At 36.2% G+C, this 72,089-nt stretch overlaps 1 protein-coding gene across 1 annotated transcript; it reads left to right on the plus strand.

Moving 5' to 3' along the window:
* The first annotated feature begins 23,849 nt into the window (after window positions 1-23,849).
* LOC132565309 (uncharacterized) lies at window positions 23,850-41,164 on the plus strand. Its single transcript, XM_060229948.1, has 3 exons — window positions 23,850-23,907; window positions 34,624-34,819; window positions 36,567-41,164. The coding sequence occupies exons 2-3, from the start codon at window positions 34,666-34,668 to the stop codon at window positions 37,511-37,513; spliced, it is 1,101 nt and encodes a 366-aa protein (XP_060085931.1). The 5' UTR covers window positions 23,850-23,907; window positions 34,624-34,665; the 3' UTR covers window positions 37,514-41,164.
* Window positions 41,165-72,089: the final 30,925 nt, after the last annotated feature.

Consider the following 72,089-nt stretch of genomic DNA (forward strand, 5'->3'; position numbering starts at 1 on the left):
TACCAACCACATCACAGCAACAATTAGTCACCAACCACATCACAGCAACAATTAGTCACCAACCACATCACAGCAACAATTAGTTACCAACCACATCACAGCAACAATTAGTTACCAACCACATCACAGCAACAATTAGTTACCAACCACATCACAGCAACAATTAGTCACCAACCACATCACAGCAACAATTAGTTACCAACCGTATCATAGCAACAATTAGTCACCAACCGTATCATAGCAACAATTAGTCACCAACCGTATCATAGCAACAATTAGTCACCAACCGTATCACAGCAACAATTAGTCACCAACCGTATCACAGCAACAATTAGTTACCAACCGTATCACAGCAACAATTAGTTACCAACCGTATCATAGCAACAATTAGTTACCAACCACATCATAGCAACAATTATCCACCAACCGTATCACAGCAACAATTAGTCACCAACCACATCACAGCAACAATTAGTTACCAACCGTATCACAGCAACAATTAGTCACCAACCGTATCACAGCAACAATTAGTCACCAACCGTATCACAGCAACAATTAGTCACCAACCCTATCACAGCAACAATTAGTCACCAACCGTATCATAGCAACAATTAGTCACCAACCGTATCACAGCAACAATTAGTCACCAACCGTATTACAACAACAATTAGTCACCAACCCTATCATAGCAACAATTAGTTACTAACCACATCACAGCAACAATTAGTCACCAACCGTATCACAGCAACAATTAGTCACCAACCGTATCACAGCAACAACAACCGTATCATCGCAACAATTAGTCACCAACCCTATCATAGCAACAATTAGTTACCAACCACATCACAGCAACAATTAGTCACCAACCCTATCATAGCAACAATTAGTCACCAACCCTATCATAGCAACAATTAGTCACCAACCGTATCATAGCAACAATTAGTCACCAACCACATCACAGCAACAATTAGTCACCAACCCTATCACAGCAACAATTAGTCACCAACCGTATCATAGCAACAATTAGTCACTAACCACATCACAGAAACAATTAGTCACCAACCCTATCATAGCAACAATTAGTTACCAACCGTATCACAGAAACAATTAGTCACCAACCACATCACAGCAACAATTAGTTACCAACCACATCACAGCAACAATTAGTCACCAACCACATCACAGCAACAATTAGTCACCAACCGTATCATAGCAACAATTAGTCACCAACCGTATCACAGCAACAATTAGTTACCAACCACATCACAGCAACAATTAGTCACCAACCGTATCACAGCAACAATTAGTCACCAACCGTATTACAGCAACAATTAGTCACCAACCACATCACAGCAACAATTAGTCACCAACCGTATCATAGCAACAATTAGTCACCAACCACATCACAGCAACAATTAGTTACCAACCACATCACAGCAACAATTAGTTACCTACCGTATCACAGCAACAATTAGTTACCAACCGTATCATAGCAACAATTAGTTACCAACCACATCATAGCAACAATTATCCACCAACCGTATCACAGCAACAATTTGTCACCAACTAATAATAGTTTCAGCAACGCCAACATTTCTTGAGACAATAGTAGTTTTTCATGAACGCCAACATTTTTTTAGACAATAATAGTTTCAGGAAAGCCAACATTTCATTTAAACAACAATAGTTTCAAGAAGCAATGTCAAGTCAATTATATACCATAATAATGGTGCATTTCTTCACTTGAATGGTTTCCCGAAATTCTCATGTGCTTCAAACGACACATTTCCTAAGGCATACATACAAAAATAGACGAATAATCTTATTTGGTTTTTCAACATCAAAATACAATACATGATTTAATGTTATAATAATAATGATAAGTATGTTATACTGAATTATTAACTCCCACATAATAAGTAAAAACTTCGAAAAAAAGTTCGATTTTCTGAAATAGACATTATGACCATCTATTTAAAAAACCATATTTTGTAATTGAAATAGATAGCAAAACGCTTAATGGATTTGTAGGTTATCAAAACACTGCTTTACCATTGATTAAAAGACATGAAAAATATAAAGTAAGTTAAATCTAATAATCATACCATCAACAAAAACATGAAATATTTCTCTTTTGAAATACTTGTTCTTGATGATGTTTAATTTTGTTTTATACCAGGAAACGCCCAGCCGGAAACTCCGTAGTGCTTATTTCTGAAAAGCAGGGTTCATGCTCAAACCATAAATACTATGGGCTATTGTAAAATCTGTTAGTAAACTTTCATTTTGAATGAAAGACTATTTATTTCTATCATTAGATAAGCTGTAACCTGTATGCAACAGTTGATTTAATTCTAATAGTGGTACGATTTACATATGTACATATGTACCACACCCGAATTTTCAACCCTTAAACACTAAACTTAAAGGTGCTACTCCCTTGTATCAAGATATTAAGTCCGATATAAAATATAGCATTTCAATAATCAGAACTCAGTATTCTTTACATGTGATAATGGTTGGAGACGAGGCGGACATTTATATCAATTTTTTTTATATTTAGGAAGACATGTTTTGTTTATTTCATTTTCTGCCCGAGTCCATATTTTAGGTGATTCAATACTTAATGACGTCATATGAAATAGAACATTTTTTAAGTCTCAGATGCCATGTTATTGGGTTTTTGATATTCTACCCAAAAATACAAGATCAACTATATTAATTACTTCGCTGTGTGTTTTACCGGTTGATGGTCCTAATGACCTTTTATGTGTTGACGGGCCGTTAAGACTGTAATGATAATAATAAAGTATTAATCAGTAGGTGGGATCTTTATAAATCTGGCTGATCCTAAATGTTTTAGAAATTTCTGAGAAATGGATCTGTTTGTATTGATGTGGTCATGTCCTTTGGGAAGACATTTTACCCTTATTGTCATGGAAGGCGACGGGACTCCCGTATGCTGTTCATCGAGGTATCCACCAGCTACTACAAGGAAACACTGCCTCAAAATGGGCCAGACCGTACACGAAGCGAAAAGCACAGCAAACAAAATATATCAATTAATAATTATAAAGAAGAGAAATGTAATCACTATATTTTTCATAACTTCCCGTCTAAACGGGACTCAAACGTGACTTGTATTAATTGTTTATATCATTCTACAACACCCCGAAACGGGAAGTTATGTGGTTAAGTGTAACACTGCAGCGCAAAAGGCACGGCTGCAAGCGGATTCCGCGTCAACTGATATACGGTAACGTTTGAGGTCAACTAAGTAGAATATGACGTAAACTGATGAAATACAGGATATTAAGAATCCATGTGTAATTCACTTGAATTGTATTTCTTTCTCCATTGTTCCATCAATAAATATGTAAGGTCCAAGTTTTGTCTTTAAGTTGCGGAAGAAATCTTCAACCTCACTTCAAGTGATCGCACAAACTTTACAAATATTATGCCGTCGTCCAATATGAAAATGATAAATCAGACCTGTTTGTCTATTAAATAATCTTTAGAACTGGGGAGAACTGACCTTCAACCAGTTTGGTTTTGTATTATTTGTCTAAAAATCCTACACTTTCGTTATTTCTACGTTGTTTGTGTCAGTCATCAAATTACACATGTAATTATAATTGTGCTGATAAAGTTGAATTTAATGGAATACAACAATAAAAATGTTCTACGTGTTTGTCAACTCTCATCAATGGTACGGCGTGCCATAGTAGACTTATAAACATACAGCATTTTGTCCATGCGTAACAGTCCGTGATCATACTTAAGCTATTTCTGATTATAATGTAAACCTTACATGGACCTTTAAAGCTCCTGAAAGCATTCCTTTCCTCTGATAGTTAGGTGTATACGTGATCATATCTATATATATATACTATTAAAGTATTTAAATGATTCCAATAGAACTTTCCTTGACCATTATATCACAAAATGTATGTACATTCATACGCCCAGTATTTCACAATCATTTTTGTGGCACATTATTAGTAATAAAAAAGAAAATAGGCAAATGTATAATGTATGATATATCGACACAGACATCATCATAGATACGTCAAACTTATTAAACTTATGAATAACCTTAATCAAAACACACACATTCCCATATTAATTAGGCAATAACTACAAAACATTAACAGTAAATTTAATTAAGAAACAAGGACGAACAACGTATATCAGAATTGTAATCAGTAAAAGACAAGTGGTTTATATATACGATAATGCAGAAAAGAACATTCGATTTATAAATTACAATGTATACATACTGCAAGTAAAACAAAATTATAGTTGGAAATGTCAATGACAAAATAAGAATTGATATGAACTCAAAAATGTTTTCAATTAATAATACCTATTGGTTTGAATTTGGGGGAATCACAAGAAAGTGGGACTTACTGTATTTTCGACGACACGTTTATGGTTTCATTTGTAAATGTTAAAAACGTCTGGGCAAACACTTGAAACATCGACAAAGGTGAAACCTAACAAACAAAACACTATGCATTCAAATCCGGAACATATCAGAGATATTTTATACCTGTACAGTGTATGATTTGTAAAAAAGAAGTACTGTCGTATTCTATTTTTCTTCAGACTACGAAATAAAATAGTTCTTACTAGCCTGTATTTTGATTTTAGGAACTAACTAATCCAAAAGTACTAAATCTCTCACGTAAATCCTTTTATTACATCATTACGTTTGGCCTCACAGCAAGACAGTGTGGACCTATTACCAAAATCATAATTCAAACGCTGAATTGATGATTAAAGGTGACCAAAGACAAGTTTTACTAGGAGAAATAAAAATAAAATGTTTAGAGCGAAACTTCAATAATTGTTATCGTCTTGACTCAAAGAGCACACAAATAAATTATGTGGTTTATAATCACTACACATCACTCACAATAAGTACTGTATTAAGGAGCGTCTGGACACATATAGTTTTTAAAAAAATCTCTTGATACAGGAACTCAAATGTACAAGATTTACCCAGAAAAATACTGAATATCTCTTAACATGATTTTTTATTGTTGCTTTACGTCCTAATGATAGTGGAGGTCATTGAAGGATATGCCAGATTTTAGAGGTGGAGTCAAGCCGGAGTTTCCGGAAATAAAACCACCGACCTGAGGCCAGTACTTGGCGACCGCCAAACGTACGCCTCAAACAGAGGTTAGTTATAAAGACGCTGAGACACCTTGATAATTCGAGCTGAAACCCCATGAAACGAGGACAAGACATGGATATTAGTAAACATTAGTAATAGAAATATTTACACGTTGGTAAGTAAAGCAGGTGGAATGAGAATAAACCAGGCGTTGTGGTAAAAGTCATCTGCTTTTTACTGACGACTCCCACTTTGTAAATCGCATTCTTAAATAAAAAAACAAGATTAATAGTTTTAAAAATCTGTATTTAGTTACATAGTCCCAATTGACAGAATTGTGTGAACTTGAACAACTTCAACTCATTCTCTTCTATACTCACAGAAGGTAAGTCCAAGATCATGAAAGCCTTAAACAGAATAGGATATAAACACATTGATTCAAATAGCGTCATCGGTCTTTGTCAATTACGGTACGGCGCTCTTATACTTTATAGTTTCATTACTAGTTTTTGTCTGTTTTTGTTTGGAAGGAAAATTCTACTGATTCATCGATTTTTTTCTTTCCATTTCTCGAGGAGTCAACGGCAACACGCCACTTTGGGGTGGGTCTGTTGAATCTTTTTTTATGAATGGAATATCTGTTTACCCATTCACCCCATATGTGGATTGCTGTTATTCAATGTTATAATCACAAATGAACTTGCTGCAACATGAAATATTCTAATATCTTGCATTGTACACAAAACAGTAAACAATGAATAAATAAAGGATTTATCAGAGGGAAAACATATTATTTCAAACCTTTACAAATTTCCAATTTGAATGTTACATGTCCACATATGAAAGAATTTGAAATGACTGAAAATAGCGTGATTAAGCTGTCAGTGACGTCATGTCACGCCAACTGTTAGGCGTAGTGATTTCTCACAAAATAATCCGTCATTAAATCATTACTCATCAACTTTATTTATTTTACAACAATTACGAAACAAGTAATAACAACTTATGCTAATCACCCGGATGTAATCGCGCGAAGGGACTTACTGTTTGTGGAAACCGGAGTATGCTGGAAAACCCATGTGGTCGAACAGGTAATTCCCTACCTTTTCACGTCCGTTCTGGGAATCGAACCCCACCCGGTTAGGTGAAAGGCGAGTGCGTTATCATCCGACCATCGAAATGATTAAATTTAAACATTTATAAATATTTTTGTGTTTAAAACCTGTCGAAGAATTACTTTAAAAAATTAAACAGACATTTTTCTTACTTTCGTACCAGCTTGAAACTAAAAATTACTCCCATCAAAGCGTTTGTTTCGTCAGCATTATTTCCCCTTTTCCGAATCAATACATTCGGAACACCACGCATAGATTGCAGTACTATCGACCGAGGCGAGGTGTTCCTTTTGGAATCATTAATTATCTACCATTTCAATGTAGGGTCCTAATCGTTAGCGCAGTATCTGAATATATTTATTGATATTTTTGTCAGTCATTATGGTAACAAGGTGTTCATTTTGGAGAGCACTATGTAACTACCTTGAATTGACCAAGATTTACATGACGGACGTCGTCGATGAAGCAGAATACGCTTACTCTTCTTTGACACATGGTCTTCTTTTCCTTGAACTTATAGAAGTTGCCGTGAAAACTTAAAAACTCATTTTGCGTTAGTGTTTGTAATAAAACATTTCCAAGAAAAGTTATCACTGTATTTCTGTATATAGTGTCGTTACACTCATGTACATTTACGACTCGGTAACAAAACTTCACTTGACTACCGAGGCGTACAATGCACATAAACACAAGGAAAAGGAAAGGGTACTCGTGCAGAACACGTGATGTCGCAATCAAATTTCTCAATGTTCAGTGGAGTGTGTTGATGTAGTGAAAGCAGTTAAAATCCTCGTCTCTGTTCACACACGTGATGTAGTGATATCATTTCCAACAGTAAAATTCCTCGTCTCTATCCACACACGATGAAGTGATATCATTGCCAAAAGTAAAATTCCTTGTCTCACTCCACATATGTCAAAATCTATTTTTAGTAACAGTAACCTTTGTAGTTTACCTTTTGACCCCAAACAATCCCACACTTCAAGTTCCAACCTAATCGGTCATCCCTTAAGCTATCGTCTGGAAATGAAAAAATCTATTTTTAGTAACAGTTACCTTTGTAGTTTACCTTTTGGCCCCAAACAATCCAACACAACAAGTTTCAACCTAATCGGTGTTCCCTTACTTAAGTTATCATCTGGAAACCAGACAGACAGACAGACAGACAGACAGACGACTAAAACTTAAGTTACTTCCGGTTTCACCGGCAGGAGAGTAATAAAAATGGGTCCCTTTAGAACAAGCCCACTGCTATACGAAGTTCTGAGGCCGTCATCACAGGCCTACACAGGTAAAATGCTCGCGCTGTAGTCTGAATAGTAAAAACCGATCTCTCACGGAAACGTTTAAAGGAATTCCCGACTTTGGTTCGGCAACAATCGTAAATGAAGGCATGTTCACAAAAAGCAAAATTCAATAGGTTTTCTGTCTTGATTATTTCCCATACAAGTTAATTTTTACTTTATCGATATAAATATATTACATTTTCTTCGCTTTTTAAAGTGAAAAATGTGTATATTCAGGCTGGAAGACTTTATTTTCTTAAGGACTTATAAAATAAATAACAGTTATCAATGCATTAGAGGTTAAAGTTCATCGACACGGCAAAAAACTTGCACGAATGCATTTTTCAATAAACAAACAAAAGTGATATCAAACATGAATGACACAATTAACACAGATGCATGATGTCATCACACAAAATTGTGACGTAATTCCTACAACTTCGACTTATACGTTTATAACAGATTTGACGTTACCCTGAAGAAAGTCGTTCTCAGTTTTTATTATTTGAAAACAAAAGATAATATTGAAAGCTTAAAGTGGATGACTTTGTTGTCAAATTCACTGCAATCTTCCTTCATCTGGTCAATGTTTCCCCTCTTCAATAGATATCTTTTATCTTTAAGTGTGGTTCTGTGCGCACTCACTGAGATTCCCACATAAACTGCATCACGGTCCCCGAAACCTGACAATAATACAAACCGGTTGAGGAGTCCTAGGAGGTTTGTTAGGAATAAGTCCAGAGAATTTTCTCCTCTGGTTAAAAATTGAAGGGCTTGTTCAAGGCCGCGTGCTTAGATCGTGTCTAGCAAACCTGTTGTTAAGTCTGAGGGGATTCTGGTTCCTTTGTGTTGTCAGAGTAACCCAGTCATTATAGAGAAGGTTGGAGTTGCCATTCAGTCATATGACTGCACAATTACGTTTACTTATGGGTAGATTCTATCGTATTGCATACGGAATCATGAAGGCTATGTCACTATTAGGTGACCTGTGCAGTGATCCCAGTATTAGATGAGGGGTGCATACAACCTCGGTGTTTGCAATCATACTCCAGAGTGTCAGAGACGTAGTCTATTGTCACACTGCCATACCATACAATCTAATAGCTGAATGAGAATATTTCACGACAACTCGCACTGTTATCGAGCCAAGTATCTGTTCGAAAAATAATGTTGTATCGAATCAGCTCCGATTATAACACAAGTCGGTTTGTTTGTGTTGACCATATAATGTGCACAGCTGCCCGCTTTGGGAGCAAATATGTATGTGTACAGGAGTTGTGAACAACTACTTCTGATTTGAAATGTGTTTTATAGGAAGGATGACCGCCATCGTTGGACCTCTCACGGACCTGTCCGAGATCTCTCATGACTGACACCGGTGGACCACTCACGGACCTGTCCGAGATTTCTCATAACCGCCATCTCGTTTGATTACGAGGTAATTTAGACTTGTTATGCTATGTCTATTGTTTACTTTGTATGTAATTGAAATGATTCTTGCATGCAATGTGTTTACTATATAACTTTTCTTTATATTATATCGTTCCATATGGAAAACGCTTATTTCGCGCGTTTATCTTCATAACTATAGGAGTTGTTGTATGTATACAATATACGTACGTAAACTCTGTGTCTACTGTTTACTTTATATTAATTTAAATGCTTCTCATGTGTATATTTGTTTACAAACGCACTATTACTTTCTGTAATGTTAATGTATGTTCTTTTTGTACAACTCTTCACACTTGGAGGAAATAAAAGAAATAATAATAATGGTTACCGGTTGGAGAGGCCTCTCAGAGACTTCCAGACCTGTCATGGGGACGTCTCCAAGTGTTCTGATGCCTCCCACAGGCTTCTGACGTCATTTCCGTCAGGAATATATTGTATTAAGATAAGTAGTTTTACCGTTGTCAGTTTCTTATTTAAAGTGTTTGTTTATAAATTGCACTTAATTATCAGGCGGACTGAATGAGAGGTCATGCTTAACTAGACTAGTAGAAATACATACATTTCTATGGGAGGGAAATCTCCCGACTAATCAACGAACCTCTCGTGAGAAGTAATATTTCGGAGGCTATAAATACAGGTTGGATCGTCTATTTTTCTTCAGTTCATCAGTCTTCACTGGCAAGCAGCCATCCTCTCAGATACACTCTAGGATTTCGCAGAAATAAGCATCTAGACATTAGACGGTTTGGTTGATTACGTCACTCTTGTGCTAATTTTAGACACTATCAGTACAAAAAGGTAGCCCCTTTCTGAAGAGAAGCGATGTCAGTAAGATGTTACAGTTCCAAGAGAATCCTGAAACTCCCAAGATCCTGATAATTAGCTGTTGTTTGTAACTATGGAAGACTGGTGAAGCTCTCATAATTGTTTATTAAATGAAATTAGTTTTAAGTGGTTGTTTACAATGTGTGGAGTTGTGCAAGGTGTGTTTTGATGTCTTGTTTATAATCATTGATTGAATTGGTATTGTCTCTGTAATTGTGACCAAATTAGTTAAGTTAATACATATATGCAAATTCTGTTTGTACATATTTGTTTGGTTTCTAGTTAATGTTGAGTATTACTATAGACTTGAAATGAAGAATTACAAACAAGGGGCCCAGTGACAAAAAAGTAAAGGCCAGGTATTGAATCTAACTCATGGAGAACTCAAGAAACACACTATATTGATGAAACAAGAACACTCATGTAGTAGTTTAAAGTATAATTTGTATAGAGTAGATATTGTGAGCGGTCCAATATGCGCATGTGGCAATGGGCGTGACAATGTAATGCCTTACTTGTTTGATTGTATACTGTATACACAACAAAGACAAGTTATGATAAATGGTATCTCACGTTACTGTAATGTTTCTATTGATGTTATTCTTTACGGTTTCTCAAACCTGTCTGATGAAGATAATGAAAATATTTTTCTTTTAGTTCAAACATAACGTAACAAATAGTAGAAGATTTTAAAGTAAGTGGCATATTTATATACTATGTCATTACAGATCTATTTCCTACTCCATTCTTCTTCCTTCCTTTCTTCCGTCCTTCCTCCCTTCATTGCTACCTTCCTTCCTTCGTTCCTTCATTGCTACCTTTCTTCCTTCCTTCCTTCCTTCATTGCTACCTTTCTTCCTTCCTTCCTTCATTGCTACCTTTCTTCCTTCCTTCTACATGTACCTTTGTTCCTTCCTTCCTTCATTGCTACATGTACCATCCTTCCTTCATTGCTACATGTACCTTCCTTCCTTCCTTCATTGCTACCTTCCTTTCCTCCTTCCTTCTTTTTCCGTCCTGCCTTCCTTCCTTCCTTCATTGCTACCTTCCTTCCTTCCTTCATCCCTTCATTGCTACCTTTCTTCCTTCCTTCCTTCATCCCTTCATTGCTACCTTCCTTCCTTCCTTTCTTCATTGCTTCCTTCCTTCCTTCCTTCCTTCCTTCCTTCCTTCCTTTTCCCCTATCTTTCTTTATTCGTATATCTATATTACACTACCAGAGTTGGTTATATCTATCATGTTGATGAATGCTTCCTTGGTATTTTTCACACTTTGGAGTTCAAATACAAATGTACTGAAATAGATTTTGAAAAAAAAAATGAAATTTATTTGAATTTTTGTGTTTGAGATGTAAATTACTTACTGTAATCCTAGACTGGGTTTGGGAATTTGGGATCAGGTGCGGCGTACGCCTGTGGTTGATGACATGAAATAGAATATGGCGGTTGATATTAAGAATGTGAACGCCGTGATGTAAATGTGGAAATTCTACAACGTACGGGGCATAACAACATCAAAGGACACGTCGTGCGGATAAGGACATATGTATTGTATACCACTACAAGGTCATAGGTACTGTATACCACTACAAGGTCATAGGTATTGTATACCACCACAAGGTCATACGTACTGTATACCACCACAAGGTCATACGTACTGTATACCAGCACAAGGTCATAAGTACTGTGTGCCACCACAAGGTCATAGGTACGTATACCACTACAAGGTCATAGGTACTTTATACCACCACAAGGTCATAAGTACTGTGTGCCACCACAAGGTCATAGATATGTATACCACCACAAGGTCATAGGTACTTTATACCACCACAAGGTCATAAGTACAGTGTACCAGGACAAGGTCATATGTACTGTATATCAGCACAAGGTCATAGGTACTGTATACCACCACAAGGTCATAGGTACTGTATACCACCACAAGGTCATAGGTACATTATACCACCACAAGGTCATAGGTACTTTATACCACCACAAGGTCATAAGTACAGTGTACCAGCACAAGGTCATATGTACTGTATATCAGCACAAGGTCATAGGTACTGTATACCACCACAAGGTCATAGGTACTGTATACCACCACAAGGTCATAAGTACATTATACCACCACAAGGTCATAGGTACTGTATACCACCACAAGGTCATAGGTACATTATACCACCACAAGGTCATAGGTACTGTATACCACCACAAGGTCATAGGTGTATACCACCACAAGGTCATAGGTACTGTATACCACCACAAGGTCATAGGTACAGTATACCACCACAAGGTCATAAGTACTGTATACCACCACAAGGTCATATGCACTGTATACCACCACAATCGTAGATTTTGCGATTTCAGCATAGTTGTTGAGATACACATTAGAGACGAACAGGAAATTGTCTGCCTAGCCATTTATACCTATATTAATAGTTATTATCATCAGATTATAACTTGGTTTCTATTTGGTCAATCTCGTTCATCCGGGGTGAAACACTCATTGGAAAGATAGAACAGTTGTCTTCAAGGTAATGTATGTGTTACTTATCTGCGGCCCCTAGCATAAGCAAAATCATAATTAAATAAGAGGTATGTTTAGTTTTTCCTTTTCGGGAGTTACCTCCCTTATCGGTATGATATGTCTGTATATATATATATGGACCATGGGTCGGGAATTCATGCAAAATCAGCCTCGGAATCCATTAATAATCATTATTGAGAGTTACCTCCCTTCGACCGTCCAACATAGTCTTATAACTATTTTAATCTATTTTATTTTTAGGTTTAAACTGTTTCTATAACATACCTGTTATGTAAAATATTTAGCGACAACATGTAACAAAGTAACATATAAAACACATATTAAACGGTAGGATGAATACTGATAACATTACATACAGAAGCACAGTCGGCAAAGATATAAATGAATCCTTGCCAGTTAGGTGCATATCTCAATCAGAATGGGTTTAAATTAGACAAAGCAAAATATCAGCACTTATATTACAGGTATAACCAATCGACTGAAAAATATGAAGCACTGAAATCTTAGTTGATAATTCAAGCTAAGAAATATAACACATGAATAAGGTAAAAGATAAAGCAAGCCAGTAAAGGGAGGTAATCAGCATTCTGCACTACTTCAAGTTTTTCTGATTCCGTTTTGTGATCACAGCTTTAAGTTCATCAAAACAAATAATGTTGTGCATGTGGTTGGGTAAGGAATCCCAAGCACCTGCAGCAAGGTGCCTAAAATATTCGTACCATGCCTCACTGTATTGTTATGTGTTAGGCCTAAAATTCTGAAAATATAATTAGAAGGATTTTTTTTACTCTCGAAACCATTCTTTAGCATGGAGTAGAGTCGTATAGAACTTTTCAGTTTCAATTGTAATGTTTCTGATTACAATCATGCCATTATTATTCTCTTTATTTCCTCCAAGCTGAAGATTTTACAAACAGAATAATAGTCATTTACATATCAACGCATATACAATTGTTAACAATAACATTACTTGAGCATACTAGATATACATCAATTGAAAAACATAATTGGCAATTATAATTAAGAAATACAGTTCATTAATAGTTTCACTATCCTTATGATGTACATAATTCTTGTATAGAAAAAAAATGATATGAATTACACATGCTCTCAGTTAGGCGATCATATGCTACTAGAGGTGATACATTTTAAAAATTTTCTCAATAAATATCACTGCTCGTAATCTAAAGACATACATATCATGCTCATTTAAATCACAAGTCATCTGTCCTCCTAGGAGGATATATAATAACTCTTGACTTGATAGGGAATGTAGATAAACACTTCGTGAAATACCGTCATTGTTAATATGGGAAATAGAACACCATAATAGATCACGTACATCTTCTGTGTAAGTACATACTAACACAACATGAGTTAAAATATCATTATGTACAATACCACATTTATATCTCTATGAATATGCTCTTCATATGATGAATCACAATTTCTTATTAAAGATATTTAATTGCTTTATGATTTATTCGATTTAATTTTCAATTTAAATTTTGGATGTTTACTTTTGGACAAAAATGCCATACAAAGTGGCAGAAACCAACACACCGAGTCTAGATAGATTACAAGCTGTGTTAATTGTTTTATGCCGTCCTAGTGTTAAATATATAGCGATTCGCCAACAGACTTTAGAACAGATATGTAATGTGGATAATATAATTCAAACGTATATTTTATTACCAGTAGAAGATAAATAAATCAGAGTTCTAGCAACTTATGAACTCTTCTCCATAAATGAAATGACAAATGATTAATATACTGCACGTGACACATACTTATACAATAGACATTAAAATATGTAATTCGTAGACGTACAGTTGTAAGTTTAAATAATTTGAACAAAAGGTGGTATAGATGAGAAAATAGAAAGAACAGAAGAGAAAAATAGGTAAAAGGCCCACTCATGACTTTTTACTTGTGAATGAATAATTTGTAAGTTGACGTGTTGTCTAGATTTGTGACGTTTAAACACTAACCTGGCCAATATCACGTTTAGCACAGTGTAAATGAATTTGTTTGCATTCATTTTCTTTTTGGAACTGGTACATGTTTTTACACAAGGATAATCTGTATCTCTATTAGTGGTAGTGAGTGTCGTCGATAAAGCAGAAGACGCTTACTCTTCCGGAACACCTGGTCTTATTCTCCTTGTACTTTTTTAGGAGTCTCCGTGTAAATCTTTCTTTTATTCATCATGTTTTGTGGAATTTGAGTTTGAAATATATTAATATGTTGCCATGTTGGTATTTTCAAAATATCACAATAATATTATTACGTTCTTGTATTGAACTCTATATTAACATTAGAGCTACCATCCGTGTAGTAAAATGTCGAACACAAGGTTTTGCCAAAACTCTGAAATCTGCTTGCTCAAGGCCTGACGTTTGATTTAGTAACATGCTTGATGCTCGTTAGTTTGCCTGTGCATTGTTGTTGCAGCTGCCGGGTATTAGCTAATCAAAAATATCTTTTCTCAGATTAACACCAAAACATTTTATTCAACAAATAAAAAAAATGCAGTAATAATTTTTATTGTAAACAATAATCGCTGTTTCGAGCGTATGGTGTACATCACTTCTACGCTACTGGCCCGACAGAACAGTATCAGACGGTTTCGGACTGTACTAGACAATACTGGGCGATGCAAAGCTGTTATTCGTGTAGCTGGAAATGGTGGCGCAGTTGAATTTTCTAAGTCGAAATTTAGGTCCATAGAACCAGATTCACACTGTCACAAGTGGCTCAAACACATATATACACTCACTTGGCATACACCGGAAGGCTGTCCTTAATTGACCCTAGCTGTTGATAGGATGTGAAATATCTAAAACCTGACCAACTCACCTCACATACACCGGGATACCGACCTTAATTGACCCAAGCTGTTGATAGGACCTCAAACACCATAAAACCAAACTAAACCGCTGGCAGTATAATGGCTTGTCTTTGAACTGAGCTATTTTCCAGTATCTGAATGTCCTTCATATCTACCGGTGTATATACATGTACATTTTATGTGTGATATTTTCATTACCTACTTGCCACATTTTCATACATAAGAAAATTTGCACAGCTCAGAATATAATGTAGATGATGTTTTGAAAATCTCAGATATATGAAAATTACGCAATTTATCAAATTACGGAGTTAATGCTTCGCAGCGTCTATATTTTGAGTTTTCTTTCGATCACTTTGGATTTTCCTCAATCACCTCCCAGGCTTTAAAATTTAGGCCCTTAGCATCACTGACGAACCCAAAATGGACGAAACAATTGTATGTTTTAGCATCACTGACGAGTCCTAAAAGGCCGAAACAGCTGTATGATGTAGCATCACTGACGAGTCCTAAAAGGACGAAACAGTTGTATGTTGTAGCATCACTGACGAGCCCTAAATGGACGGGAAAACTGTATGTTTTAGCATCACTGACGAGTCCTAAAAGGCCGAAACAGCTGTATGATGTAGCTTCACTGACGAGTTCTAAATGGACGAAACAGTTGTATGATGTAGCATCACTGACGAGTCCTAAATGGACGAAACAACTGTATGTTGTAGAATCACTGACGGGTCTAAATGGACGAAACAACAGTATGACGCAGTTTCCTGACCTTCACCATTCGGCTCTACTGTATCTAATTCTAAATTCATATTGAAATGTGCTATTTATCTGTGTGTTCTTTGCACTACAGTAAAACCTAGTTATCTAGAACTCACATAACTCGAAGACCATGTTTAATTCGAATTATTCATCGGTTCCGGTCAAATTTTACTCTAAACATTCGAATTCACTTAAATTGATTACACCGATAACTCGAGGTTTTCCAACAGCCCCACCCACTTCGAGATAATGAGGTTCGATTGTATATTCGAACATTTGGAAAGCTAGGTTTGATTGAGATGACTATATATGATCGTATGGTGCTATCTTGGTGTGAGAATGCTTCTTATAAATTGCTTTGTTTCGTAGTTGTAGAAATTGAGACCGAGTCTGACCGTCTTTATCACTAGCTCTCCACCTATTGACCGCGGTTTCGTGACCTAAAGGGGGCAGTTACCAAGCACTGACCGCAGGTCATTTGTCCGGGAACTGTGGCTTTCCTCCACCTCTCATATCATTTACGTATTTTTATATATTTTACATACTTACAAACCAACATGACCTTGCACGCTGGATTTTTTATAGCCATATTCCGAACAAAATCTCATGAGATACATTTGAAGAAAACTGTTCAAAATCATCTGTTTACATGTGTTTCGTTAAGGCAATCGTTCACCTCAATTTGCTGTTGGAACAAACTTTGATAACGGAATTTCTTTATAGATCTAGCTAAACCGATTTACAAACGCTGCTTTGTGTGAAAACGTGTCTATCTGTGAAAAATAAGCTACATATTATAAAATCTTCAAATCTACGTCAATGTTATCTTTCCCAAGAAACTTTTCTGGTTGCTGTGTGTGAAAACGTGTCTATCTGTGAAAAATAACCCATGTATTCTAAAATCTTCAAATCTACATCGAAATTTTCTTACCCAAGAAAACTTCCTGATTGCTGTGTGGGAAAACTTAAAAACGAATATATCATTTTCTGGTAACTTACCATGTATGATAACAAATATTACACTCATAAGCAAAAGTCCCTCTGGTTGATGTTCTTAAAAACCATTTTGAGTGAAAACGGGGACGAGAATCGTATGGCGTGCACCATCATTCATTTGGGTTATGTATTCGGACTACAAAGATATTTGAGTCCGTGTTTTCATTTAATGACTCACTCAAAATGGTGAAAAAATGTTAGACTCGTTTCATGGCTTTAAATATGAAACGGGAACTCGCGTAAGATGTTTTAAACTGAAAGAAAACAAAAACGTTTAAACAAATACATTCCATGCTGCATGACGTCATAATTTACAAATATCTTTCTTTGACACCAGACACCGCTTGTTCAAAGCTTGGTAAGAGTTAACCAGTAGATAGTGACAAAGTATAATTGTTGCAATTGAATTGTGTTATATATACACACCATCAATGAATATCCGGAATTTGCCGTTTTGTTTGTTGGTATGTCCGTGTATCCGTATCGTCTCATTGTTGGTTCTAGTTTTAGTTTTTCTTTTTTACCTTCTCCCGGAATAAAATTGAAGAGATTGAAAACACGTGTTCAAGTTAAACAACTCACGCCAAGCTCCCCAAAACACAATTCTCTATACAACATGGTGGAGAAGAGGGATTACTTGACTTTAGACTTAGTGAAGCATTATCCTAAACAGTTTTCTTTAAATGTACAGTTCGCGGCAACATATATTTTCTAATCACGCATACATCGTGCGAACACACGCATCACACAGGTCGCAGGTTTTGTCCGGTTTGGAAATATTACGGATTAAAAATTAAACGGAAAGCCGGTGTAGTTATAACTTAATATCGATCATAGGAATATTTCAATTGATCGGTAAATATAACAGTCATTCTCAATTCGCCAGTTTTCGAAATAACACTGAAACCAACAGAGAGTGGCTAGCGATGTGCCCCGAGCAGGGATAATTACCTGTATAGGGGTATCAACGTGACAGTACACACCATCTCATGTAAATATCCCCGGTAACGAAAAAGTAGATAAATTATATCATGACGTTACAGACATCGACGTCAAACTTACGAAAACCGAAGTCTGCTCTCTGATAAATAAGATTGGGAAAGATCAAAGCAACTCGAACAATCTGAAGCAAATTATAGAAAAAAAAAACAATTAGAAAATCAAAAGTATACGGTTCTTATAAAATAGATGATAACATTATTACAAGATTAAGATTGGGCAAAGCAAAATTGAAATTAATCATCAATATTATGTGAAATTTCGCCAGACAGTGAGTTATGTGATAACGTGAAAACAAACGATCGGGTCTTCTTTCTCTGTTCTAAACATCTCAAAGCTAGGGCAGAACACTCTGAGGAATTAAATGAAAATAAAATCCCAATAACTTCTACCAATAGTGTTCTAGCTTCACTGGATAAACATTGCATTTTCACAATCATCAGATATCTGAGAATGATAGGTTATTACAAAACAATATAACACCATTAAGCAACACAACATTGCAAAAGCGATGTTGTCAGGATCTGGAGATTTGGGCGCACACCTAACGCGCTGTAAGGAACACAGTGGGGTTCCTTTCCTGAACATCAGAACCCTGCGCAATACTATCCAAAATAGGTAGGATGTTCCAGGATATCCAGGGAGACTGCACGAAGAAGGATTACTACTGAACTTCTCATTCAATGGTGCATACTGACACCTCAAGAGGTCTGCGATGTCCTCGTCTGTGCCGCATCCCTTGCATACACACTCGTAAAGCAGTTTACACGTACAGTGAAGGCGGGTAAGGGTAACAGAATGGAGACTCGGGTTCATACCTAGGGCGCTGTAAAGAACATAGTGGGGCTCAATTTCTGATTATCAAAACCCGACACATTACACAACTCATCCACGAAGATAGCGCTTATACAACACAACCACTGAAGTTGCAGAAGTGGCCACCTTTTGCCGGGAACCGTACATCCACGTAGGTCCAAACATAAAACACACATACAACAAAGCACACGCTAACAGTCAAAGAAACACAACAGGACCCCCTAAAAAGGATAACATAGGATATACAGGAGCCACCCTTTACAGCAGGAGTTTCAGACCATTCCCTACAGTAGAGACGTAAAACAATAGGAACGTAAGACCAACCCCCTACAGAAGGAACGTAAGACCACCCCCTACAGCAGAAGCGTAAGACCGTCCCCTAGAGAAGGAACTTAAGACCACCCCTACAGTAGGAACGTAAGACAACCCCCCTACAGTAGGAACGTAAGACCACCCCCTACAGTCGGTGCGTTAGACCACCCTCTACAGTAGGAACGTAAGACCAACCCGTACAGTAGGAGCGTTAGACCACCCTCTATAGTAGGAGCGTTAGACCACCCCCTACAGCAGGAGCGTAAGACCAACCCCTATAGTAGGAGCGTTAGACCACCCCCTACAGCAAGAGCTTAACACCACCCCCTACAGTAAGAGCGTTAGACCACCCCCTACAGTAGGAAAGTAAGACCACTCCCTACAGCAAGAGCCTTAGACCACCCCCTACAGTAGGAGCGTAAGACCACCCATTGCAGTAGGAGCGTAAGGCCACCCTCTACAGTCGGAGCGTTAGACCACCCTCTACAGTAGGAGCGTAAGACCAACCCCTACAGTAGGAGAGAAAGACCACCCCCTACAGTAGGAAAGTAAGACCACCCCCTACAGAAGGAACGTAAGACCACCCCCTCAGTAGGAGCGTAAGACCACCCTCTACAGTAGGAGTGTAAGACCACCCTCTACAGTCGGTGCGTTAGACCTCCCTTTACAGTAGGAACGTAAGACTATCCCCACAGCAGGAGCGTAAGACCACCCTCTACAGTCGGAGCGTTAGACCACCCCCTACAGTAGGAGTGTAAGACCACCCTCTACAGTCGGTGCGTTAGACCTCCCTTTACAGTAGGAACGTAAGACCAACCCCTACAGTAGGAGAGAAAGACCACCCCTACAGTAGGAAAGTAAGACTACCCCCCACAGCAGGAGCGTAAGACCACCCTCTACAGTCGGAGCGTTAGACCACCCTCTACAGTAGGAGCGTACATCACCCCTACAGAAGGAACGTAAGACCACCCACTACAGCAGAAGCGTAAGACCGTCCCCTAGAGTAGGAACTTAAGACCACCCCTACAGTAGGAACGTAAGACCACCCCCTACAGTAGGAGGGTAAGACCACCCTCTACAGTAGGAGCGTAAGACCACCCTCTACAGTCGGTGCGTTAGACCTCCCTTTACAGTAGGAACGTAAGACTACCCCCCACAGCAGGAGCGTAAGACCACCCCCTACAGTAGGAGTGTAAGACCACCCTCTACAGTCGGTGCGTTAGACCACCCTCTACAGTAGGAGCGTAAGACCAACCCCTACAGTAGGAGAGAAAGACCACCCCTACAGTAGGAAAGTAAGACTACCCCCTACAGTAGGAAAGTAAGACCACCCCCTACAGTAGGAAAGTAAGACTACCCCCTACAGCAGGAGCGTAAGACCACCCTCTATAGTAGGAGCGTTAGACCACCCCCTATAGTAGGAAAGTAAGACCACTCCCTACAGCAAGAGCGTAAGACCACCCCCTATAGTAGGAGCGTTAGACCACCCCCTACAGTAGGAACGTTAGACCACCTCCTACAGTAGGAAAGTAAGACTACCCCCTAAAGTAGGAAAGTAAGACCACCCCCTACAGTAGGAAAGTAAGACTACCCCCTACAGCAGGAGCGTAAGACCACCTCCTATAGTAGGAGCGTTAGACCACCCCCTATAGTAGGAAAGTAAGACTACCCCCTACAGCAGGAGCGTATGACCACCCTCTACAGTGGGAGCGTAAGACCACTCCCTACAGCAAGAGCTTAAGACCACCTCCTATAGTAGGAAAGTAAGACTACCCCTACAGTAGGAGCGTAAGACCACTCCCTATAGTAGGAGCGTATGACCACCCCCTATAGTAGGAGCGTAAGACCACCCTCTACAGTAGGAAAGTAAGACCACCCCCTACAGTAGGAGCGTAAGACCACTCCCTACAGCAGGAGCGTATGACCACCCCCTACAGTAGGAGCGTTAGACCACCCCCTACAGTAGGAAAGTAAGACCACCCCCTATAGTAGGAGCGTAAGACCACCCCCTATAGTAGGAGCGTAAGACCACCCCCTATAGTAGGAGCGTAAGACCACCCCCTATAGTAGGAGCGTTAGCCCACCCCCTATAGTAGGAAAGTAAGACCACTCCCTACAGCAAGAGCTTAAGACCACCCCTTACAACTGGAAAGTAAGACAACCCCTTACAGTAGGAGCGTACATCACCCCTACAGTAGGAGAGAAAGACCACCCCCTACAGTAGGAAAGTAAGACCACCCGCTACAGTAAGATTGTACATCACCCCTACAGCAGGAGCATATGACCACCCCCTACAGTAGGAGCGTAAGACCACACACTAGAGTAGGAGCGTAAGCCCCCATCCCACCCCCACCCTAATCACACACACCAATATAAGAAAACCTCCTACCCTCTGACTATCCTCTGCCAAATATCTACTGGCCCCTCTTCCCTACCTCTCCCTGTAGTCTTCCTTTCTTACCATTCCTACCCTATAACGCCCGACAATTCTATTTCATTAAAGCCCCAATATACGTAAAAAATCACTATAAAAAACAACCTTTATCTTATTTTCCCCGTAATATATGTAACAAAACAAATACTTTCCTTTAATTAAAGAAAATAAAACTGACTGTTTTCAATTTAAATAAAAATTGAAAAAATCGAAAAAAAAAACAATGTGGGACCCACAATAATTCATACATTACCGCTCGTAGCGATGACATTGCGCATGTGCATATTCCGCGTGTGTAAGACACAGTACAGACGTCCACCAGTCGCTTCCTTTTTTTCCAATCACACATCAGGCCAGTTCTGAATTCTTATAATTGTGCGTCGTATCGTTTCTAAACTAATTATTCCTTCTAATTATTTCCCAAAAACTGAATGTTTATCACAGGAATACCTCAAGTCTACGACAAGACTTCGCAAACAATGTTTGTAAACAAAAACTTACCAAAGACATATCTGCATGTGCTTCCTCTAGAAGTAGAAACCTCAACTCTCGCGAGATCAGGTCATGAACTTTCCGACGTGGTTCGGCAACAATCGTAATTTCGGTGGCGGCGTGTTTAAAATGGAGGTGTGTTTACAAATAGCGAGTTTCAACTGCTCATATATCAATACTTTATGCACAAAGTCATGGTAAATATTGTTTGAATAACTTAATTTTAACTACATCTTAGAGAATATCTCAATAATTATGTGTGATTATACACTAAATTTTTGGTAAATGTTACGTATATTGGGGCTTTAACCACTCGATCATCTCATACAAACACTTCCGACCTCCTCGACAACGATCCTCATAATCACAAAATGTAATAATTTTGACGCCGGAAAATGAACAGCTGCATGAAGAAAGGAACAGTGTGGATTTACAGAAAGTATAGGCATTGATACAGAGTGGCAGACTGTGTAGACACCAAATACAGATCACTACCAGCAATTTACCAACAAAAAACTATTAACCCACAGTCCGTCGGATGGGACTGAAAATGGTGGTCCCTGTGAGAAACTCGCGCGATAAAAATTCCTCTGTTCTTTTGTCTAAAAAGAGCAGGCCTGCGTGATAACGCTGACCTAGAGGCTAGGATTAGGTTAACAATAGGGACTATCTATAAAGTAATTTTGACGGACTTCCGAAATGCTACCAACATATCGAAATTTACATCTTCGAACCTATCAAATAAATAAAAATACGTGACCGTTCCGGATCCATATCGGCTAGGTCGCCCTTGGGACAAACACAACACATGATTTACTCCCCCCCCCCCCCACCCCCCCCCCCCCCCCCCCCCTTTTTTTTTTTTTTACTTTTCCAAAAAAAATGACAGAAAAAAAGAAAATTTCCTGCTGACGGTATGATAGTTAAGACGATTTATTGTCGAGAGAAAATGAGAGGTCAATTCAATATTTACATGTATAACGCGTGTCCGTACATTAATGCTGGCCACTGTGACACTTCGTAAACAAAACACTTTAATATTCCGTGTGTATCTGATATATCTACATGTGTCCAACCTACATATTTATGGCTTGATAAGGAAATATATATGTTCTTAGAGGGACTCTCATGTATATAGAAAATAAATAAATCATGTCCCATACTTATCTATCGGTCATTTTTAACTTTATGTCAACTACGATACTTACAAACGTAATAATCATTAAAACCCTTACTGACCAAACTCGTTTATGGTGCCGTCTTTGTGAAAATGCTGACTATCATTTCTTCGTTCGTCTTTGTACTGACTCTTAACAGTTCACTTATGTACTTCACTCCTAATATATCTGCCCATCAATAACACCAGAGACCTTATACAGACTATGCCTACAAGCAGTACAAATATTTGCATTAATATTTCATATCTTACAGACATTTAAGAGCAGCTAGGACTGATGTAAGAGTGTATGTTTGTATAAACTGGGGAAAAAATCATGTTTTTTTCTCAGACAACAATATTTCTCGATTATCGTAGTATAAACACCCAGACAAGTCATCGTCAGCTGCAAATAACATGGCGTTTGAAATGGAAACTGAAATTGACGAGCTGTAATGAAATCAGCGACCAGATATATCAAGTGCTTTGTTGGTGTAAAATTCAATAGAAGCAGTCTGAAGCATACACGTAACTAAGGAAACTGACAACATTTGAACAGATCGATACAGAATGACGGAAGACATAAGGCTTAAAACCGCTGGCACAGCAGAACGAAACAAAAAATCTAGCTACCAGTCAAAACACATCTAAAAATAGAAACGACAAACAAAATAGATAGGACCAACACATATCTGTAGTAGAAGAAGTAAGAAGTAGAGGCTCTTTTCGTTCGCGGGCACACATGGTGAGTATTATAATCATGTTCATGGTTTATCTAGCATCTTAAAAATCAAATATTTTATTTCCAGAAAGTGTTTGTTTCAAATAACAATAAGGGTATGTAGGTGAATTCTGAGCGGATGATGTCAATTTCGTTAACTACACAGACGAGCATGGTGTTCTACGTTCTGGACCATTTAGCGTGTACATTATGTACACACGAGGTAGCACGATTTATCCTTACAACGGTATGGTTGTACCCTGACTCATGTGAAATGTATACATTATTTATAAACGGCTGTTAGGGTATATATAACACTTGTGTGTATGTGTAAGACAGTGACACGTACGCGCGTGTATATTAAATATGGCTACGCTGTTAAACCATTTATGTTTTCAGAACATCGCGTGTATTTTATATAGAATGTAACAATGCCAGTTTAGTTCTGTGTCATATCATATTTGTATCCCCAATCGTTAAAGCATAAACGTATCCGGGGATACTTTGTTGCCCATCATATAAATACATGTAACCCCTCCCCCTTAGTATTTGTATCCCTCTATAGTATTTGTATCCCCCCTATAATATTTGTATCCCCCTATAGTATTTGTATCCCCCCTATAGTATTTGTATCCCCCTGTAGCATTTGTATCTCCCTATAGTATTTGTATCCCCCCTATAATATTTGTATCCCCCTATAGTATTTGTATCCCCCTATAGTATTTGTATCCCCCTATAGTATTTGTATCCTCCCTATAGTATTTGTACCCCCTATAGTATTTGTAACCCCCTATAGTATTTATATCCCCCTTTGTATTTGTATCCCCTATAGTATCTGTACCCCCTATAGTATTTGTTACCCCTATAGTATTTATATCCCCCTTTGTATTTGCACCCCCCTTAGTATTTGTATCCCCCGTTGTATCTGTATCCCCCTATAGTATTTGTATCCCCCCTTAGTATTTGTATCTCCCTAAAGTATCTGTACCCCATATAGCATTTGTATCCCCCCTTAGTATTTGTATCCCCCTGTAGTATTTGTATCCCCCTATAGTATCTATATCCCCCTTTGTATTTGTATCCCCCCTATAGTATTTGTATCCCCCTATAGTATTTATATCACCCTTTGTATTTGTATCGCCCTTAGTATTTTTATCCCCCTATAATATTTGTATCCCCCGCTATAATATTTGTATGCCCCTATAGTTTTTGTATCCCCCTATAGTATTTGTATCCCCCTGTAGCATTTGAATCTCCCTATAGTATTTGTATCCTCCCTTAGTATTTGTATCCCCCTTAGTATTTGTATCCCCCCTATAGTATTTGTATCCCCTATGGCATTTGTATCCCCCTATAGTATTTGTATCCCCCCTATGGTATTGGTATCCCCCTATAGTATTTGTATCTCCCTTAGTATTTTTATCCACCCTATTGTATTTGTATCCCCTTATAGTATTTGTATCCCCCCTTAGTATTTGTATCCTCCCTATAGTATTTGTATCCCCCTTAGTATTTGTACCCCCGTATAGTATTTGTATCCCCCCTTAGTATTTGTATCCTCCCTATAGTATTTGTATCCCCCTTAGTATTTGTACCTCCCCTATAGTATTTGTAACCCCCTTAGTATTTTTAACCCCCCTATAGCATTTGTATCCCCCGTAGTATTTGTATCCCCCTCCCCTTAGTATTTGTATCCCCCTATAGTATTTGTATCCCCCTATAGCATTTGTATCTCCCGTAGTATTTGTATCCCCCTATAGTATTTGTATCCCCCTATAGTATTTGTATCCCCCCTATAGTATTTGTACCGCCCCTCTATTATTTGTATCCCCCCTTAGTATTTGTATTCCCCTTAGTATTTGTATCCCCCTTAGTATTTATATCCCCCAATAGTATTTGTACCTCCTTTATAGTATTTGTGCCCCCTTAGTATTTGTACCTCCTTTATAGTATTTGTACCCCCTTAGTATTTGTATCCTCCCTATAGTATTTGTATCCCCCCTATAGTATTTGTATCCCCCCTATAGTATTTGTATCCCCCTATAGTATTTGTATCCCCCCTATAGTATTTGTATCCCCCTATAGTATTTGTATCCCCCCTATAGTATTTGTATTTGTATCCCCCCTATAGTATTTGTATCCCCCCTATAGTATTTGTATCCCCCTATAGTATTTGTATCCCCCTATTGTATTTGTATCCCCCTATAGTATTTGTATCCCCCTATAGTATTTGTATCCCCCTTAGTATTTGTATCCCCCCTATAGTATCTGTATCCCCTATGGCATTTGTATCCCCTATAGTATTTGTATCCCCCCTATAATATTTGTATCCCCCTATAGTATTTGTAACCCCCTTAGTATTTGTAAACCCCCCCCTATAGCATTTGTATCCCCCGTAGTATTTGTATCCCCCTATATTATTTGTATCCCCCTTAGTATTTGTATCCCCCTATAGTATTTGTATCCCCCTATAGCATTTGAATCTCCCTATAGTATTTGTATCCCCCTGTAGCATTTGTATCCCCTATAGTATTTGAATCCCCCCTATAGTATTTGTATCCCCCTATAGTATTTGTATCCCCTTATAGTATTGGTATCCCCCTGTAGTATTTGTAACCCCCTATAGTATTTGTATCCCCTATAGTATTTTGTAACCGCCCCCTATAGTATTTGTACCCCCTTTAGTATTTGTATCCCCCTATAGTATTTGTATCCCCCTATAGTATTGGTATCCCCCTGTAGTATTTGTATCCCCCCTATAGTATTTGTATCCCCCTATAGTATTTGTATCCCCCTATAGTATTGGTATCCCCCTGTAGTATTTGTAACCCCCTATAGTATTTGTATCTCCTATAGTATTTTGTAACCGCCCCCTATAGTATTTGTATCCCCCTATAGTATTTGTACCCCCCTTTAGTATTTGTATCCCCCTATAGTATTTTGTAACCGCCCTTATAGTATTTATATCCCCCTATAGTATTTGTATCCCCCCTGTAATATTTGTATCCCCCCTGTAATATTTGTATCCCCCCTGTAGTATTTGTGTCCCCCCTGTAATATTTGTGTCCCCCCTGTAGTATTTGTATCCCCCCTGTAATATTTGTATCCCCCCTGTAATATTTGTATCCCCCCTGTAGTATTTGTATCCCCCCTGTAATATTTGTATCCCCCCTGTAGTATTTGTATCCCCCCTGTAGTATTGGTATCCCCCTTGTAATATTTGTATCCCCCCTGTAGTATTTGTATCCCCCTGTAGTATTTGTATCCCGCTTTAGATAGATACTTGAATTCTTCTGTTCTACATATTAACTGTATATACTTGTAGTCGTTGGTCAGTCAGAACGCCACAGATACCAGGGGTACCTGAGTGTACATGTGTCCAAATAGGTGATTACTGGTGTACTAGTGTTACGTAACACGTGAAGGCAATACACATGTGCGGCCTATATTCTGCCAATATTAGCATGCTATAACAGCTTGCTAACGTTTTGGTAATTATCTGTACAGGAAAACTATATCAGTATATGATTTAATGGTTACAATGGTAAACACCTAATAGATATGCTTGCAAGGAAAAGGAATGGGAGTTTGGAATGTTAGAAGACTGATCAGGAATATCAACGGATCTTGTTGTGTGGCAGCTCTTCAGTGGACGAAATATATATTACGATAAAAATATTATCTTGTGATTCTAGGAGAAAATTTATTGCATATAGAATTATACATACACGAAAGAAGGCATAAAGATTAGTGAAGTAGATGTGGAACAATTATCAAATATGTTTCGGAGATACATTTATGATGGCCATCACAATCAGTAACAGTAACAGTGACATAGTGATAGTGATATAGTAACAATGGTATAGTAACAGTGGTATAGTAACAGTGATATAGTAACAGTGATACAGTAACAGTGGTACAGTAACCGTGATATAGTAATATTGGTATAGTAACAGTGGTATAGTAACAGTGATACAGTAACAATGGTACAGTAACAGTGATATAGTAACATTGGTATAGTAACAGTGGTATAGTAACAGTGGTACAGTAACAGTGGTATAGTAACAGTGGTACAGTAACAGTGGTATAGTAACAGTGGTGTAGTAACAGTGGTATAGTAACAGTGGTACGGTAACAGTGGTATAGTAACAGTGGTACAGTAACAGTGGTATAGTAACAGTGGTACAGTAACAGTAGTATAGTAACAGTGGTACAGTAACAGTGGTATAGTAACAGTGGTGTAGTAACAGTGGTATAGTAACAGTGATACAGTAACAATGGTACAGTAACAGTGATATAGTAACATTGGTATAGTAATATTAGCATAGTAACAATGGTACAGTAACAGTGATATAGTAACGGTGGTACAGTAACAGTGGTATAGTAACAGTGGTACAGTAACAGTGGTACAGTAACAGTGGTATAGTAACAGTGGTACAGTAACAGTGGTATAGTAACAGTGGTGTAGTAACAGTGGTATAGTAACAGTGGTACGGTAACAGTGGTATAGTAACAGTGGTACAGTAACAGTGGTATAGTAACAGTGGTACAGTAACAGTAGTATAGTAACAGTGGTACAGTAACAGTGGTATAGTAACAGTGGTGTAGTAACAGTGGTATAGTAACAGCGGTATAGTAACAGTGGTATAGTAACAGCGGTATAGTAATAGTGGTACAGTAACAGTGGTATAGTAACAGTGTTATAGTAACAGTGATACAGTAACTGTGGTACAGTAACAGTGATATAGTGAAAGTGGTACAGTTACAGTGGTATAGTAACACTGGTACAGTAACAGTGATATAGTAACAGTGATATAGTAATAGTGGTACAGTAACAGTGGTATAGTAACACTGGTACAGTAACAGTGATACAGTAACAGTGGTACAGTGACAGTGATACAGTGACAGTGGTACAGCAACAGTGATATAGTAACAGTGATATAGTAACAGTGATACAGTGACAGTGGTACAGTAACAGTGATATAGTAACAGTGATACAGTGACAGTGGTACAGTAACAGTGATACACTTACAGTGGTATAGTAACAGTGGTACAGTAACAGTGGTACAGTGACAGTGGTACAGTGACAGTGGTACAGTAACAGTGGTACAGTAACAGTGATACAGTAACAGTGATACAGTAACAGTGGTACAGTAACAGTGATACAGTAACAGTGGTACAGTAACAGTGGTACAGTAATAGTGATATAGTAACAGTGGTACAGTAGTAGTGGTACAGTAACAGTGATATAGTAACAGTGGTATAGTAACAGTGGTATAGTAACAGTGATATAGTAACAGTGGCACAGTAACAGTGGTATAGTACCAGTGATACAGTAACAGTGATACAGTAACAGTGATACAGTAACAGTGGTACAGTAATAGTGGTACAGTAACAGTGGTACAGTAATAGTGATACAGTAACAGTGATACAGTAACAGTAGTACAGTAACAGTGGTATAGTAACAGTGGTATAGTAACAGTGATATAGTAACAGTGGTACAGTAACAGTGATATAGTAACAGTGATACAGTAACAGTAGTACAGTAACAGTGGTATATTAACAGTGATATAGTAACAGTGGTACAGTAACAGTGATACACTTACAGTGGTATAGTAACTCTCTGATTTCAGGGAAACACCCAGGTAAGGTAGCAGTACACAGTTTCTCAGTGTGGACATAGGTGATATTTTCGTTGATTAGATAACCCCATTTTAAAGGTTTTGATTAAAATACGAAAAATAAATTCTTGCTAAAATTGGTCTTGTTGTAATGGACAATGTAGGGTTTCATTTTTTTCAGAATGATATTTTAGTTTTATGTTGGAGATTATTATTTGGACTATCTCGAATCTGTGCCCACGCCCCAAAAACTAGCTTTACAGGAAGTTAATTTTTCATAGTGTTTACACGTGGTCATGTTGTGAAGGAATTTGCTGAAACGTACGTAGTTTGTTACCATGACAGTGTTGTTGGTTTTAAGACAGGTGTTCAGGATACATGTCTTACATAAAGTTGTAGTGTTATGTGGGAGTAATAATTTTCTTAACCATTTTTAGCATTTTTTGATTGGGTAACCATGGCAATCACATGTCAGAAATCAAATGAATTTTTTCTTAATTGACTCAAATTTTATCTCTACTATTAATGTAATTGTTATGTAGTTTATAAATATATATACATGTAATGATATATATTTTTTCATAACCAAACTGCAATACCTGTATATCTCAAACACGGTCAATAGTTCGAGGAAAAATGCAAATTAACTGTTTCCTGCTACCCAAATCTGTCTCCATATCTAGGTACTTATCAAGTTGTGACCCCTTTCTCCTGTAATGTACAATTTAATATACTGCTTGACCAGATGTAATTAAACACTAAACAGTCACCTTAACACCCACATAGTGTATAGACATTTCCCAACTGGAATCCTTTATCTATCATTAGAGAGTTATGAATAAAAAGAAATCTATTAGTGGGATTCAAATACTATGGGAGGGATAGTTTTATGATGGCCAGAAAAAAGTATCCGGATAGTTTTATAATGGGGGTTAAAATATGATATGACACCGGCTAATCTCGTGATTTAACTGTCACGTGAGTCTGTCTGACCACTTGATCTGGGTCCTTGATATGCCTTGTTTGAGAGCTAACAGTATATCTATGTCAAGCGTTTTTGTAAGCAGAGTCAGCAATTTAAGGGCAGTGCGTCTGAACACTCAATTCAAATGCTAAATGAATTATCATTAATTGGTGTATCAAGATATCAAGGTTCAATAACGGTTAATGTATTCGATGATTAAAACGAAGGAATTATCAAGAAATAAATACATTTGTGGGATCGCACAATATTGCACGAAGTGCGCACGATAGGAAAATTGGATGAAACAAGCTATCGTACATTTGTGCTCACGTTGTGATGTTCTATCGTGGTTGATATAAATATGGAAATGACTTATAAATAAGTGTGGAATATGGTTTATTTATTTTCTAAATATATAAGAATACAACTAGGTATATTTCCTAATTAATTTATTAATATTTAGGTTGAACACTTGTAGATAAATCAGATACACATTTAATAGTTATATGCGTTCGTAATCTTTAAGTGTTTTGCCTAGAAAACACTATGTGGGTGTTAAGGTGACTGTTTAGTGTTTAATTACATCTGGTCAAGCAGTATATTAAATTGTACATTACAGGAGAAAGGGGTCACAACTTGATAAGTACCTAGATATGGAGACAGATTTGGGTAGCAGGAAACAGTTAATTTGCATTTTTCCTCGAACTATTGACCGTGTTTGAGATATACAGGTATTGCAGTTTGGTTATGAAAAAATATATATCATTACATGTATATATATTTATAAACTACATAACAATTACATTAATAGTAGAGAGATAAAATTTGAGTCAATTAAGAAAAAATTCATTTGATTTCTGACATGTGATTGCCATGGTTACCCAATCAAAAAATGCTAAAAATGGTTAAGAAAATTATTACTCCCACATAACATACAACTTTATAATACATGTATCCTGAACACCTGTCTTAAAACCAACAACACTGTCATGGTAACAAACTACGTACGTTTCAGCAAATTCCTTCACAACATGACCACGTGTAAACACTATGAAAAATCTTGAATGTTTACCCTGCGTTTCTGTATCCCTTGAGTGTATATAAAATATATACATATATGTAAACATTACAAAGACGTCTCTTTATGTCACAGCAATGAATCATTTAAATATCTCATACCGTCAGAAAAGAAAATCATTTTTATTACTTCTGTATTACTCTAATTTTTCCTTCATTTTATAAACAAACAACATATGCTAGGGTAAAACTGAAGTGCTGTGCTTGTTACGCGAGCGACCCAGCCAGTACGGATCCGGACCTGTCATGTATATATACATCGGTACCGGTATACAGGTAAACTTTTGTTGCACAACTACTCGTCACTTTCTGAGGTGTGAAACTATGTACATGTAGGATAAGACTAATTAACGCAAGTTCAATTTTATTTCAAAAACTGTTGAATTATAAACGATTTTTGTAATCACCGATCAATTTTAGTGCTCATTTAGTAATAACTGCACGAATTCTCCGTTTCATTCCGTAATATTATCCAACCATTTTGACCAAAACGCTAAAAATGAATATGTGTGATCCCATCGCAATTTTTGGTGCGTTGTGCGTTAACACAACTGTATGAACTATTTGATAACCAACCCTGTAGACTTTCATCCAAAGTCAATTCCATGTACGGTACCCTGCTGTAAGGAACGACAACTCTGTTTGAGATTGCCTGTAGACATTTGCTGACCGAAATCAACACCAAAATTTATCTGACCATTCTAATACAATATAGTGATGGTTTCCTAAAGATAACTGATGTTGAGGCCTGCTGGACTACTTGAGTGTTTCATCCGGATTATTCCCACGGTACGACCCGCACGCGTTTACATCCGAGCTAAAAATAGTGAATGATATAAGTTGAAATAATTTCAATTGTTGTGAATTCAAACATGTGGATATTTCAATTGGTAGGTCTGTAGGTTTAGTTATTAAGTCTGGTAGTGGCTGAAAAGAGCGAAACTTATATATCACAATGAAATATCGGATGAAAATATTCAGACAATAAAACGCCAGTAAATTTTGGTTAACTGGTTAGTGTTTCAGAAATAAAGAAAAAATGGCGAGCTACCGGGAGATGTCGATCGCGCAGTTATTGTGACGTTGACGTTTTGTGTGCTTGTAGTGTTATGACGTCATGATATTGGTTGGCGTTATACGCCGATTAGTTAGATGAAGCAGAAGACGCTTACTCTTCTGGAACACTTGGTCGTTTTCTGTTAATACCTTTTCAGTAGATTCTTTCTTTCTATCTTATTTTGTTATCCGTTTCATCAGGTGATTACTGTTGAAATCACCATCCGTTCATCTGCCCGTAACAATTTTTGTTGTCGCTATTTCTGTAGAGGTATTGGGTGCATATTTTTTTTTTCAAATTTCATATGTATGTTTCCCTCGATCTCTAGTTGTGCATTGCCCCCATTATCGGAGTGAGAAAAATTTCCGAAAGGCGGCCATCTTGGATTTTGAGGTTAATATATTGTATAGTTCCGTTGAGGTACTTACTGGATAGAGGTGTCTAAAATTTCATACGTCGATTTCCTTTTAATGATACACCTCGAAATATATCTCAACTTTATAAAGCGTATCGATATAAAAAAAATGTATGTCGACATAAAAAAGGATTCGTCAGTAAGGGTTTTCAACCTTACTAACCAACGTTTCTCTTTACTAATTAGTACATTGTACTGGTACTATTTAAAACATACGCTACTGTCAATGCTATTTACACAATGTAAATATGTCTAGCGTTGATTGGCTCCACAGCTTTAATAAAGAAACTGAAATAAGCGTTAAGCTCATCAGATCAGTTAAAATAAGCGCTTATCTCCATAATGTAGTATTTATATGTTTTTATTGAATAAGAAAGTTTAAACTAAGTTCCGAATTGGAGCAAATTGACTCGTGGTATTAGATTTGTAATGGCATCAATTCAGTATTTCTTAGTACATAATATTTTTACCACTTTTGGTTTTCATTTACAATCCCCCTGCCATAAAATTACTATATAATTAAACTTACATCGAGAGATTTATATCCTAGTCGTTTACTCTAGGATATGAATTGCCCTTTTTGTTGGGAGAACATTGCTCTCTCTTTTTCATTGAAGTCCCCGTACAGTATACGCTGTTGTTATCACACCATGTATATGACTTTCAGCATCACTGCTTCCTTTGCAAGCCTATGTGTACATTATCATATATTTATGAACAAAACCGCTTTACTACACTAGAAAATATCAGCTTACACTCTCAACGGTGCACAGGTTTATGTAAACATTTCTGACATTTAGCAGACTCATGGCCCTAGTTACTCAAATCTTGATAAGTATTAACCAGTGTTTAGTGAAAATTTTCAAATTCTTATTAAACATAGTGGAAACATCCTGTTTCATTTCAGAGCTGTAGATTTGTTGATACAGGTGAAATTGATATGTTTGTGTTCCGATCTTTAACAGTCCTTGTTTTTGCAATATCAACAATTATACTTTGTCACTTTCTACTGTTTGACTCTAACCAAGCTTTAAACAACTGGTGTCTGGTGTCAAAGACAGATATTTGTAAATTATGACGTCATGCAGCATGAAATGTATTTGTTTAAACGTTTTCTCTCAGTATAAAACATCTTACGCAAGTTCCCATTTCATATTCAAATTCATGAAACGAGTCTAAGGTTTTTTTTCTTCATTTTAGTGAGTCATGAAATGAAAACACGGACTCAAATCTCTTTGTAATCCAAATATTTTACCCAAACGAATGGTGGTGCACGCCGTACCATTCTCGTTCCCGTTTTCTCCTCTCAAAATGGAGACTTTTGCTCATGAGTGTAATATTTGTTATTGTACATGGCTGGGGGAGGAGGGGCGTGATAGTTTTCAAGAATAACATGAAAATACCAACATCTTAATCCAAGCTCAAAATCATGAAGGTCAAAAAACGAACAACAGAAAGATTAACACGATGACCTTTAAAAAGGTACATGGAGAGTAAGACCATGGGTTCCGGAAGGATTAGAGTGAGAATCAGATTTATAACAATGAATTATGATTTCATTTCGATTCCACCGAACATTTTTATTTTATCATTTTTTTCTTTTCAGAAACATCATGCTGACGTTACTGCCATGACTCAATGATCAGAGATGATGTTCAAAACAAGATGGCGGGCGAGCACCCTATGTCTGTTGGCTGTTGTCACGATTGTTGTCATACTGCTGTTGAACACCTTGGACTTTCCGTTCAGCCAACTAGACAAGGGATTCAGGCTCGAACGAGACCCAATCCCATCTTCCTCCGGTAAATATACCATACTTAAATGGCAATAATGATTTAAAAAAAAACAGAATTTTTATTCAAACTCAAATTCGATTTAATTACATTGTAATGTGACACACAGACAAAAAAATCAATAAATCGCTTCATGTTGATATTTTCTCTATCCAGATGTCATTCGTAGTTCACGGGAAGGTCAACTGAAATAGTGCAGTGGTTGTTTTTATAAGTTCCAAATCCATGTTTGCTATAAGAGTGAAGAACAACATTTGTTTACACAACATCTGTTTACACTGCTTGGCATATTTCTATCCCTTTGTCAGTTTATGCGCTGGTAAGAGATAACTGATTTCGATAAGGTTACATAGTTACGATAGATACAAAGCGAAAAAGGAAGACTGTGATTCTCTACGCCATTATTTCAGGAACTTTTTGAAACCCAAATAAATTTCTTGTGATGAATCGTTGTTTATCTGAGTTTAATCATTAAAAGTTGGGATTTTTATAAGATGCTTTTGAAGAAAACTGTTCAAAATTATCTTTTTATGTTCTTATTGAAAGTATACACCCCAATTTACCATTTAAACAAAGATGTGATACTCACTTTGCGGACTTTCTTTAAAGATCTAGCTAGATCGATTTATATACGTTCGCATGGCCCTCATTCATCAAAACAGGTTTGCGTTGTTATAAGCCGAACAAGATGGAATATTTGTGGAGATCAGAAAATTAACAGAAAATAAGGCTAATGAAGTAATAAAATTGTAACCCCGGCAGAAATTTTAGTGAACAGCAAACAAGCCTGTGTAATTTTCCCAGTACTCTTCATAAAATCTATTACTAGTCACATGTACCTTTCTGTTCCGGATTTCTCGGTCCGCTTTATTTGACAGTTGGGCTTGGAGTATTCCAACTAATTTCGCCTGTCCAAACTGACCACAGGGGAGATATTTTGATGTTTGTAGTAGTTTTAAAAGTCCTTAGAATAAGTTCTTATAAGGTACAAAACAGTTAGAAATTTTGAAACTTTGGGTGAATGCGCCTGAGTGTGACATTCTTAACATACAGCAGTAGAACTCGTGTTGTTAATTAAAATGTTTATCGCAACAGACAACATTTTACGCAGCTGAATATGTAAGAACTAATTTTATGTTTTTACATAAATGAATTGAATTTCACACAGTTTGATAACACGGATTTCACAAAGAATGAATTAGGGGATTAAGCACTGTAAACCGTGGTATTTCTGTGGTAAACTCCGTCTGTAGAACGTGCTTAATTTTAACAGCTTTAAATCAACGCGGTTGAAATCGGGGAATGATTTGTATTAATACATTTTCTTGCATGGTTCCATTTGTTGAATTTCAAACGGGTAAAGTTGAGCTAGAAGATGTTTTCTTTGTTTGATTTTCTTGACATTTCAAAACCTTTTGTTAATGTTTTGTATTCGTTTTATTTAGTTAGAGCATGGATTAATCTGTTTGTACAGTCGAACATCGTTATCTCAAAGTCGACGGGTCCATGAGAAAATTTTCATTTATCCGATCATTTGATTTAATTCAGATCGAATGTTTAGTCCAAAGTTTGACCTAGACCAACGAAATACTTCGAATTATACAGGGTTTTCGACTTAAAGAATTCGAGATAACGACGTTTGAGTATTTATTTATTCATTCATTTATTTACTTATTAACGAAGAAGAACTTAATTAATTAGCTTAATTCTATTATTTACACATATTTTCTTATGCATTTCATGTTTTATTTTCTAGTATCGGTCCCAGTGATCATTCCGGAAGTTGAAGTTTACACATTCCAGGAAGTGACGTCATGGACACGTGAAACAAATATTTGTGCTTCCATTGATAATCAAATCTACCATGGAGATTTTTTCCGTGTTCCTTTGGAATCTCAAGTTGGAAGTTTATCTGTATTTATCCATAACCCGACAAAAGATGGACTTTCCGGGAAAATTTACAAAGAACGAAGATGGGAGCCTAATATTCTAAACGTTATACTGTTATTCCTTAGGACCGATGACGACACAAACTTCATTGATATCGGAGCAAATATTGGACTACATGGTCTACAAATCGCAAAATATGGACGCAAAGTCTTGGCTTTAGAAGCCAGTAAGCATAATGTCCAGCATATATGTGCCTCTACTCACTATGGACGTTTCCATGACTACGTAAAAGTTGTATATAATGCCGCAGGAAAGAATCACGAAACATCTAACATTATCCTCGGAGGCTGGGGAGATTTGGCAGGGAATTTCGTGAACATATCAAATACAAGAAAACAAAAGTTCAAAACAGACGGGAAATTTGCTTACAAGGACACTACTGTCTCAGTACCAACTGTCACGCTTGATGATCTGCTATCTTGGCAACATTTTGAAATTTACAAAAAATCATTCATCAAAATGGACGTTGAAGGTTCGGAACATCTTGTGATGGAAGGGGCCAAACGATTTATGCAAAATTCAAATATCAAAGGGATTATAATGGAATGGAAATGGCATAAAGGTCAAAGTTCAGCTGAAACTATACTCGATATCATGAAATCATGTAAATTCCAACCATTTGACTTTTCAAACACAAAAATCACACGGAAGAAATTCTTTTCACAGGACAATCTTACAAAACTGTTTCGAAGTTTGAACCCTAATGAATCCAGCTCGTGGCCTGCTAATGTGCTCTGGGCACCTATGTCATAATTAAAAGTACGTACGTGAGGGTCTTTTGGGGTCAAAACGTCAGGTACAAAATCAATATATATATAATCAAATGAATTGATGCTTTTCATGCGAGAAAAGCCGCGTTTTTTAACTTTCCGGAAAAGAGTTCTGCAGCAGTTGAATTGATTATGATATAAAATGTCCCTTTTTCCATTTACTTCCTGTTGCCAAGTTTATAAGTAAATCATACACCATCATACCACAAACTGTTTAGTAAATGTACCGGTTTCCTAGATGTGTAGCTTTGTGTCAGTGTATACGTGTGTTACACAAGTGTTGACTTGTGATACAAGTGTGTATATTTATAACAAATGTAATGTGTTAAAAATGTGTCGCGTGCTGAAAGTGCGTAATGTGTTACAAATGTGTCCCGTGCTGAAAGTGCGTAATGTGTTACGAATGTGTACCTGTGTTGAAAGTGCGTAATGTGTTACGAATGTGTACCTATGTTGAAAGTGTGTAATGTGTTACAAATGTGTCCCGTGCTGAAAGTGCATAATGTGTTACGAATGTGTACCTGAGCTGAAAGTGTGTAATTTGTTACATATGTGTCCTGTGTTGAAAGTATGCAATGTGTTACAAATGTGTACCTGTGCTGAAAGTGTATAATGTGTTACTTATGTGTCCTGTGTTGAAAGTATGCAATGTGTTACAAATGTGTACCTGTGCTGAAAATGTATAATGTGTTACATATGTGTCCTGTGTTGAAAGTATGTAATGTGTTACAAATGTGTACCTGTGCTGAAAGTGTATAATGTGTTACAAATGTGTCCCGTGCTGAAAGCGCATAATGTGTTACAGATGTGTACCTGTGCTGAAAGTGTGTGCAGTGTTACAACTACGTATTTGTGCTTTAAGTGTGTAATATGTTACAAGTGTATAAAATCTTTTGAAGAAGTGCGTGACTGTTTTACAGATACAGATACATGTTTTTAATGAAAGACACTGGTAGTTGATTAGCATACCTATTACATTTTAAAATTGTCAGGAATTTGAGTACTTTAAGATATAGACGTAATTATTACAATGTACAATCACAAAAAATACTTGTGTAACAAGTACAAATATGTGTGTTTTATTCTTCTTCGTTGTTTTGTATTCAAGTTTCAGTTATAACTGTTAAAAATGTATATAAAATTACAGCTGTGTGTACATAAATTGTGTATTTTTTTATCATTATATACATAAGGATATTGATACCTAACTTTAATATTTCTATCAAGTATGCATGTATAAGAAATGTTATTGTATACGTACTTGATTGAGTTTACTGATTTGGTAATATAGTACTAAGGAAGAAATGTTTTTATATTTCACGCGTACGTCGCGGTTCTACTGTGATTGGCTGTCAGTCATTTTTATTTTAATTGTGACGTCACTACATCATGACGTCAAAGATTCATGAAACCGTACACATGCTCAAATATATTTTGTGCTTATGCAAAAATCATTTATGGTTTTAATTTGATATCTGAATGTTTTTTAATGATTTGAAGAAATTTCTGAAAGACATCCAGAGTGAGGTATTGTTTTATTGAATTAAGCTTTGGTTTTTGACTGATATTTCAAGACGTAAACAAAATTAGAGAAAGTTGGATGGAGCTCAAACTTCACGCTTGAGCCAATGAAGAGATGAGATGGCCGATTTCAAATTCGAGTCGATATGAAGAAATGTTCCTTTCACGAGTATCAAACCAAAGGGCTGCAATCATTAACTCGAAAGGATTGTTCTCGCAAGTTTGTGGTAGATTGAAGACCGAATAATTCTACACATGCATTGTGACCACGATAAAAAAATCCTTGACAAGGATATCAGAAATTAAACAGCTGTACATAACTAACATATTTCTAATAGCTCTGATATAAAATCAGACGAATTTTTGTGCTTTCCCTATACATTACTTTTCTAATTTATCAAAAAAAAAAACGAATACTCGCTTTTAAAATGAGACTATGTGTGTAAGGTTGGTTACCTTTTATATGGTGTTTTGATATTTGTGGAGTTTGTTCTGTGTACTCAGTTCTATCGACAATCAATCATTCACTCTGTATTACCTGTCAAATGTGTGGTCATTTTTGAACAATTTACTTTTTACACGAAGATTTTGGAAAACATTCCACCGACATATCCGGGTTTTTAATCAATAAACAGTTTTAAATCTGCTGATGAACAATATACAGACTGATGTAAGTGATTCAGTATGGCCATTGTTCCGCATCATTACATGCTCTCAATTATTCATTTTGTTACAGCAGTGTTTATCAATTTACTTATATATAAACTGGCTTTTGGGTTGATCCCGTGCGTTTACAAAATATCAATCTATTTTCTATCCGGATAAAGCCGATTTCACCTGATACGTTTATGTCGGACATAACATATTCGCTCATAATTTTACCTATGCTTGCATTTAACTTCTTATTACCAGTGCTTGCTATATTTTTGTTTACATTAAAAAAGAGCCCCTACCGACGTTTATATCTGCAGGCTCCTGGTCAGATATCAACTGTGCATTGTTCGTCATTGAAACAATTTTATTAGCAATGCATGGTCAAAGGGAAACAACTCTTGTTTTTAATGAACTTCCGTTATGTTATATTATATTGTCAGTCCCAATATTCACACCTATTCAAGAAATCCTTTGTTGATATTGACGTGAACAATCTGATAAAGTATATAACAAATGAAATTATTCAATGTATGTGACATTTTCTGTTCTATATATTTGTTATTGGATACAAGAATCTTTCAATTAAAAGAAATTGTTTTTGAGAACATCTCTTACAACATTTTCTTCATTTTGTTTTTTTCGATCCAAATGACGTTTTTTTTTTCATTTTTCAAAATCTTGTTTGATGGCCTCATCAAGTATTTCGGAGTATAGGTACAAGCTACACCATATTGTACCAGAGTCCAAATTCTATCAGAGTGCATTTCTGTACTCTATACACCACGTTGTATAGCACCGTGACGGTAAAGAACATACATTTATTTTGTAGATTGACCCAAATTATGTGCAATATATTTCACGAACTTATTATTGTGCTTGTATTTTGATTGCACAACGATTTTGTCTGAAGAGTTTTCATTGGACAGTTATGTTTTTAAAGACTTTTTCATTGGATTTTTTAATTTTCATTTCGTGATAATTTCTACTGTTAAAGAGTATTAATTAGGCCAAGATTTCATTTTTAACGCTGAATTTATGCACAATACAATGTTTTTCTCTAAACTTACATAAAATGAATAAAAACATTATTTATGAAAAATGCATTGATCTTTTTTTCCTTTCACATTAAAAAAAAATTTCACCATCTTTGTGTCGGTACCAGAATTAGAATTAGCCTTTGCATTTAGGCAAATTGGTTTAGAGAGATATCGTTCATTTCCGTGTTCAATCGCACCTGGGTGTATTGCAGACCAAACACATTTTGCTAGATATCCATCTTTACAATAAATACATTATTTGTTTCATTGGTGTGTGTCGCAACCTACATGCCACGTCTTAATTATTTTGAATAGTGTAACTGTTCTGAATATTTACATGTACTTGACAATCTTTTAAAATTATGGAATATGTGAAAATTACGATGTTTATTGAACTATAGAATTAAAATACCTTCCCGCATCTTGATTTTTTACTTTTCTTTTATAAAAGGAAAATTTTGATTTTCCTCCGTCACCTCATAAAGTTTCAAGATTAAATCCAATATGCGTTACAGATGATTCCTGGAATGACGTAACAGCGGTATGATGCTGTTAAATACATTATTTGAATCTGATGTTTATAATTCTACATGACGTTAGAAGGTACTTCAATTGTGTTTTATATACTTTATACGCTTCAGGTAGAACCTGCAAGGAAACACTGCAGAAATTGACCGATGCGAGAAAATTTATTTTGAATGTTCACCGAGAGGTACGTTTAATGAAGTAGTTGACGGTACACAGTCTTAAAGTGGTCGGAACAATCAAGCATGAAAGTTCTTAAAATTATCCAATTTTACATAAAATGATTTAAAAGTCTTACTGGAACTTCCTCCTCTCTTTTGTCTACATCCGTAAGCATTTAGCTATATCCAAAGTTCTTCCGGTGCGCCATTTTGACCTTTGCTACCCGAGGAGTTCTTCGTAACACCGCATGTTATTATTTCGTATAGATAATGGCAGGGTTTGAAATAAAACACACGAGTGCTGATTGATAAGTTGTGAGCCTGATATTTAAGGGTTTGAATTTTGGCGGACATATTACATTATTTTTTAACGTAATCCCTTTCAGTATCTACACATATCTGCTAGCGATGCTTAAAGGCCTCAATGCCACTTTTAAAGAAGTCTATTTCTTGACCGTTCAGAGAGTCCTCCACTGCATGCATGACGTCATCATCCGACCGATACTGGGAAGGAAATGACCTTTATCAAGTTTGGAAATTTGTAACTTACCAGTCAGCAATAATAATCATAGAGATAACAATATTATGGACTTTATTGTGCATTTCCGGGGTTAAAGTAGTGACATGCCTTCCAGGATGGGCGTCATTCCCAAGGCTCTTTCTGCTACGCTTAAATTCCGCCACCCAGCGTCACACTGTAGTATATGAAGGGACATCATTCCCAAATGTAGCAACCATATAAGTATGGATATCCTTAGGTGCTAGACCTTTCTTATGCAAATATTAAATCACAGCTCTTTCAGCGATTTTGTCTATTTTGTAAAAAGTCGCTTGTCTTGTTTAATTCAGTGCTATCTCTTCGAAATGAACTGACCAATGACACCAGTCTTCGGGTGCACAGCCTTAAATAGTCAGGGGATACCTGCTTGAATTCTTCAATACAAAGCTCAGAACGGATCATACAGCCCTCCTACGTACTTGAGGTTCTTTTGAATTCAACTTGTATTTAAAATTCATGCGAATTGATTGAATTTTGGGACGAATGGACTCATCCATCCTTTCTTAAACTTTTATTTCTGTCAGATTTAACTTTTTTTAAAGTCACCCGGATTTCAATATTTTGTTTCCCTAGCATCGCCAGAGTTATATAAGAATTAATTCTCGGTATGAAGTTGTGTTATACGTTATCAGAAGTATGATATGCATTAAAATTAAGGCCACACACAGGAACAACAATTATCTTTCATTTTATTTATCAAGTATATGATGAAAGCTCAATCTATTCAGCAGCCCCAGTTCAAACCATAATAATTGTTAACTGTAGAAGACTGAAGAAAGAACGTAATAAAAGGATAAATAAATATAAATAGATAAATAAATAGATAAATAAATAAATAAATATATAAAATGGTACGTGTATCATAGAATGTCTAGTGTAGCTCAGACAACAGAAAGCTACCAGTAAATACCACCTTTACATGTCTCCCATTCCTGATTTTGATATATAATGCTTCTTAATCTGGTTGTTTTAAATATAGATCACGAATTTAAGTTTCATAATCAGCGTATCCTGTTAACGACAATCAAACAAATGTATTTTAGTCCGTTTCCTTCCATTGCAAATCTTTCATACAGAGCTTCCGGTACCCACACCCGTCGAAACACGGGGGTCCAAATGAAATTTCAAACATAAGCAAACATTCCTGAATTATAAAGTCAATTGATTCAAACGGCTATTTGAAATTATTTTTTTTGTTAGAATATATTTGCGCGTGACATTCCATAAGAAAAATACACATATCGAAACAAAGTGTGTCAGATATTCCGTAACTAGTGAAACTGTGTGGAATGGTGTGAAATAACCGTGCAGTATTTAGCCACAGGTACGGGCGTAAGTTGGTTCATTAATTGAGTGACTTCTTCCGTGTCCGGGTATCGTCTCACCGACGAACGTCAGTGTTCTGGTGAAGTGAGGGGGCGACATACATCCCCTCAATGAGATGGAACCGTCTGTAGCGGTGATCGTTTGATTATACTAGTTTTTGTAGAAGACTCCAGGGCCTAATGGTGCCTTATCCTATTTCCAGAAGTTTAAACATGCACCGAAACTGAAAGGACTGAGTTGAGGGGCCTATCTAGATTTGGTTTGAGTTCTGGTAAGTTTGAAGTCGGTCTAATGCCTTAAAATAATTGTATAGTCTGACACTACCCCTAGACCCATAGACCGGCGTTATCACGCCTACTTTTTTCGCAAAATCACATAGGGATCTTTAGCGTGCGAGAATGGACAATCCTCACACGGGCCACCGTTTAAAGTCCCATCCGCCGTACTACGGCTAGTATTTAGTTCGGTGCAGGTGCAATTATAATTAACATTTTATTTGTTGTTGTCCCGTCTTGAAACCTTTCCGATCATATTTACTAAGGTTCTCCATCACTTTACAAATGTCTATTACTTTCTGTGATTCCACTCCATTCTTTCTGCATACATCTCTTCACTAAACCGATTTTTTTATAATTATATATGTGATTTTATGTGAATGTTCAGATTTCGAAAGGTGTGTGGGGTTTCGGCATAATAAGTTACGTTGAAGTAGAAAGCGTCATGATAGGTTTATAGATTAGAGGTATTGAAAAGAGAAAGAGTCTGCGCATGTACATGTAGGATGGTTGAATTATGTTTTATGCTATGTGTTTAGCAGGAGTAATGTGTTAACTATAACTGGTTACATGTTGAGTATAGACGAAGAGGCATTAGGCTGTTTAATCTAACCTATATAGTATTATATACATCCCGCGGTTTGTGTAGAAGTACATTTTACATAGGTTGTGAGATGAGGTAGGGGGTTTGGGGCGGGGGTCTTGTATGGTGTTAGTTCAGTGGTGTGTAAGGTTGTGTGTTGTGTTGTATACATGATTGTGTGTTGTGTTGTAAGTATGTTTGTGTGTGTTGGTGTATATGTGGTTGTGTGTTGTGTTGTAAGTATGGTTGTGTTTTGTGTTGTATATATGGTTGTGTGTTGCGTTGTATGTATGGTTGCATTGGGTATAATTGTGTGAGATTCTAGATTTCAAGATTTCTGGTATTGATGTTGTGTGTACTGTTTGAGCTTATAACCAGTGTTGATAAAACAGTTCTGTATAATAATTATCGAGAACACTTTATCCCCATTGTCCTACCTAACAGAGTTCCATATACAACATGCCAGGGTACAAGACCCGAATCCGACTACAAACCAGTCAAAGACCGGTGTACCAGGAGGTGCTCTTTATGTCTATTCTATACTGGACGTAGGGCCTTAAATGTGGAGTTTGTTTGTGCGTTTTTCTTCATATTCAGTCGTTTGTATACCAAATACTTGAAAGGGTGGACTTACTTGTGTGTGTTGTTTTATTTATGTGTACAGTTTCAGCAGTGGGCATTCCGCTCGGAATCCCCGGGGACACAACTGTCTTCGCTGTATATGTAGACTATGTTAGAAATGTGAATGCAGGGGAAGGGGCACAGAGGAGGACACCACATACCTCATGAGTTGTCAGTATGAACCAATGAATGAGAGGATCAGTAGTGATCCTCCCTGGTACAGTCTCCCTAGGTATCCTGAGGTCCCACCTTTTACGCGGAATATTGCACAGGGTTCAGGCAATCGGAAGACTGCGACCCTTGCAGTGACCTTGGCATGAGTCTCCAATTCCTACACCATCGTCTTTCCTATTTAGTGTTTAGTATTGTGTCTTATGTTATATTTCATTGTAGAAATCTATAGTTTTCAAATACCTGATTAATACATAGTATATTGTGGCAATGTCCCGACTATTTAGTGCGGATAACATGTGATTGGTGCAAATAATTTACTTCCTTATACAGTTCGGCCCAAGCTGTTAAATGTTTGGGACAGAAAACATGATCGATTGTTTCCAAATTATTACAGAACTCACAATATTAATGTTCGATTTCAATTTTGTTTTGCCTAATCCTAATCTTGTGATAATTTTGCCATCTGATTTACTGTGACCGTATAATTCTGTCTCTCTAATTGGTTTTTTCTGTAATTTGTCTAAAGTTATTTAAATCTCTCCGGTCTCCCCACATTCCATCCAATTTTTGAGCTATTTTTTCTTTGGTCAGAACATAGGCGTTTGTTTTGGTAAGTTTGACATCGATGTCACAAAAGTTGGTAGGGTCAGTGCGCTATATGAAAAGTCAAACAAAAATATCTTACATTCAAGCGCGTCACTTTGCAGCCTCTGTACTCACAGTGTTAAATAAGCTTGCTTTCTCCTCTTAAACGGGGTAGGCGGTACCGCGGGGGGAATCGCGGTTTACGTAAGGGCGATGGGTGCATGCGTGGGTGGGGGAGGGGGATTTCTTTCCAGAGGATAGTGCAGAGTGTGTAGGTAAGAACACGCTCCTCCTTCCACGCAAAAAAAGGGATTCCCCACAGTATCGCCAACACCCAATGTCGATTGTTGGATTAAGGTAACAGTATAGTAACGAAACTCCAAGCATAGATTTAATAAACTGGTTGATATACTCTAAGTATATAAAAAAACTTATTTTTAATACATGTGTACTTTTCAACATGAATATAAATAACTTCTTTATTTGACTTAATTAACACTTGAAATACCAAAGGATAACGGTGAACTGGTGACCTTTCCACAGGAACCCCATGCCAAACTTCAGTCTACTTGAGTGTGTAGGTAAGAACACGCTCCTCCTTCCACGCAAAAAAAGGGATTCCCCACAGTATCGCCAACACCCAATGTCGATTGTTGGATTAAGGTAACAGTATAGTAACGAAACTCCAAGCATGGATTTAATAAACTGGTTGATATACTCTAAGTATATAAAAAACTTATTTTTCATACATGTGTACTTTTCAACATGAATATAAATAACTTCTTTATTTGACTTAATTAACACTTGAAATACCAAAGGATAACGGTGAACTGGTGACCTTTCCACAGGAACCCCATGCCAAACTTCAGTCTACTTGAGTGTGTCCATGGAAACAATGACAGCGATTGTCTAACGGATTACAAGCCCAGTGAGTTCCGTGATGATGGTTACAGACAGAGCCAAAATATCCATGACATTCGGTATTCTTAGTGCAATCTGTTGTAAGACGAAATTAGTAAGTAAGATTAACATAAAGACAAACCAAAACAATAAGTGCTTATTTCCCAAACAGACGTTCACGTGGTTATAATTTAATGTCAAGAACAGAAATGTTTTGGAGAAGATTATCGAATGATAGGTGCCACTTAAAAACCTCCTGTACCGAAAGTATTTAAATCAAACGTACATTTAAAACAAGAGAAATTTAAATTATCAATCCTTTCAAAAGACTGATTTAAAAGCATGACTTGTTCGAAAATTACGATGTAGGTAATACTGAGGTTAAATGGCTGATGTAAAACAAATCAGAGAGTATAAACGATGTAGGTAAAACTGAGGTTAAATGGCTGATGTAAAAAAAATCATAGAGTATAAACGATGTAGGTAAAACTGAGGTTAAATGGCTGATGTAAACAAATCAGAGAGTATAAACGATGTAGGTAAAACTGAGGTTAAATGGCTGATGTAAAACAAATCAGAGAGTATGAACGATGTAGGTAAAACTGAGGTTAAATGGCGGATGTCAAACAAATCAGAGAGTATAAACGATGTAGGTAAAACTGAGGTTAAATGGCGGATGTAAAACAAATCAGAGAGTATAAACGTTGTTGGTAAAACTGAGGTTAAATGGCGGATGTAAAAAAATCATAGAGTATAAACGATGTAGGTAAAACTGAGGTTAAATGGCGGATGTAAAAAAATCAGAGAGTATAAACGTTGTTGGTAAAACTGAGGTTAAATGGCGGATGTAAAAAAATCATAGAGTACAAACGATGTAGGTAAAACTGAGGTTAAATGGCTGATGTAAAACAAATAAGAGAGTATGAACGATGTAGGTAAATCTGAGGTTAAATGGCGGATGTCAAACAAATCAGAGAGTATAAACGATGTAGGTAAAACTGAGGTTAAATGGCGGATGTAAAACAAATCAGAGAGTATAAACGATGTAGGTAAAACTGAGGTTAAATGGCTGATGTAAAAAAATCATAGAGTATAAACGATGTAGGTAAAACTGAGGTTAAATGGCGGATGTAAAACAAATCAGAGAGTATAAACGATGTAGGTAAAACTGAGGTTAAATGGCAGATGTAAAACAAATCAGAGAGTATAAACGATGTAGGTAAAACTGAGGTTAAATGACAGATGTTAAACAAATCAGAGAGTATAAACGATGTAGGTAAAACTGAGATTAAATGACAGATGTAAAACAAATCAGAGAGTATAAACGATGTAGGTAAAACTGAGGTTAAATGGCGGATGTAAAACAAATCAGAGAGTATAAACGTTGTTGGTAAAACTGATGTTAAATGGCTGATGTATAAAAATCAGAGAGTATAAACGATGTAGGTAAAACTGAGGTTAAATGGCGGATGTAAAACAAATCAGAGAGTATAAACGATGTAGGTAAAACTGAGGTTAAATGGCTGATGTAAAAAAAATCAGAGAGTATAAACGATGTAGGTAAAACTGAGGTTAAATGGCTGATGTAAAAAAAATCAGAGAGTATAAACGATGTAGGTAAAACTGAGGTTAAATGGCTGATGTAAAAAAAAATCAGAGAGTATAAACGATGTAGGTAAAACTGAGGTTAAATGGCGGATGTAAAACAAATCAGAGAGTATAAACGTTGTTGGTAAAACTGAGGTTGAATGGCGGATGTAAAAAAATCATAGAGTATAAACGATGTAGGTAAAACTGAGGTTAAATGGCGGATGTAAAACAAATCAGAGAGTATAAACGTTGTTGGTAAAACTGAGGTTAAATGGCTGATGTAAAACAAATCAGAGAGTATGAACGATGTAGGTAAAACTGAGGTTAAATGACTGATGTAAAACAAATCAGAGAGTATGAACGATGTAGGTAAAACTGAGGTTAAATGGCTGATGTAAAAAAATCAGAGAGTATAAACGATGTAGGTAAAACTGAGGTTAAATGGCAGATGTAAAACAAATCAGAGGGTATAAACGATGTAGGTAAAACTGAGGTTAAATGGCTGATGTAAAAAAATCAGAGAGTATAAACGATGTAGGTAAAACTGAGTTTAATGGCTGATGTAAAACAGATCAGAGAGTATAAACGATGTAGGTAAAACTGAGGTTAAATGGCTGATGTAAAACAAATCAGAGAGTATGAACGATGTAGGTAAAACTGAGGTTAAATGGCTGATGCAAAACAAATCATAGAGTATAAACGATGTAGGTAAAACTGATTTTAATGGCTGATGTAAAACAGATCAGAGAGTATAAACGATGTAGGTAAAACTGAGGTTAAATGGCTGATGTAAAACAAATCAGAGAGTATGAACGATGTAGGTAAAACTGAGGTTAAATGACTGATGTAAAACAAATCAGAGAGTATAAACGATGTAGGTAAAACTGAGGTTAAATGGCTGATGTAAAACAAATCAGAGAGTATGAACGATGTAGGTAAAACTGAGGTTAAATGGCTGATGTAAAACAAATCAGAGGGTATAAACGATGTAGGTAAAACTGAGGTTAAATGGCTGATGTAAAAAAAATCAGAGAGTATAAACGATGTAGGTAAAACTGAGGTTAAATGGCGGATGTAAAAAAAAATCAGAGAGTATAAACGATGTTGGTAAAACTGAGGTTAAATGGCGGATGTAAAACAAATCAGAGAGTATAAACGATGTAGGTAAAACTGAGGTTAAATGGCGGATGTAAAACAAATCAGAGAGTATAAACGATGTAGGTAAAACTGAGGTTAAATGGCTGATGTAAAAAAAATCAGAGAGTATAAACGATGTAGGTAAAACTGAGGTTAAATGGCTGATGTAAAAAAAATCAGAGAGTATAAACGATGTAGGTAAAACTGAGGTTAAATGGCTGATGTAAAAAAAATCAGAGAGTATAAACGATGTAGGTAAAACTGAGGTTAAATGGCGGATGTAAAACAAATCAGAGAGTATAAACGTTGTTGGTAAAACTGAGGTTAAATGGCGGATGTAAAAAAATCATAGAGTATAAACGATGTAGGTAAAACTGAGGTTAAATGGCGGATGTAAAACAAATCAGAGAGTATAAACGTTGTTGGTAAAACTGAGGTTAAATGGCTGATGTAAAACAAATCAGAGAGTATAAACGATGTAGGTAAAACTGAGGTTTGCAAAACAAAATGAGTATAAACGATGTAGGTAAAACTGAGTTTAATGGCTGATGTAAAACAGATCAGAGAGTATAAACGATGTAGGTAAAACTGAGGTTAAATGGCTGATGTAAAAAAAATCAGAGAGTATAAACGATGTAGGTAAAACTGAGGTTAAATGGCTGATGTAAAACAAATCAGAGAGTATAAACGATGTAGGTAAAACTGAGGTTAAATGGCTGATGAAAAAAAAATCAGAGAGTATAAACGATGTAGGTAAAACTGAGGTTAAATGGCGGATGTAAAACAAATCAGAGAGTATAAACGTTGTTGGTAAAACTGAGGTTGAATGGCGGATGTAAAAAAATCATAGAGTATAAACGATGTAGGTAAAACTGAGGTTAAATGGCGGATGTAAAACAAATCAGAGAGTATAAACGTTGTTGGTAAAACTGAGGTTAAATGGCTGATGTAAAACAAATCAGAGAGTATGAACGATGTAGGTAAAACTGAGGTTAAATGACTGATGTAAAACAAATCAGAGAGTATGAACGATGTAGGTAAAACTGAGGTTAAATGGCTGATGTAAAAAAATCAGAGAGTATAAACGATGTAGGTAAAACTGAGGTTAAATGGCAGATGTAAAACAAATCAGAGGGTATAAACGATGTAGGTAAAACTGAGGTTAAATGGCTGATGTAAAAAAATCAGAGAGTATAAACGATGTAGGTAAAACTGAGTTTAATGGCTGATGTAAAAAATCAGAGAGTATAAACGATGTAGGTAAAACTGAGGTTAAATGGCTGATGTAAAACAAATCAGAGAGTATGAACGATGTAGGTAAAACTGAGGTTAAATGGCTGATGCAAAACAAATTATCATAGAGTATAAACGATGTAGGTAAAACTGATTTTAATGGCTGATGTAAAACAGATCAGAGAGTATAAACGATGTAGGTAAAACTGAGGTTAAATGGCTGATGTAAAACAAATCAGAGAGTATGAACGATGTAGGTAAAACTGAGGTTAAATGACTGATGTAAAACAAACAGAAATCGATGTAGGTAAAAGAGAGCTGATGTAAAACAAAACGATGTAGGTAAAACTGAGGTTAAATGGCTGATGTAAAACAAATCAGAGGGTATAAACGATGTAGGTAAAACTGAGGTTAAATGGCGGATGTAAAAAAAAATCAGAGAGTATAAACGATGTTGGTAAAACTGAGGTTAAATGGCGGATGTAAAACAAATCAGAGAGTATAAACGATGTAGGTAAAACTGAGGTTAAATGGCGGATGTAAAACAAATCAGAGAGTATAAACGATGTAGGTAAAACTGAGGTTAAATGGCTGATGTAAAAAAAATCAGAGAGTATAAACGATGTAGGTAAAACTGAGGTTAAATGGCTGATGTAAAAAAAATCAGAGAGTATAAACGATGTAGGTAAAACTGAGGTTAAATGGCTGATGTAAAAAAAAATCAGAGAGTATAAACGATGTAGGTAAAACTGAGGTTAAATGGCGGATGTAAAACAAATCAGAGAGTATAAACGTTAAATGGCGGATGTAAAAAAATCATAGAGTATAAACGATGTAGGTAAAACTGAGGTTAAATGGCGGATGTAAAACAAATCAGAGAGTATAAACGTTGTTGGTAAAACTGAGGTTAAATGGCTGATGTAAAACAAATCAGAGAGTATAAACGATGTAGGTAAAACTGAGGTTAAATGACTGATGTAAAAAAAATCAGAGAGTATAAACGATGTAGGTAAAACTGAGGTTAAATGGCTGATGTAAAAAAATCAGAGAGTATAAACGATGTAGGTAAAACTGAGGTTAAATGGCGGATGTAAAACAAATCAGAGAGTATAAACGTTGTTGGTAAAACTGAGGTTAAATGGCGGATGTAAAACAAATCAGAGAGTATAAACGTTGTTGGTAAAACTGTTAAAGGTTAAATGGCGGATGTTAAAACAAATCAGAGAGTATAAACGATGTAGGTAAAACTGAGGTTAAAGGTTGTAAAACAAATCAGAGAATGGCATAGAGATGTGTAAAACTGAAAAAATGTAAAACAAATCAGAGAGTATAAACGTTGTTGGTAAAACTGAGGTTAAATGGCTGATGTAAAACAAATCAGAGAGTATAAACGATGTAGGTAAAACTGAGGTTAAATGACTGATGTAAAACAAATCAGAGAGTATGAACGATGTAGGTAAAACTGAGGTTAAATGGCTGATGTAAAAAAATCAGAGAGTATAAACGATGTAGGTAAAACTGAGGTTAAATGGCAGATGTAAAACAAATCAGAGGGTATAAACGATGTAGGTAAAACTGAGGTTAAATGGCTGATGTAAAAAAATCAGAGAGTATAAACGATGTAGGTAAAACTGAGGTTAAATGGCGGATGCAAAACAAATCATAGAGTATAAACGATGTAGGTAAAACTGAGTTTAATGGCTGATGTAAAACAGATCAGAGAGTATAAACGATGTAGGTAAAACTGAGGTTAAATGGCTGATGTAAAACAAATCAGAGAGTATGAACGATGTAGGTAAAACTGAGGTTAAATGGCTGATGCAAAACAAATCATAGAGTATAAACGATGTAGGTAAAACTGAGTTTAATGGCTGATGTAAAACAGATCAGAGAGTATAAACGATGTAGGTAAAACTGAGGTTAAATGGCTGATGTAAAACAAATCAGAGAGTATGAACGATGTAGGTAAAACTGAGGTTAAATGACTGATGTAAAACAAATCAGAGAGTATAAACGATGTAGGTAAAACTGAGGTTAAATGGCTGATGTAAAACAAATCAGAGAGTATGAACGATGTAGGTAAAACTGAGGTTAAATGGCTGATGTAAAACAAATCAGAGGGTATAAACGATGTAGGTAAAACTGAGGTTAAATGGCTGATGTAAAAACAATCAGAGAGTATAAACGATGTAGGTAAAACTGAGGTTAAATGGCGGATGTAAAAAAAAATCAGAGAGTATAAACGATGTTGGTAAAACTGAGGTTAAATGGCGGATGTAAAACAAATCAGAGAGTATAAACGATGTAGGTAAAACTGAGGTTAAATGACGGATGTAAAACAAATCAGAGAGTATAAACGTTGTTGGTAAAACTGAGGTTAAATGGCTGATGTATAAAAATCAGAGAGTATAAACGATGTATGTAAAACTGAGGTTAAATGGCGGATGTAAAACAAATCAAAGGGTATAAACGATGTAGGTAAAACTGAGGTTAAATGGCTGATGCAAAACAAATCATAGAGTATAAACGATGTAGGTAAAACTGATGTTAAATGGCTGATGTAAAACAAATCTCCCTTGTCTTTCCCTTCTTATGAAGCGTGTATGAATGATGTACATTTTCATAACGCTTTCGGATATGTTGAACCAAAATTAAATGATTTGATAAACTACCTGTTAAACTTTATTCAGTTAGATAAGATAAGCGTTGATTAATGTAAAGTTGCTTGTCACCAGCACATCCAGCAGAACCGTCAGCTTGTCAATAAAACAAACAACCCCTCCTCCCCACCAAGTAATAGATACGAGAAATAGTTCCGGAAATTATTTCTAGCCCTCACACTAACTGGTCGGCAGAATAATTGTCTGACGTCATTTGTACACCACCAATCATTAGGCCTATCCCACCCCCAAATCAGTAGCCACAATATCCAGATAAAACGAAGCATTTGGTTTATGATAAACATATATTGTTATATTAATTAATTACTTATTAATTGATGAGGATAATTGTTTGAGAAATATATGGTTTGAGATACTTCAATATTATCAGTGCGTGGTATCAGACCCTAGCATCGTTTATTTTGAATAAAACTCTTTAAATATACAACCATTTTAATTGAATTTTTTTTATTCATTTTTAATTATTTTACTTGTGTTCATAAATAACGGAACAGAAAAGTTTACTACTGTCATAATGTAATCCATCATGTCCCAAATGTGGTCACATCACTAATGCTAGTCACATGATCACATGTCAGTCACATGATCACATGGTGGTCACATGATCACACTTTGTTGTGTTGAAGGTTATATTAAATTCAAATAAGGAGATAAAGAGCGAAAGGTGACTCATATCCGTGTACTCACAATGGCCAGGGGTTAAATCCATGCACGTGCATGTGTTGTCCACACAAGATAGCTCAGTATGGGAATCACACGTAACATGCGTGCAGTTCATTCCGTCTAGTGCACATGGTTCCGATTGGGAAACCCCTGAATATAACATAAGTACCAGAAGGTTGATGATGACGTGTAAAAAACAAATAATTACTGGAACGCCATGGGAAATATCAAAATCCATACAGTGAAGACCATATGCATGTAAGCATCGAACACTGACTGGACTGAGAACTTTATTCTATCTGTTAATGATCAGGAATTTTACTTATTAATATATACAAGTTTAGCCTTTTGGTGAGGTTGATACATGACTTTATCCACATAAGAAAATATCTTTTTGATTGTTTGTCCTTAACGAATTTCATAAACAAACAACAACATTATTTATATGACAAACACATAGACTCGTTATGAATGGAGCTTTAAAAATGAAAAAAATATTGTTAAAACTTGTAAACATATAAAAAAATACTTTACCAAATACAGCCAGCACACAGGAAAACCATAATAAGACATTCATGGCGGGAAACCTTATGATGGTCAATCAAAATACGTCTCGGTCACTCAGCTGATCAATTCACCGACAAGTCGTGCAGATAAGGTTGGGAATTAAAGTTGAAACTAGCATTCAACCGGGAATCGCCAGGTGTCACATGATAGATAATAAATCGTGTCTTTGGTGTCGGGTTGTACGCAATCGACCTGATCCCTATTGCTCAAGATTGCACGCGACGGACCTCTGATCCTTTATTTATCTTTATTTTTTTTTGAAAGTCTCGTGGGTTAAAAGGCTGATTACTGCATAACGTCCTAATACCAGGTAGGGTTATAAGAACGTGGTGGCGGAAGAGAGCCGTGTTGCCGGAAACAACGACCTCCCAAAACGTAGCCTAAATCTGTTTACATGGCGGTATACAACAATTATATAACACTATGAACTCTATCTATATTCAATATTAGTATTAAGGTATGCCAATAACTTACGTGTTTTGTACACTACTGAAGGACTTAACTTCCGTGATTTTCTGTTTTTGATGTTATTGGTCAGTTTTGTTAGCATGTTCACGAAAGAACTTACAAGTAGAAAAGCATCGACATTTGTTATGAACAATGTTTATCCACTAAATCAACTGCCAATCAAACAGTTATTTATTTAAAAAATAAAGTCCTTTGAAATTAATTGCATTAATGTTTGATGTCTTCATTATACTGTAGACCTGATGTAAGCGTGACTGTAGTATAGTCCTACGTGATTCAGTTAATTGAATGCTCGTCTTTTACAATCGATTTCCGGGAAATATGTTTTCGGCTGTTGTTGAACTGCAAAAATGAACACGTCGATGGACTATAGTTAAATCCCTATTTACATGAAAAGTCGAAGACTTTGACAAGAACTCATTGGTCATTACCAACGGAACACAAAAAGTGTAATTGTGTGGTCGGCTGAAAACACAGACGAGATGTGAATATCATGAAAGCGTAGACCAAGGTCAGAGGAATCATGTCTTGAAATTAGGTCGTCGATCATTACAGGAAACATCCAGGATGATAAAGATCGGCCTTGACCGACACCCTGCATGACCTTGTACGACTTTCCCTTTTTAGCACGTACACAAGCCGTCATGTCATTTAAGGATTTCTGTAATGCACGCTAAATCCTAATAACGAATCTGATGTGGTAGAGCTAATAACCAAAGGACGACAATCGTCAAAGGCACTGATAAATACATAGGGATACATGATAAAGCGATGAAACCGATTTTAGTGCTGAGCTCTAGGAGCCTCCAGTACTCGCAGCATTACTCAAAGACGTGCAGAACGAAGATGTCAAGACATGGAGAATATATGTCCAACATTAGTTACTGACATGAAGAGAAAAAAGACGAATGAAAGTAATCCATGTTTTATTCAAACATTGACTGCATAAACTTGAATTACAACCAAAGATCACATCCGGTTTATTGTCCGAAACTATGGAAACAATGACAAGAATGGTCCCGCGGGGAACAATACACGTATCTTTCATGGCAATGATGTGACGTAAAATAGTCCGTGCAGTCGTCTTTATGTTGACAGTCTTTAAAAAAAAAGGGAAAGTTTGTTTGTCATAGACAAGGATAGTATTTTACAAAACTATATCGAGGGCTTCTCCGCACAGAATGTCAGAATCACATACATACATTACATATATAAGAAATTTTAGGTAACAGCAGACACTGTTAAGAATAACCTGCCTCTGACCCAATTTTTATATATTTACAAAACACACAAATGAATATCACCTCCTGATATGATTTTGGAGTTACATACGGGGGCTGATTGATAAGTTGTGAGCTTTGTATTGAAGAAGTTAAGTAGAGATTTCCTGACTATTTAAGGTTGCGTACCCAAAGACTGGTGTCATTTGATTATTTTATGTCGAAGAGATAGTTATCAAAAGTAAACAAGACATGCGACTTTTGCAAAGTGGATAAAAGTGCTGAAAGAGCAGTGATTCAATATTTGCTTAAGAAAGGTTTACCACCTAAAGATACCCATACTGATACGGTAGCAACACTAGGGAATGATGCCTCTTCGCATGTTACAGTGAAAAGCTGGGCGGCGGAAGTTAAGCGTGGCAGGCAGACCCTTCGGGTGGTTGCTAAATTTCTGCAGAGATCTGGATGAAATGTTTGTCCATCATTTCACCCCAGAGGCCAAACAATGGTCTAAACCATGGAAACACCCTGGCCATCCCTGTCAAAGAAGACATAAACTATTCCATCACCTGGAAAGGTTATGGCTTTGGTTTTCTTGGATGCTGATGGTATTCTGATGGTAGATAATCTGCACAAGGGACAAACTTAATAAAGATGTGTTGTTCCACCAGGACAATGGCCCTGAACCACAAGACTGTCATTTCCATGACTGTCATTAACGATTGTGGCTTTGAATTGATTGAACATCTGCCTGATCTCGCTCCATCAGACTGTCCTCTATTTCCAAAAGAGTATAAAGCCATTTCCGGTACCCTGTTTCAGTCATAAATGCAGTAGAGGACTTTCTGAACGGTCAAGAAAATTTATTTTTCAAAAGTGGCATTGAGGCCTTTAACATTGCCGGAAAAAGTGTATAGATACTGAAGGGGATTATGTTAAAAATAATACAATATGTCCGCCAAAAGTCAAACCCTTTAATATGAGGCTCAAAACCTATCAACCAGCCGCGTTACAGTCACGGTGCACCTCTGTAAATGGCACAAACACTACCATAATTTGACCTCGTGACCAGGGTCAAAGTTTGACGTCGGGCAAAACTATGGTGGCATCACTGGTAACAACAACGAAGGGCACAGCTTATGTGCCAGTATTTTAGCCAAACCAGTTATAACTGATAAAACAGAGCAACAACATTTATTTCAAGAACATGTCGGTAGCTGAAAATTGAAAGTACAAAATGTAAACATGACGGTTGATGACTGTTTACTCAAAATTACTCTTCCGCAATATAATTCATATATATATTTATATCAGCCATATAAAGTAATGTAGTCATTTTCCAGTTGAACAAGCATTTATTTCAAGCAGTGAGAAACAGCTATATGGGCGACGATTTGTTTCCCGTGCAAAACTACACCTGCATATCAATAAACATGGAAATCAGATGGTTTCTAAATTGTAACCACATTTTGACCAATCAAACTACGGCTGACTGGTCAATTGACCGATCGAAAGGGAAAAAAATCCTTTTACACCCGAACACTGTGAAAAAGTCTTTAATGTCTGTAAGTAAGCTGGACATCTTTAATGTCTGTAAGTAAGCTGTTACACTGGACATCTTTAACGTCTGTAAGTAAGCTGTTACATTGAACATCTTTAATGTCTGTAAGTAAGCTGTTACATTGGACATCTTTAATGTCTGTAAGTAAGCTGTTACACTGGACATCTGTAATGTCTGTAAGTAAGCTGTTACACTGGACATCTTTAATGTCTGTAAGTAAGCTGTTACACTGGACATCTTTAATGTCTGTAAGTAAGCTGTTACATTGGACATCTTTAATGTCTGTAAGTAAGCTGTTACACTGGACATCTGTAATGTCTGTAAGTAAGCTGTTACACTGGACATCTGTAATGTCTGTAAGTAAGCTGTTACACTGGACATCTTTAATGTCTGTAAGTAAGCTGTTACACTGGACATCTTTAATGTCTGTAAGTTAGCTGTTACACTGGACATCTTTATGTCTGTAAGTAAGCTGTTACACTGGACATCTTTAATGTCTGTAAGTAAGCTGTTACACTGGACATCTTTATGTCTGTAAGTAAGCTGTTACACTGGACATCTTTAATGTCTGTAAGTAAGCTGTTACACTGGATATCTTTAATGTCTGTAAGTAAGCTGTTACACTGGAAATCTTTAATGTCTGTAAGTAAGCTGTTACACTGATATCTTACATAATGTCTAAGTAAGCTGTTACACTGGAAATCATGTCTGTAAGTAAGCTGTTACACTGGACATCTTTAACGTCTGTACATAAGCTGGACATCTTTAATGTCTGTAAGTAAGCTGTTACACTGGATATCTTTATGTCTGTAAGTAAGCTGTTACACTGGATATCTTTAATGTCTGTAAGTAAGCTGTTACACTGGAAATCTTTAATGTCTGTAAGTAAGCTGTTACACTGGACATCTTTAACGTCTGTACATAAGCTGGACATCTTTAATGTCTGTAAGTAAGCTGTTACATTGGACATCTGCAATGACTGTAAGTAAGCTGTTACACTGGATATCTTTAATGTCTGTAAGTAAGCTGTTACACTGGACATCTTTAATGTCTGGTTACATTGGACATCTGTTAACTGTCTGTACTGGTAAGCTGTTACTGTAACTGGACATCTTTAATGTCTGTAAGTAAGCTGTTGTCTGTAATTAAGCTGTAACTGGAATCTTTAATGTCTGTAAGTAAGCTGTTACACTGGACATCTTTAATGTCTCTAATTAAGCTGTTACACTGGGAATCTTTAATGTCTGTAAGTAAGCTGTTACACTGGACGTCTTTAATGTCTGTAAGTAAGCTGTTACACTGGACATCTTTAATGTCTGTAAGTAAGCTGTTACACTGGACATCTTTAATGTCTGTAAGTAAGCTGTTACACTGGACATCTTTAATGTCTGTAAGTAAGCTGTTACACTGGACATCTTTAATGTCTGTAAGTAAGCTGTTACACTGGACATCTTTAATGTCTGTAAGTAAGCTGTTACACTGGACATCTTTAACGTCTGTACGTAAGCTGTTACACTGGATGTCTGTAATCTGTTACACTGGACATCTTTAATGTCTGTAAGTAAGCTGTTACACTGGACATCTTTAATGTCTGTAAGTAAGCTGTTACACTGGACATCTTTAATGTCTGTAAGTAAGCTGTTACACTGGACATCTTTAATGTCTGTAAGTAAGCTGTTACACTGGAAATTTGTAATGTCTGTAAGTAAGCTGTTACACTGGACATCTTTAATGTCTGTAATTAAGCTGTTACACTGGAAATCTTTAATGTCTGTAATTAAGCTGTTACAATGGAAATCTTTAATGTCTCTAATTAAGCTGTTACACTGGGAATCTTTAATGTATGTAAGTGAGCTGTTACACTGGACATCTTTAATGTCTGTAATTAAGCTGTTACACTGGAAATCTTTAATGTCTGTAATTAAGCTGTTACAATGGAAATCTTTAATGTCTCTAATTAAGCTGTTACACTGGGAATCTTTAATGTATGTAAGTGAGCTGTTACACTGGACATCTTTAATGTCTGTAATTAAGCTGTTACACTGGAAATCTTTAATGTCTCTATTTAAGCTGTTACACTGGGAATCTTTAATGTATGTAAGTGAGCTGTTACACTGGACATCTTTAATATCTGTAAGTAAGCTGGATATCTTTAATGTCTGTAAGTAAGCTGCTCCACTGGAAATTCACTTGTCAGTAAACCAGTTATTTAACTTTCTCTTGTATCTTAAATCTCTTTATTATAAGTAGTTCCAAAATTCTTTCTAATTTCAGCTTAGAAAACACGCATCTCAAAATTGTAGCAAGTTGCAGAGACGAAAGTGTTGAACAAAGGGTGTTGTTTTTGCTTGTTTTTTTTTTCATAGATATTTTGGTATTGAAATATAAATTTGAAAAAAAAATCTGTTACTGTAACCGGCGAAATTTTGTTTATCTTCCGCTCGGATTGACTTTATATAAACTGTATACCCCATCAGGTAACAGTTCACATGAGTCTTCTTTATCAGTGTTTAATATAGTATATAGCCTTACTCTATACTTTGTAGCATTTTGATTTGATAACCATTGGAGGAGTTATTGCCCTTTGTTAATTTCAGAATTATATATATGGTTTCGGACCACTGTTTTGCTTCCGGGTCGAATGTACACGTATGTAGTGTAACATTGAAATTTGAGGTCAGCTAGATGTAACATGTATTCATGTTAAATTCTGGATTTCTATACAATACACATTGTTTTTTTGACATTCTTTTCGTGTTTGTTGGTGTTGCAAGACATATTCTGGCACTCAGGTCTCAGTATCCGTATCAACGTGCATAACTCTTAGATTCATGATACTTTCCCATTGGTTTGTATTTCATTGCAGTTGCGCAGACCCAAGCTGGCCTGGATTCCTAGTAATATCAGACTTTGACCCCTCTTTCATGATTCGTTCACAGACACAACAGGCGGTAAAATGTGAGAAGGCTACACCCTCCAATGTCATCCATGTCAGACACTCTATAACAATTATTTTTGTTGTGTCAAAAATGATTTCCATTCCCAAATCGGGAGTATGCAAGAAGCAGTTGGGTGACCCAATATTCTTACACCTTATCTGTCAGTAATAACTGAAAGTAAACTTAAGCGATCTAAAATATCATTTCCAAGAGTTATTTCCCTTAGCTGCCTTTACATGGAAGCAATTATTGACCTGACGACTGGAAATTCGCAGTCTAATTTACCGGAGGCATTGCATCAGAGTTAAACTTTACGCTGATCCTCCATACCATGTTCCATATAAGGAATATCCCGGTGCCTGGTGATACGAGAAAGTTTGATGGTAACTCTCCATATGCGGAAAACCACGGAAAAGTTGCATTGATAACCCGAACCAGAAATGACGTATTAGTACAGACCAAAAACTGATAACTTATACCAGACACCCTGAGTAGAAACTTTCGTTTCGTTGTATCGAACTGACCCTTATCGTTGTTTCTTTTTGAGACACTCTTATACATGTTGCACATGCGATTACGCGAGCCGCCATCTTGGTTCCGAATGGACATCTCAGTCAAGGTGTACCAGACGAGCCACTAAAAAACATACCAAAAAGGAAACGAACCGCTCAGATCGCTTATTGGTCCGACCGGTTTGTCCATTACAACTGTATAAATGAAAGGGTACCAAGACATTGTAAAATGTAATCGCTCGTAGACCAGACAACGTCAGGATAATTGACTAATTTTGCCTTATTGATATATTTTTAAATTCTACAACAATTTACTTACGGTTACTTTGATCGGTGACCCTGCAGGTGCATTGGCTATCGACACAGGAGATTTGGGTGTTACCCTGACAAACCTCGTGGATGCAGTTTAACGCGGTGACATTACAAGTTTCCCCGTTCACACTCACTACCAGAACAGACAAAAATGGATTAGATAGCAACAGTTGTATTGGTAATGTATGAGACTTGATTTGGAAACGTATCAAACAATGAAAGTATCGATTAACACATTGAAGTTATCAATTAAAACAATGAAGGTATCGATTAACACATTTAAGGTGTCGATTAACACATTGAAAGTGTCGATTAACACATTGAAGGTGTCGATTAACACATTGAAAGTGTCGATTAACACATTGAAAGTATCAATTAACACATTGAAGGTATCGATTAACACATTGAAAGTGTCTATTAACACATTGAAAGTATCGATTAACACATTGAAGGTATCGATTAACACATTGAAAGTGTCGATTAACACATTGAAGGTATCGATTAACACATTGAAGTTATCAATTAAAACAATGAAGGTATCGATTAACACATTGAAGTTATCAATTAAAACAATGAAGGTATCGATTAACACATTTAAGGTGTCGATTAACACATTGAAAGTGTCGATTAACACATTGAAGGTGTCGATTAACACATTGAAAGTGTCGATTAACACATTGAAAGTATCGATTAACACATTGAAGGTATCGATTAACACATTGAAAGTGTCGATTTACACATTGAAGGTATCGATCAACACATTGAAGTTATCAATTAAAACAATGAAGGTATCGATTAACACATTGAAGTTATCAATTAAAACAATGAAGGTATCGATTAACACATTTAAGGTGTCGATTAACACATTGAAAGTGTCGATTAACACATTGAAGGTGTCGATTAACACATTGAAGGTGTCGATTAACACATTGAAAGTATCGATTAACACATTGAAGGTATCGATTAACACATTGAAAGTGTCGATTAACACATTGAAGATATCGATTAACACATTGAAGGTATCGATTAAAACATTGAAGGTGTCGATTAACACATTTAATGTATCGATTAAAACACTGACGGTATCGATTAAAAAAAATGAAGATATCGATTAAAACATTAAAGGTATCGATTAAAACATTGATTAAAACATTGAAGGTATCGATTAACACATTGAAAGTATCGATTAACACATTGAAGGTATCGATTAAATAATCGAAGCTGTTAGCAACTCACGTGTCGTGTTTAACGACAAACTCTTTGTCTAAACATTTAATTAAGCTATATATTATGCATAGCTAATAGATGAGTGCCAATTGAAATTTTCAAAAGTCACCTAATAAAGTTTCATTTTTTTTTGTACGACCTGATGCATAGGGTGTATTTTTGTGCCTCTAAATCATAGTGTTTGCAAAAGCATATGATTAATCACCAAGCTCGTCGTCAAATCACCAAAACGATACAGATTTGTTTTGGAAATATTGCTACGATCATTGCTTGGTGTTACATGTTACGCTGAAAGTTGTTATTGTCGAGATTCAAATAAGGTTTTCCACGTATAATATTGTCCTAAGCGTACTTTCAAGCCTTGCCACTATTCACACTTTACCAGTTGAACTAAATTGTGTGCTTTACATCATTCTCCAATGTTTTTTTTTTCCATAAATTTCTGTCCATTCAATTGCCTGTAGCACCAATAAGAGGTACTTGAACGACAAAAATAATCAAACATAATTCATTATTACGCTTTCTTTTCGCATTAATTGACATAACTCACTTTTTTCACACAACGACAGTAACAGACGCATACAGGCCCGGTTGAGGGCATGTCACAACACAGGCAGACAACGAAGGTAACAGACGCATACAGGCCACGGTGAGGGCAGGTAACAACACAGGCAGACAATGACAGGAACAGACGCATACAGGCCACGGTGAGGGCAGGTAACAACACAGGCAGACAATGACAGTAACAGACGCATACAGGCCACGTTGAGGGCAGGTCACAACACAGGCAGACAACGACGGTAACAGACGTATACAGGCCACGTTGAGGGCAGGTCACAACACAGGCAGACAATGACAGTAACAGACGCATACAGGCCACGTTGAGGGCAGGTCACAACACAGGCAGACAACGACGGTAACAGACGCATACAGGCCACGGAGAGGGCAGGTTACAACACAGGCAGACAACGAAAACGGTAAGGAATGATCACGACATTGACAAGCCACAACACAGACAGATCATGATAGAGGCAAATCAGGGGAGAGACAGACCACGACACAGACAGACAACGACACAGACAGACCTCGACACAGATATATCAGGACAGAGGCAAACCACGACCCGGACAGGTCATGATAGAGACAGACCACAAAATGTGACAGATCAAGACATAGACAGATAAAGACTCAAACTGACCATGATAGAACACACCACGACACAGACAGACCACGATATAGACAGACCACAAGATAGAAATTACCTATAGTGAGGTAGACCACAGCACACATGGCGGCCGTATATAAGATGGAAACCTTCATGATTACGTTTTGTGACAGAGCTGGTTCGTGATCACGACTTAAATACTTGAATACCAATCCGTATCTATTGTCCTGAATGTGTTTGCATAAAGATAATTCCCCTAGATTTCTTATCCTTTTTTTGGGGGCGTGGGAGAAAGGTCCACATGTTATGGCTTATTCTATTTTAATTCATTACCTTACAATACTTGGACACGATATTTAGAATACAGCTGTTACATTCTCCGATGGAATTTAAACCAACTTCTTCAGTGGTTGAAAGCTTTGAATAAAAACTTTGCACTGAAAGCATGATGTCCTGCATGATCTAATATCGAATATCAAATGTACGTCATTCCGTTTTATCTTGCACAGTATCCCGTGGTTTTTAACTACAGAACGATGTCCCTATCATTTGACGTATGCGATGTTATTGACAATGTGATAATGTGATTATGTGATATCCTACAACGCGATATCTCGATGATGTGATTTACTAAACTTTGTTATCTCGATGATGTGATATACTACTTTATGTTATCTGGACGATGTTTTGTACAATAACATGTTATTTTGATGATGTGATATACCAAACGTTATTGCCATGAATTAAACGTTCCACTACATCATTAACTGTTACTGAAGCTATTTTGTTCCGTGGTACACACAGTTATTATTATGTCCCCAGCAGTGTGTGTTCCTGGCTCTCTATTTATAGTCTTTAAACTTCTCTGGTGGCCACATCCGAGTAGACCTGACGGGTTCAACTCTTTTGGGTTGTCATGCGCAGTGATGTCAAAGATGACAATTCGGATGAAGAGACTTATCACAGTCACCACTTCTGCGATAAACACTTCTGGTTAGGATAATTTGTGTTCATCAGTAAGCAGCTGTCATACCTATTAGTGACGCATCAAATGCTGTTCTTACCAATTCACAAGTTTATAACGTGTTAGCGCCTCTCATAATGAGAGTTGTCGTTTCGGTATTTCTATAAAAGCCGATGAAGGAGGTGAAGTACAAACGACAGGTTCTGCAGCATAATAATCCACATCCTGAAATCAACACACCGGCTGTTATGATTTTAATACCATTCAAATCTTTTATCCGTGGTCTGTTGTCATATTTCTGCAGCTGAAGCAACACCATTAACGAACCTAGTAAGGTGGTGTAGACTTTACTATGCGATAATTGTTAGTCTCTCAAATCATCCATCTAAAGGAGAGTAGCAGTGCCTTCAGTTTAAAAGTATGCACTGATATAGTCATTGTATCCAATCCGATGCGATTTGCTTTGAATAATTTGCGATATAAATATAAACATTCAATTATAAACAGATGCTAGTAAAAAGTAGATATGAATATAAGTTCGGTAACACATCGAATTAATGGTCTGTCGCCCTAATTTTATTCATATCTACATTTTACAACCGTCTGGTCCATACCGTTAAAGACCGTCTTGATCTCAATACCTACAAGATGTATAAAAACAGCTTGTTTGCCTCTTTCCAAACGAAGATTGCGTCAGGTTATCGAACAAAAAAATTATGTTGACAAATACTAACACTACAGGTATACTATGTACAACACTTTGTCTGAATATTACACTTTTGTCTTAATGGAGTTAATTACATCGATAATGACATCGTGTTCGTACAGAATACTTATTTCACGTGATTTGTGTTTTATATTTGTAATTTGTTGTATTTTCGATGAACTTTGCATTGTGGGTAATCTGACGTTATTGTATATAAAACACCATTCTGATATCAATCACAAGTTATACAACATAAAACATCAGATATATAGATATTAAGATGTAGAATATGAAACACAAATATCGCATTGTTGCTTATAAAACAGAAAATATAGCTGAATTTTTATAAAACACAAAATATATGACTTAGTTGTTTATAAAACACAAAATATTGATTAATTGATTATAAAACACAAAATATTGCTTATTTTCTTTTTTATAAAACACATGATATTGCTGAGTTGATTATAAAACACAGACAGTTTAGTACAGATTGGAGGTAAAGTAAGCTGTAGTGCTCCTATGGGGAAGTGGGAAAAGTTTGTCTCGAGTATAGTACAGATTGGAGGTAAAGTAAGCTGAAGTGTTTCTATGGGGAAGTGGAAAAGTTTGTCTCGAGTATAGTACAGGTTGGAGGTAAAGTAAGCTGTAGTGTTCCTATGGAGAAATGGAAAAGTTTGTCTCGAGTATAGTACAGATTGGAGGTAAAGTAAGCTAAATTGTTCCTTTGGAGAAGTGGAAAAGTTTGTCTCGAGTATAGTACAGGTTGGAGGTAAAGTAAGCTGTAGTATTCCTATGGAGAAATGGAAAAGTTTGTCTCGAGTATAGTACAGATTGGAGGTAAAGTAAGCTAAATTGTTCCTATGGAGAAGTGGAAAAGTTTGTCTCGAGTATAGTACAGGTTGGAGGTAAAGTAAGCTGTAGTGTTCCTATGGAGAAATGGAAAAGTTTGTCTCGAGTATAGTACAGATTGGAGGTAAAGTAAGCTGTAGTGTTCCTATGGAGAAATGGAAAAGTTTGTCTCGCGTTTAGTACAGGTTGGAGGTAAAGTAAGCTGTAGTGTTCCTATGGAGAAGTGGAAAAGTTCGTCTCGAGTATAGTACAGGTTGGAGGTAAAGTAAGCTGAAGTGTTCCTATGGAGAAGTGGAAAAATTTGTCTCGAGTATAGTACAGGTTGGAGGTAAAGTAAGCTGAAGTGTTCCTATGGAGAAATGGAAAAGTTTGTCTCGAGTATAGTACAGATTGGAGGACAAGTAAGCTGAAGTGTTTCTATGGAGAAATGGAAAAGTTCGTCTCGAGTATAGTACAGATTGGAGGTAAAGTAAGCTAAAGTGTTCCTATGGAGAAGTGGAAAAGTTCGTCTCGAGTATAGTACAGATTGGAGGTAAAGTAAGCTGTAGTGTTCCTATGTACATTCTATTTACAGTAGTGGAAAACTTACAATTTGTATCCCGATAATCATACAGTTTGTTGGTAAGTTGTTCCTGCTCTGCTAGTAGAAAACAAAATGTTTAATGTAGAACGGTAGTTGGCCGTATCCTTGCATTAAATTTATGAGGTAAAAGTCGATGGAGGGTCAATTACTTTCTATTTAATACAACATCGATATATCGGAGATCGAGAAGAAAGGTTATTGTAACCTGTTATGACATTTAACATTTTTCAACTTATATAGTTTTTTAAAGCACATACATGACAGTGTCATGAAATATTTCACAGCACACTCATCCATAGATCTTATAGAGACATGTGTATACCAGACATCTGGATAAAACCACTGGTACCAAACATTTAACACATATCATACATTCCTAATTCATGTTTTTATTTACCTATATTTCCATTCTACTATCATTTCCCCCTGTAACTCTATGTTAACCAGACGGAAGTATATCAGGCTATGCACGCCCATCTGGTCAAGCGTATGAATACACATTCTTAGTCAAGGTGAGGTGTCACCAAAAGTAAACAAACATGGCTGACTACAAATTCCGGTTTTAAAGGAGTCATGTACATGTACACTAATTATATGTAATGCTATGTCCTCACACATGCAATACAATGAATGTTAATTCAATAATAAATATAAAATATGATATACATATATTTTACACATACAATATACCTTTAAAAATTAAAAACAAAAAGCTGCGGACTTTGTTGCCCCTCATCCGTCGTCTGCTTCAGAGTTAAATGATAACCATGGATTCAGATTCATCATCTTTAGAATCTTGGTCTCTGAACCAACTATGAACTTGTGGAATTTCAAGCTTGAGCTACCAGAGTCAGAAGGAAACAATGAACCTCAGGATATTAAAGAAGACCTATTATTAAGTATGTCTTTTGAAGAAATAAAGTCTCTAGCATTAATGTCCACGGCATCGCCTCGTGGTTTGACGCATCACTACTGTTTACGACAATATTAATTCGCATAGCTACTCGTCTGGTTTTTTTATAGTTGTGTTTTATTACTTTAAATTAATTCAAATATAACAATAGCATTCCAAATAAAAGTCGTCATCACAAAGGTTTTGTTTGTATGTGTTTTTTTTTTCTTACTCCACATGGAACTATATTTTAAGGAACTATATCATTGCTCCTTCCGTTCTGATCTGATGACGTCAACCCTACGATAAGCGCGAAATTCAAACGCTGTATTCCGTGTTTTCATTTTATTGATCGAAATACATGTCTAAAAATGGAAATATAAACAATAAACTGTTATCAGATGGGATATAGCAGGCGCCATTCTATTTATCTTCCACCCGGGTGGGATTCATATCCACTGTATATCCCATCTGGTAACAGTTTATTGTTTATTTGTATGATGCATAAGATTTCAATCAATCCAAGATGTCGGTTTAAAACATTGTTGTAAAACTAGTCATAATAATCATGTGTTGTGTGATTTTTAAAAGAAAGGATATAGAAAGACAGGTAATTACATAGGCAGACAAAAAAACCCAAACAAACAAAACCAAATAGCAGACACGTGCAGATGTACAGACAGACAGACACAGACATATAAGCACAAAGACATTTGACATAGGAACAAATGTCGACAGATTAGAGAGAGACAGGCCTACCAACACTCTTCAATTTAAGTATAATTTAGTAAAAGCTTTTTCCATTTTCCCCACTATCTGTTGAAACTTTCAAGAGAAACATCGCACTTAGTCGTTGCTATGTATTTTTTTCCACATTGTGGTGGTCTTTTAATAAACTGATCATGGAATTTATGTTTAAAGTGGTGTCAAGGTATCTAGCTTTGTAAATGTATTGTTTAATGAGGATATTAATTTCATTATCAAATTTTTGGAACTCATTGACCAGAAACCGAAAATGAGTTATTCTTTACTTATTATTAAAGGAACCAAAGATAGTTCTAAGAGAATTTCCAAGCTCTGTAGTAAATTTTGAACTTTTTCATATTCCCAAAATTTACGAGTTATGGTTTTTGACTATGATATACAAAAAGCACAAAGTTGACTTAAAATTATGGTTTTCTTAAATAGTAGGGAATTTGTAGCCAAAATATTATCCAAACGTCTATACTGAAATAACTGAACTTTAGAATCATTTGTTTCTTTCAACGGTAAAGAAACAAACTGATGCCCATTTGGTGTTAACAAAGTCTAATTGATCTGTCCATTTTTTCCCTACCTGTTGGCATTTCATCATTTCTGATAAGATTTTAAACAAATATTTTGTTCATTGAGTCATATTGAAAAAAGTTTCTACGTTAAAATGAATGAAAGGAAGTAGAAGTTGTACATATCTTGAATCCTTCGTGTATTAATAGATAATTAAACAGAGTTGACCAGACCTTTAAAAAGAAGAAAGTTTGTATACATGCTGTATTTCTGTGTAAATTCAAGGCAAGAATAGAAAGTAACAGGATAAGTATTCTTCAACATATCGTTTACCACACAAACTCCTTTAGCATACCAGTTTTTGTTTAAAAAAACTGAGTTACCATCAATAGTTATATGTGGGTAATACCATAAGGGGGTTTCCAAAACAGAGAGTTATCTGCCCTTTAGTAAATCAGAATTCTATCGTCTTTCCCAAGCTTTAAAAACATCACATCAAAACATATTTCTGCATGTCTTTTTACACCTACGTAGATATTAAAATCAACATTAATAATGTTTATAGGTGTAAATTTCCATTTTCTAATACACGTCATTGTTTCTAAACCTTGTTGATGATATTTCTGTGCCTTGGCGACAGCCGCGCTTCATCTTGAAGAAAGCAGAGAGAATCACACCATAATTTATTGAAGAATTAACATTACTGTGTAGCGTTTTATCAATTTTCTAATACTATCCCTAAAGCCAAAAAGTTATAAAATACCATGATAATGAATCAAAAGCGTTTTCAAAATCAATCATAAGAAGCCTTCCAGGTATAAAATGATCTTCAATATAGTTCATGATATTATATATAAGCCTAGTGTGTTCTCCAATGTAGCGCCCTTATAAAACTCCTGATTGGTCTTAACATATACGTTTCCACATGTTTTTAAACAACCTGCTATAACCCCAGATGCTATTTTATAAACAATATTTAAAAGTGAATTCGGTTGCCAATTTTTTTTATGGAATGTCTTGGTTTGTCCCCTTTTGGAATGCAGGTAATAATACCCTGGTTTTTGGTAATAGAGTGTTCTTTTTTTATTATATCCAAAGTTAGGAGATATAACAACAAAAGAACCCATCTGTTTCCTTTTTTTGAAATTCTGTTGTAAACCCATCTAAATCTGAACTGCCTGTGTTGTCCTGATCATTTTATGTGCTGTTCTTCTATGTGAAAATGGCAGCTCCCCTTCACATTTCCAACGGTTTAACATAAGTACATGTTGAGGCTTTAATAGTGGGATGACCACAACGTTTTGAGAAAAGCACATGTCGGGACGTTCAAAAGAGGTTACCACAACGTTTCAATATAGGTACATATAACAGACTTTCAGGAGAGGTAACCTCAGCGTTTTAACATAACTACATGTCGAGACTTTCAGAAGAGGTAATCACAACATTTTAACATAACTACATGTCGAGACTTTCAGAAGAGGTAATCACAACATTTTAACATAACTACATGTCGAGACTTTCAGAAGAGTCAGTCACAATGTACCAGCTCATGTTATTTTCAATAAATTGTACATTAAAATGTTCTGGATAGATTTATATCTGAACGACCCGCTTAGACTCTCTAAAATGGCAAAATGGCCGAACATTATACAAAAGTCCGTCTGAATGAGTTAAAATCCGTTACATTTGTTAAACAGATTGGAAAATATGTAAACATTTGTTTGTTGTTTTTTTTCGTCTAAAAGTATTGACCATGGTGATCTTAATCCATAGGATTGCCCTGATTTTAGTTGTAGGTCTGATTGTTTCCACTCTCTGGGGATGTGGTATAAAAACAGCTTGCTACTATTGAGTATGGAAATCGACAGAAAACGTTGCACTTGTCTCGCTCCATACGACACGAAATTATTTTGATAAATCCAGTTTAATGAAGTTTGGACTATGTAGAAATGTCTATTTGATAAAGTAAAAAAAAAACACATATGTTTTCGATTTGCACATATTTTATTCATTATCAAGACAAACGAGCATACACTATCAAACACTTATACAATAACTTGTATATATATGTAAGATTGTTGTTTAATGATGAGTAAACCATTACGTGCATACCAATAACATACGTCAGGGACGGAACTCTAGTCATATCAGCATTACGTTTTAACACGCGACTACGCAAACGCATAAAGCAACTGTCTCACGAAATTCCCTAATAGAAATCGCTTGAACAATTGATATATATGTATCAATACTTTTGTCTGTGATAATCAATATCAAATATCAATGTATATCTTATTCAACACACACTGTCATCATAGATAAAAGCTCTGCATATATTAACTGCTGACACTATCATAAAAATTGTTGTGAATTTGTTAAGAAGTATGTTGTCCTGAAACGATGTCAATAAAAAAATACCAATTTGCCAACATAATCATAATGCGAACTCAAATTCGATAAAACTATGGCAAAAAATGAAAAAAAATTACACAGAAACTCCTGAAAAGTACAAGGAGAATAAGATCAGGTGTTCCGGAAGAGTAAGCGTCTTCTGAATCATCGACGACACCCGCCACGTAAACCTTGGTCAAGCCAAATAAGTGTCACTTTCTCAGATAAGAACAAGGTATACAACAACGGAAAAAAACAACTTTATACAGAAAAAATTCGACGGTCACTCAAAAATAGCACATGTCTTGACTTAACATACAAACACAACAGTTACAAGAAAACGTTTAAAACCATGAACGTTAAAATAAATAAATAAAACTGAAATAATGACAAACGTCATACCTCACAATATATCTGCGTTCATAACATCAGTATCTGGAATCAAAAACCTCCAACTGTCCACAATATAAAAAAATCGCTCAGCTAAATCAGCCAATGAACATTTACTTACGTTTTACATCTTTGTGTATATAATGAAATATTAACATGTTCAGAAAATCCGATTTCAAATACAAAATCGATTTAACAAATAAATAAATTTAGTGATATATTAACTGTAAATTTTTAAAATAATGTGCTATATGGCATTAAATATGGAATTTTGACGGAATTGCATTTTAAAGAAAATGGTGGGTGATTAAGAAAGATT

This window comes from Ylistrum balloti, unplaced genomic scaffold (genome assembly GCF_031769215.1).
Source record: "Ylistrum balloti isolate Yb309-2 unplaced genomic scaffold, AGI_CSIRO_Ybal_v1 Utg369712, whole genome shotgun sequence".
NCBI lineage: Eukaryota > Metazoa > Mollusca > Bivalvia > Pectinida > Pectinidae > Ylistrum > Ylistrum balloti.

Bases quoted from the DNA above. Each gene is read 5' to 3' on its own strand.
- LOC132565309 (XM_060229948.1), top strand. From the start codon at position 34,666: ATGATGTTCAAAACAAGATGGCGGGCGAGCACCCTATGTCTGTTGGCT. The intron at 34,820-36,566 runs GTAAATATACCA...TTTATTTTCTAG, and splicing joins CCCAATCCCATCTTCCTCCG to TATCGGTCCCAGTGATCATT.